Genomic DNA, 53,849 nt, shown 5'->3' on the forward strand with positions numbered 1-53,849 from the left:
ACTCCTGTGTAAACTACCTTAGAAACTGAGGGACATACTTAGCCAGTACTGTTGCCTGTCTCACAGTATTCTCACCCTGTGAGTAACAGAGGGAAGACAACAAGCAACATAAATGATACACATATGAAGAACTTTATTTGAAATAAAAGGTAAATTTTGTGGTTCACTAGATTGGGAGAATGAAGATGAGAATTTGTTGATTTTGGCCTCCATGCAAAGAATATCTGGAGACTTCTGTGATTTCCAGTAAGTTTTACTTTCTAGGAAGTCACCTACCTTCTCACTGAGGTAAAAATATAGAAAAAATCTAAAAAATTCTTTTAACTTCTATACATAATAGTAGCAAGAACATTTCTAAACCTATTGGGAACTTCTTTACATATTAAGAAAATTCTCTTTATACAGAGAAATCAAGCGGGTTTTGACACTTCTGGCAAAAAAAATTATGCTAATCTGAAACTCAAAGACTATAATCAGTACTGATAAAAAATCAGTAAAAAGAAAATTGGTTTTATGCTGGCTTGAACCAGGACATTTTCTTTTTTTTTGTTTGTTGGGTTTGGGTTTTGTTGTTGGTGTTTGTATGTTTGGGTTTTGGTTTGGTTTTTGTTTGTTTGAGGGAACTGCGAGGTAAAGATATAAAGAAATAAAATTATCAACTAATACTCAAATGCCAGCTATTCATAACCCTTTCAGTCAAGCATTTCATACAGGGGATACTCACCTACAAACCTTTCAGTAAAACCATATCAACTGGTTTACTCCTTTATATAGCATAAAGATATCTTTAAAAGGGTAAGTGCCAACACCTCCTGTCTAGGTTACGTCATCATACTGAAATAGCTACTGGTACTGTGAGAAAATAGAGATAACCAAGAATGAAGAAACTCTAAGGGTAGGCTTTTATAATGATGTGATTTTTCAGATTAAAAAAAATAAAGTCGTATGGATGTGCTTAACTATGCTTACTCTATACAAAAATATTGTAGAAGACCCCTTATTTTAAACTCTCTATGCTAGTTTATTATTACAAACACCATTAAAAAGATACAGGCAATACCTCTGCTTAAGAAGGTATGGAGAAGTTTATAAAATTCATTGCTTGGATGTGTTTTGCATTCAACCAGAAATATACTAACCTACCCTCACTTTCAGAGGGGGAATGCCAAACAATGTCCAGAGAGCAAATCTTTCCATTGCCTCTTTGCAGTCTCTCCAAAATTAAAAACCATACGTGGAGAAAAAGGAAGGTCCTGAGCGCCTCAGGCATAGCGTGATACTCCTGCATAAGTCCAAAGTATCACATTTCCTCCTTTCCTTTTCTTTTCTTTCCTACGACATACTTTAACTCGTCTGATTAACAGCGTCTCTCAAGGCCGTCATGTCCACGGCCCGCCTCACACATCCGCCCCTACGGCAGCAGGCAGACGAGACACCGGACCTTCCAGCAGCGGGCTGTGCCTGGGGCTCCCAGCCCGCCCTGAGGCAGGAGGCGGGGGCGAGCAGCCGAGGCGGGGGGAGGCCGCAGGGCCGGCCCTACGTGAGAGGCGGTGCCGCCCGTGCGCACCAGTCCGGGCCGTGCGCCGGCGCCGCCTCCCCTCCGCGGTTAGAGCGCTAGGCCAGCTGCCGGCGAGGGATCCACCAGGGCGGGAAGGCGCTTCGCTGGAGGCTGGCACGGTTATATCTTATCTTCTCCTTCTCTCCTGCTACCTGCTCCCCACTTTCCCTCTCTGGCTGCCCTCGCTCCCTTCCTTTTCCCGCCTCCCGGTGAGGAAAGGGCCGCTAGGGCCGCTGGGCCCGCGGGGCCGGGGTGGGGGGGGGGGGGGCGGCGGGCCGCGGGCCCTGAGAAGAAAGCGGTAACGGCTGCGCGCGCGCGCGGCTGCCAGCCAGCCCTGCCCTGCCCTGCCGCGCGAGGCCTGGCGCCCGCCTTCCCGCCACGTGACCCGCCTCCCCTGCGCTTCCTCTCGGCTCCATATTGGGACTGCAGGGACGGGGCTGGCACAAAATGGAGGTAACTGCCTGCCGCGGGAGCGAGCGGGCGCGCTCGGCTGAGCTGAGGCAAGGGTGGAAGGGGAGTGGGGCGGCCTTCTCCCCCACCCGCGGCGCTAGAGCCGCTGTAGCTCTGCCAGAGCCCCAGGGCGGGCAGGGGGAGCGCGGAACGCGGCGAGATGGAGGGCGGGGGAGGTGGGCGCGTAGTGGTGCCCCTCGCGGTGCCCGCTGCGGCTCCAGAGCGGCCGCCGCCTCCTCTTGTTTCTCCCGCACTCCCGACCCATTTTTCACGGTGACATGGCGCATTCGCCCGCAATGGCGGCTGCTGGCAGGAAGCGAGAGGCTGCGGGGGCAGCTGCGCTTCCGCTGCGCGGCTCCGCGCGCACCCGCCTCGGTCGCCATTTCGCAGCGCTCCAGAGCGTGGGCCGGGCGGCGGGAGAGGCCTGCCCCTCGGCTTGGGCCAGGGCTGCGGGTAGCAGAGTCCTCCCTAGCTGTCCTGGGGGACAATTAGGCGCGAGTTCGGGCGAGACGGGGGGAGAAGCGAGTTCCACACATGCGTGTGTCATTGTTCTGTCCTCCCTGTGTGGCCCCGTATGTAGGCGACCTGAAGTAGTGCGGTAGGGATATTATTTTCCCTATCGTTTTCCTAGGAACAGACTTTTAAAGCGTGAAGGTCATTAAGTGCAATACCCTGCTGCTTGCTGAGGAATGCTGGTGCACGTTGCAGCACCTCCCTGATATCCTTCACCCCTTCCCGGAGGGAGTTGGCACGTGTGCTGAGCTTCTGCTGCCTGAGAAGGTGGGGGAAGGCATAGTGCAAAGCTCTCGAATATTTCCCATTTCCCTTCCTCCACTCCCACCACACATGCACAGGAGCCACAACCTTCGGTGGTCTACTACGATCCTGCTGGGCAACACAAGGCACAAATCTCGGCTCATATTTTTTTCGAATGCAAATGCACACTGGGACAATCATCCAGACCCTATCGAAGGGAAATACTGTCATGATATATCCCCTTGATTTTCTTTCTTCTCCTTTCAAAACCTAAGTGGTTTTACTCGTTTCATGGTGCAGGTTTGGTTTCGTTTGGGTGGGTTTTGTTTTGTTTTGGTTTTTTTTAATCTTGACCCCCTTTGTTGCGAGCTGAAACTATAAAGAATTGAGAACAGAGTAACCAACAGGTCACCTAAGTTTTATTGCTACATTAAAGGCAGAAAAGAAACTGGATTCCTTAGCAAAACGGCTAAAAATATTTTTTTTTCCATGTAAGCAATTGTTTTAGCTGCTCCAGAGTTGCATAGTTTGACAAATGGGTTGATAAGCTAAAAGCATTTGAACATGCTTCAGTAAAGTTTACGGACCCATTGCATAAGTTAGTAAGCTAATATCTTGTAATTTTTTTCCTAGCAGATGTTCCTATTGCCATTGCAAACACAGAGCTGAAAATCTGTTGTTTTGCTGCTTTAACTCTTAGGTTTGTCACAATTTACTATATGTACATTAGGTCCAGGTTTATCTATTTATAAAAAGATCAATACATCTCTGAATGGACAGGCAAACTTTCCTTTTGGCAATGTCTGTTCCAGCTCCACTATCTTTTTTTTGTAAGAGATGCAGTAGCATTGTAAGCTCTTTGAGTAATGATGCATCTCCTAGTGACTTCTCATTGTAACAGATTTGGTTTGAGACATTCCCTTGCTACTTTCAGCTCTGTAGTGTACTTGCAGTATACAGCTGTTTCAATGTTAATTTAACTCGGCTCATTAAAATGCTCTGAATATTTTTATTTAGAACTGAATAAAGTATTTTGTTGATGATAAGTATATAAAAAAAGCTAATATTGATAGCTTTTTAAAGCAAATTTTTAATGCAGCAAAGTAGGAATAGGGTTGAACAGAGTTGTGTTCCACTTCCGCTGATGGTGTGCATTAGCAAGTAGACAATTCGCTTGACCAGCATGGAGAAAGCAGCAGGGGACAAAGTAGGAGCGGAACTGCATACTTTAAATATTTAATTAGGGTTGTCCCTTTCCTCCTTAACAGTTACTGGGCTGTGGGTTTTTTTGCCATACAGTTACTTTTTAAAAAGCCTTTGAATTGTTAATTTCCTGTTTCATATCTCCCCTGTGTGACCTGAAGAATTCCACAGCTCTCTTTAAACACTTAGTATCCTAATACCTCCTAAGTCAAACTGATGTTTGATTTAAAGGAATGGAAGAGCAGGTTTAACGTTGTGTAGAGAGGAACGGAAGATAGTACAAACACTTTGTTGTTACTTTATAAAACCTTCTAAGTTGTTAATGCATTAAATTATGGTACTCATGATTCCACAGGTGAGTTTAGTTTGAAGCTGAATTTTAACATGGAAGTATAGTAAATAATTTCAGTCTTGAGTAACAGTACATATTGGTCATTCATGGAGACCTGCCTACCTTGCCCTATGCACTATTTTCAGGAATAAAACTTAACCCCCCCCTGCCCAACTCAAAAAATACACAGAAATACACCTAAACTTTTAAATACCAAATATTTTAATGCAGCACAAATATATTTTTATAGAAACATTTTACATACCTGACAGTATTCTTCGTAAGCTAATGTAAAAAAGCTTCAAGAAACATCCAAAGTCATGATGAATGATAGCTAAAGATACTGTACAGTAAAACAAATAATGACCTCAGAAGACTTGAAATCATGGAGGCATTAGGGAACATTATTTTTTTTTAATTCTTAGCTATGGATTCATTCACTGAGTTTATCTTGTGAAATACTTGGTTTTTTATAACATGTTCATAACTAAATTTTTGGAAATTTGGACATGGAGGGCTATTGCTGTGGAATGCTGAGGATTGAGTTTTAGTGTTTTTGATATTGCAAGAATAGAATCGGTGAAGGATTCTTACACTGGTGTTAGTGGAAAATTTTTTTCAATGCAGGAAAGATAACATTCTCTAGTGTTCCAGTTTTGTAGTCTGCTGGATCATCAATAAGTTGATAGATGACACATAAGATAATTCTAATAAGCAGTATTCACAAAACCTTAACTAATTTGGGGTTTAAAATCTAGAGAAGTAGAATTTTATTTAAGCAGTGGTTTTGATTGTCAAAGGTGGAGTTTTCTTGCCCTGTACCAGTTTGTATTAGTGATAGTTATGTGAAACTAATCAACGTAGGTTATTTCCTACATATTTTAGCTTTAGGTTGTGCCTAGTTGTTCCAAAGGTTGTAAAAAGACCTTTACTAGGATAGCAGATGTTTCTTATGCAGCTCTTCTTATTGGGCAAAACAAGCTGAGGATTTTTCTCTACCCTTTTAAATATATCTTTTTTTCTACTTTCAGTGCTCTCCCGTTTCATTCTATAAAACCATACCCATGTGTTGCAGCCACGGAAGGCCCTCCTTAACAGGAGCTGTTAGTACTGACTTATCCAACCTGTTTTCTAGGTTTCCTAGATCTAAAAAAAAGGCTGACTTAGAGTACCCTTCCAAAATGGCTGCTCTTAAGGAGGAGAGAGATGTGGAAGACTACAAGAGGAAAGGAAGACGATCCTCACAGGTGAGAGGATTGCTTTTTATTTTGTTAAATAAGTAGCTTTAAGGAGAAATTATGTTAAAAGAACCTTAACCATTTATATCTGATTTATTAATGTATAGCTTTTTTTTACCTTCATCCCCATATTAGCTGAGTAAATTTAAATTTATGTATATTACTTAAAATTTTAAGGTGTGGGATGTTAAGCATAGAGGGAAAATTTTGCTTTTCTAGTTTTCTGTTATAACAAAACTGACTACATGTATGTTTGTGATTAAAGCAAGGTGTAATTATTTTTTAAGAAATTCATGCATCCAGTTTCAACAGGAATCTGATTCCTTCTATCTTCAAAATCTTGTTTTTAGTGGCAATGCAGACAGGTGGTGGTTTGTTGGTTTGGTGTTTTTTTTTAGTAAAATGGTTGCCTGATAGTCACTGCAAATGTAAGCTAGGTTGTACTAAGTAAAAATAACTGTTTTCTTTTGCTTCTAGCAGAAATACCGTAGACTGAATAAGGTGCGTAGTATAGAGAAGATGTTGGGGCTGTTCTGGGAGGTTGGGAGCTAGTTAATTTTGGGGCAGGGTATGGAAATGGGAGAGGGGAATAAAAAGTCTTGATACCCTTCAGAAAATAACCTGGTTTAAGATTGGAAAATAGGGCATTAAATATGCTTATGTAGCTTATAACAGACATTTTTCTGATTATTTTGATATGTTTGCCTTCCAGCATTGCTTTCCAGGGTGCCCAAGTATTTTAGCTAGTACAGGACTGCTGCAATGTGGGAGGGCCTCTACACTTGAGTTAAGAACAACCTTGTTGGAGTTAAATGTATCTCGTAGCATGTGGTTACTTTGTATGGAAGTATGATGTAAAGTCCTTCTGGAAGGAATGTTGGAATTCCGTGCTCTTGGACTTTGGATAGAATGTAACTCGTGTCACTCTGCTGCCTTCCAAATGAGCTCTGCTGGTTTACAAAAGTAGCTTGCCGCATAATGCACGTAAAGCTATTAAGTTTCTAGATAAAATGTTTCACAAAAAGTTGATGAGGCCACAGTTGCCTGTAAGCGCAGTCTCGGGTTGGGCTGCCTGGGGGCACAGAGCAGTCTGTTCGTACAGGTGCAGCTGCAGATGAGCATAAGTGCGGTGCCAGGCGCTTTATGGATACCTGCTGGTGTTTCCAGAGCTTTGGTACACGGGAATACTCTGCTTAAAAACGGTGCCATTGGAGAGAAATACTGCAACTCCAAAAGGCTGATAATTCAGAACCCCTGCCATGTGGAAGTTAAGTTTATAGCAAACTCCGAATAAAGGCAGTGCTTATATGCAGCAGTGTTGCCAAAAGGTTCTGGGATTCCTGCAAAGATGAGGATTTTTACAGGAATCCCGTGAGCTGCTAGTTGCCAGTTTGCTGCCTCTTATGAAAGAGGCGCAGTTAGACCGCGCTGAGCGCTCAGGGGCTTAGGTGGGACATGGGAACCAGCAGTTGGATTTTGATGAGGAGGAAGGGTGAGCAGAGGGAACCAGCCGCTCCCCCGCCGCGCCGGCCTCCCCCGCTGGCGGTGCGGGGGCGGCGGGGCCCGCCCATGGCGCCACTGCGGCGCTGGGACGTGGCGGCGGCCGCCGCTCCTTCCCGCTCCCCTGGCCCCGCCCCGCCGGCTCCATATTGAGGGTGGAGAGAGGAGGCGAGTTCGCTCACAAAATGGAGGCGGTGGGGTGCGCAGAGCTCTGGCTTGCGGGGGGGAAATCAGGAGTCGAGGCTGGCAGGAAAGCTCCCCGCCTCCTCAGACCCGAAAATATATTTGGGAAATCCCTTAAACGGTTTAGGAGGGAAATGAAGCTTCTTGCCAGCTCGCTGGCTGCAGGCAGGCTGGGCTTTCTTACTGCTTCTCCCGCTCCCCCCGCGGCGGAAGGAGCGCTACAAAATGGCTGGCCCGAAGTCTCAGCTGGTGGCGGGCAGCCTGCCGGTCTCCTTGGAGCTGTGTGGTAGTTCCGCTAGGGAGGAAGGGAGAGATGTTTTGTGCTAAGTTTGCCCGGGAGAGACTGCTGTTATCACTAACTTGCATCAGAAGGACTGGAAAACAACATTTTCTGTGATAGAGGACAACACTCTGAAAAACCTAGAGATGCTTATTCCCAGCGAGAACAAAATGCCTGAAATAACACAACTGTTTTCCTAAAAAGATGTTGCCTTTTACTTCTGTGGAGAGTTCCTGTGACATAGGTGTATCCTGATGATAATTTTTCTCAGATAGAAGAGGGAAATTGTAATAACATGTTTTCCTCCCACATGAGAATGGATGTTCATTTGTGTCTAATAAAAGTAAGCAGAAAAGGACTTCACTTTTCCTTTCAGGAGTGACCTGAAGAGTTCTTTGGTCATTCTTTTAAGGTAAAAGCAGTCTGAGTTGCTAACTGAAAATCTTGTAGCCATGAGGGGTGTCAGAAAACTGTAAACAAGTCTGTTCAGCTTTCCCCTATATATATAATTTTTATTTTGAAGAAGTCTAAACTGAACAGTTTCTCATAATAGATTTCCTTTAATATGCATAGGATAGTTTGAAACACTTAATGTTTTCAGCTTTAGTATAATCCCACCAAAAACTAAGTAGTGTCAGCAGATTTTTTTAAAAATACAATTAGCATCAAAATACAGTATTTCGCTTAACCTGAAGCAGTTTCTGTGTAAGGAAGACTGTAGAAAAGGGGATTTCCTTTGTAGTCGCAGGACTATTGTCTGTCAATCATGTTCTGTAGTAACAAAGTTAGTGCTTTAAAGGGAAAGTTGTTACTGAGAATGCTGGGGCTCTTCCTCGCTAAGTTTAGCAGGCACAAGAACAGGGAGCTGTTTCTCAGCCAGCTTTTTATAATCTCTGGTATTTTTTCCTGTAGTACAACTTGACCATTATAAACAAATACTTTCCTAAGGCAGTATATAATTCAGAAATTCTCTTTTGTCTGCATTGCTTCACAACATTAGTTGCTCTTTAGGGTGGTTGTGTTGCACTAAAAAGGGATGTTTGTTTTTCTGAATAACCGTAGCACCACGACCCCCTTTATTCAAATGCTGGCAAAGGTTTAAAACACTTAGTTTTCAGGTTTGAAGCAAGACATCTACTTGTAGAAAGTCCAGGGGGTAGTTTTGTGTAGTTCAGCTCTCAAGGCTAATGCTGCTAATTCGTCTAGGTTAACCCACTGCAGTGAACATGTTTATGTTGCAGAATTGAAGTCATATGCAGCACAGCAAGCGAGCAGCATAGCTGGTCAGCACCTCGTTGTAGAGTGTTTTATATGCAAAATGTACTGACTTGCAAATAAGATTTTAATCTGGTTGCTTCTCTGTCTTGGAAATGGGAGAAAATTGTAAAATAATGTTTTGTAAACTCCTGTTAAATATACAGGGGTATTTCCTTGCCTAACAAAAACAAAACATTGGAACACTGGAAGAGAGCAGAAACACCAGTGCACATAGAAGCATGCTTCAATTGTACTACAGAAAACTGGGCTTTGAAAATTAGCACATTTTAAAATGTGTCTGGTCATATGTAAGTGATATTGTCAAGAGCTTCAATTAAACTTGTTTGGTTTATGATGATTGTTAAGGTACCAGTTTTAATCTAGTAGTTGTACCCACTACTGGTCTTTGATTAGTTACAATTCTAGACATTTTTTATCTTTAAGACATAAGTCCATCTTGATTCATATCTAAGAGGTATTTCCCCTAACACTGAAAACCATGTGTATGTACTACTTTTCTACTTCAATGCACTCAACTTAAAAAATAATCAGAATACAAACTTTACAATTTTAAGGAATTAAGAATTGATACATTTCTTCAAAATGAGTAAAAACAACCTTTGAAAATGGATATCCCAAAACACTAGACACTGAATTTGGCCAATAACTTTTTTCTTGTACACCGTGTTCTTAAATCGTTATAGTGCCTCACTATTAATGCTTTTTCTAAAGTGGTAGAACTTCCCTTTTATCTAGTAGTGCTCCATTGTTAATCCTTACAGAGCAATATGCAAATTGAATGTAAGATAGGCGTAAAATTAATGTACTTGCTTGGGGGTCGGAAGAAACCAAATTTAGTGTATTGAAATCTCTTTACTGTTGTTTCCATTTGAGCAGTTTTTAAGTTGTTAGCTAGTTAGTGTTTTAATTAAAATCACACCTCATTAAGTGTTAACTATGCTACCATCTAAATCTATTAGAAGTCATTGTTTTTATGTAAATGTATTCAATTTATTTGTAATTATAATATGCACAGATAATTTTTAGTAATTCTGTGGAACTTTAACTCCAGGGTTTATATTCAAAATATGTTTTTGATTTTTGATTTCTTAGGGCCATGAGCCAAAGGAGCCAGAGCAGTTGAGAAAGCTGTTCATTGGAGGTCTGAGCTTTGAAACAACAGATGATAGCTTGAGAGAGCACTTTGAAAAATGGGGCACACTCACGGACTGTGTGGTAAAGTGTTAAATATTATTTTGTGCTTTTGGAAGGCCATGGGTAGTTAATCTAGCACAGAAATGCAGAGTACACTCTGTGTTTTTGCAGGTGATGAGAGACCCACAAACAAAACGTTCCAGAGGCTTTGGCTTTGTGACTTACTCTTGTGTGGAGGAGGTGGATGCTGCCATGAGTGCTAGACCACATAAGGTTGATGGTCGTGTGGTTGAACCAAAGAGAGCAGTTTCAAGGGAGGTAAGTTAGTGTTTCAGTTAACCTTAAAGATTACTTAATAATTTAAGACGCTGAATGTCACTTTTGGCGTTGTAGGATTCTGTAAAGCCTGGGGCACATCTCACAGTAAAGAAAATATTTGTCGGTGGAATAAAAGAAGATACAGAAGAGTATAATTTAAGAGAGTACTTTGAAAAATATGGGAAGATTGAAACCATAGAAGTCATGGAAGACAGACAAAGTGGAAAGAAGAGAGGCTTCGCATTTGTAACATTTGATGATCATGATACAGTTGATAAAATTGTTGGTATGTAACTTCAGTAAGAAATGACTTACAGGATGGATTTCACAACAGCAGTGTGTGGAATTCAAGATGTTGGCATAATCCACGGCTTGACTGTTGTAAGAAATGGGGTAGATTTAATGGTCATGCCTTATAGTAGCTTTCTATGAGTTTTGTAGCATAATGCTTTCAATTGTTTGATTTTCTAACTTTCCTATTTCATGATTTTTTCTAGTTCAGAAATACCATACTATAAATGGACATAACTGTGAAGTGAAAAAAGCACTCTCAAAACAAGAGATGCAGACTGCTAGCTCTCAGAGAGGTGAGTTTGGAGTTTTGCATGGTTATTTTATGTAACTAGTTTTCAATTAATATAATTGAAGCAAAATATTTTGTAGGTCGTGGGGGTGGCTCAGGCAACTTCATGGGTCGTGGAAACTTTGGAGGTGGTGGAGGGAACTTTGGCCGAGGAGGAAACTTTGGTGGAAGAGGTAAATAATTGGAATGCTTATATTGAATGTGATCTCTTTCTTTTCTTTTTTTTTTCTTTTTTTTTTTTTTTTTTTCATTTCCTGCATCATTTGGCTTAAACACTGAGGATGTATGTTCAGGAAAACATTCTCATCTGTTTTGTGTTCCAGGAGGCTATGGGGGTGGTGGTGGCGGTGGTGGGAGCAGAGGAAGCTTTGGGGGTGGTGACGGATACAATGGATTTGGTGATGGTAAGTGTTCTGTCCATTTTTGTTCCCTCCCAGCGTTATGACCAGCTGTAAATCTTCTCTTCACCTTGGAAACCACATCTGCTTTGGTGATAATGTTTTCTGCATTGTAGAGCTGTGAAGAGTTAAATAAGTTTTTTGTTTTCCCTACAAAATTATGGGTGGGGAAAAAATACTCCTATATTCACCCCTCAACAGCAGCAGTTTATAATTATTGAGGACTAAAGATTGATGTCAGTTGAGGTTACATAAACTGAATAAAGCAGTGACCAACTAACATACAAGAAATCTTTTTCAATCAACTGTAACACTTCTTACGGCTCAGCAGTATCTTTGTAATCCTTAAGGTTGGATGAATATCCAAAATGCATCTAAAGAGAACTGTGGAGATAACCAAATGGCTGTGGAAGTAGCATTTATGGGGAGCAGGAAATGAGTGACATGTAGTTATTTACGTCCTGGTTCTGTAAGCAGATACATATATAGTGATGTTGGTTTCCCAGTTTGAAACTACTCAATCAAAATGCTGGAGGCCAGATCAGCATCTGGAATACTAAGTCTTTCAGAAATGCTTTATGTAGTTAGAAGGAAAGAGTGCCCAGTAGCCTCGACACATGTAAATAAAACTGTGTATGTCTAGGTAAAAAATGCAAACCAGAACACTCTTGAGGGCTTTGCCTACAGAGTCCTTTCAGTTCGGAGGAAAAAAGGATGATACGAAGTGCTGACAAACCATTTGTGGTGATAGCAGCAGGTCTGCTTTCTGTGAGCCAGAATGAAGGTCTAAGGCTAGATATATCAGGGTTCAAAGGGTATATATAAACTAATGTGGGTTTTTTTTTGTGTTTGGATTAAGTAGTTTAGATAAATGATGCAACTGTAATGAATATAATAACGGGGAAAACATTGTGGGACATTTTTTGTGTGTGTTTTTATTGTGTTATTTTTTTGTTACATAGACCTTTTCTTACTGGTATTTTGCTTTTTTACCTTTTTTACTCAAAGGTGGCAACTATGGAGGAGGTCCTGGCTATGGTAGCAGAGGAGGGTATGGTGGTGGTGGAGGACCAGGATATGGAAACCCAGGTGGTGGATATGGAGGTGGAGGAGGAGGATATGATGGCTACAATGAAGGAGGAAATTTTGGTGGTGGTAAGATGCCAGCTTTAAGTAGACACTGTTTTTTCAGGGAGGTCTGAGCTGTACAATGCCTGAAGTATGGTACTGCATAAATAAGTTGTGCAGTTAGGTCCTACTGTAGAATGCTGTGTTACGTAAGGAAGTTTGTTTTCCATCTGGATCAGCTTTTATACACTACACAGCATTGTTCTGCTTGAAACTTTTCAAAAAGCAGCAGGTATTAATCTGTGTTTGAAGGTAGAGTACAAGTATTTTGAAGCTTTTGACCGTTTAAAGTATGCTGTTGCTATCTGATACCACATCCTCCTTTGTGAGGACTAGAAATACAAGTTTATATAAGCTTTGATTGGGGAGTTAAGCTGCAAAATATGCTGCTTATTTTATTATACTCTCTGATGTGAATGTGCAGCATGCCCAATACAGTTCTATCACTTTTTGGAGCAGTTATATTTCAAATGGCCTACTCAAATCTGTATATATATTCTAATGTGGGATTTTTTTCAATGAAATACCAGTTTCTTTAAAATGTTAAGGGTCTTCTGTCATTTGTGCATTGTGAGTAGAGGTAGCATGCAAAATGCTTGCAATTCTATTTTAAATTGTTTTGAACTGTTATATTTACATTGGATATCATAATTTAGCAAGCTTCATGTTCTAAGTATTGAAGAAAAGTGGCTTTATAAATCTAAATTTGTTTCAGGTAATTATGGTGGAAGTGGAAACTACAATGATTTTGGCAATTACAGTGGACAACAGCAGTCCAACTATGGTCCCATGAAAGGTGGTGGCAGCTTTGGTGGCAGAAGTTCAGGCAGTCCCTATGGTGGTAAATATGGTTTTGTACTGAAAATACTTTTTTGTTTAAAATATCTTTTTCTTTTCATTTTTCAACACATACCCTGCTTTTTGTAGGTGGTTATGGATCTGGAAGTGGAAGTGGGGGCTATGGTGGTAGAAGATTCTAAAAATGCTACCAGAAAAAGGGTAGGTGTAATGTATATTTTTAATGATGATTAATGATGTACTACTGTTCACTGAGAGTAATAATTTTCTTATCCTGTATTCAACAGGCTACAGTTCTTAGCAGGAGAGAGAGCGAGGAGTTGTCAGGAAAGCTGCAGGTTACTTTGAGACAGTCGTCCCAAATGCATTAGAGGAACTGTAAAATCTGCCACAGAAGGAACGATGATCCATAGTCAGAAAAGTTACTGCAGCTTAAACAGGAAACCCTTCTTGTTCAGGACTGTCATAGCCACAGTTTGCAAAAAGTGCAGCTATTGATTAATGCAATGTAGTGTCGATTAGATGTACATTCCTGAGGTCTTTATCTGTTGTAGCTTTGTCTTTCTTTTTTCTTTTTATTTCCCATTACATTAGGTATATTGCCCTGTAAATTGTGGTAGTGGTACCAGGAATAAACAAATTAAGGAATTTTTAACTTTTCAATATTTGTGTAGTTCAGTTTTTCCACATTTAGTACAGAGAACTCTATAACAAATAAATGTAGTTTAGGGTGTTTCCTTGTTAGTTAATAGAGAGAATTAATGCATTTCTCAATTACTATTTTGTATTAATTTAAAGTTAACAATAGAAACACCTATTGATTTGCAGTCTTAAGGGGTCTAGTCTCAGTGTATATATGTAACTGTCATTGACATGAGTTACATAGGCATACAGAGGGAAAACATCTGTATGTTGCATTATAGTTTGTTTAGATGTATAACCAGGATTGAGTTACTCAAATTAGTGTTTGTGAATTATAGAACTAAGCTTTACCTTAATGAAAATTTTAAATTACTTTTTGGTTTGTGCATATTTTTTTAATTTGTAGTTCTGTATTAGTACTAGCGCTTCAAGAAAATAAGGCATGATAAATACTTTAACAAGACCAACTTCAGACACATTAAAGCTGTCTCCCGTCTCATTTGAGATGTATAAGGGATAAATGCAGTTGCTTAAGTCTTGGGTGAAGAGAAAAAGAAACTTGCTTTTTACCTTTATATTTATTGTAATTCCCAAGAAGTTAAGGTGGGGGGAATCAAGTGCCTGTTTCCTTGGGATATACAATGATTCTGTTTCAATAAAACTATACTTTGGGGAGGGTGGCTTGGAATTTTCATCCCCTTCCTTTGTCCCCATTTCCCTCTCCCTCACACCAGACTGCGCTGTTTCAATGAAATGAGGCGTCATAGTGAGAGTAATAGGTATGTTCCTCAATAACTTAATGGCTATATACTTTCTTGCATGCACCCTAGGCAATTTTCTGGACACATTCTTCTGACTGGGAGCCAAGGGTAGCACAGGTGTAATCACTGGCAGTCCCAGGTAATGCGTTCCAAAAGCCCGTTCACGATGGGCTCTAAGTAGTATAGTTTTCAAGCTTTTTCCCGTGCAAATGTCTGCGCTCAGCTAAAAGCTCCATGAAACAAGAAACACCATCTAGTTGTGTTTGACTGACTAGAAACACTTCCCCACGATGTAGAATGGTACAGTCTTGGGTTTCCACAGGTAGAATGATAGTGTGTTACAATTTGATTTGATGCACTGGAGTAGCAAATCTTATCAGCACATATGGCTAGAAATTGTACTTCATTCTCACTTCTGACCTCCAAATTCAGGCACTACAGGCTGTCCTTTTCTCAGCTGATGTGAATTCTGTCTCGACTGTTGCCAGGACAGTGCTTTCTGTCAATTCAGACTCAGAAGAGTAGGGACCCAGTCCATAGAAGAACTATTGAGACACTTGACAATATGGTATTTGAATTATTCACACCTGTTTCACTTCTGGGTCAATGTGCAGTATAAGGTAAATGCGATTCCAGTGTAGGAATGAATCTGCAAAGGTATGAAATGGCTCAAGGCATAATCAGTCTTATTAATAATGAATTATAATTTTAAGAAGTAGTAGAAAAATGAGTGTGTTGTTTGAAAAAAATTAAACAATGTTATTTAAACACTGTTATTGGAGTGTATTTAGACTGCAGTACACTAAAACAAGGAACCGGTGTCAAGATGGTAGCCTCCAAACTGGATTTTAAAGTCTGTTTATTCTTTCTGTGGAGTTTTAAAATATCTAAAGTTCAACAATTGGTGATACAGTGAACGCTTCTATTGTTGTACATACTAATTTGGGCTTGGGGTGGTGGGGAGGTTGTTATTTCAATAAAGGCATTTTTTAAACAACCCATTTGGAGTTTGAAAACATTGAAAACTAAACCACAACTCACTAGGGAGTGAGCCACCTAACTACTGACTTGCTTTGTACATTACTATGCTTAGAAGATGTGTAGACTTGTACCTGGGGCCTGCATCTGATTGCAGGGACAACTGGAGGATGGGGTTGATGTCCCTTCTGACAATTGATCTGGTATTTCTAAATTTTTTTAGAATGTATTGACAGTGTTCTTTTTAACAGGGCCTCTTGTAGCTGTACTGTGACAACAATGTTAACTTTGAAAAATAGTGTCATAATAAACTTTATGAACAAGATCTGTATGCAACCTTTTAAGAGATGGATGTAAATGACCGTTTTGTAGGTGGGTGGGGTAGCTTAGATGTTGTTTGTGATGTGGAAAAGTGTAATAAGCCGTGAGGACAGTGATTAACCAGCTTTAAAGAACCTAGGATGTACTTCTTTGATCCATACTTTGCTAAGGAGACTCGTAAGACAGGACTTCAGCAGCCTATTGAGTATGGAGAAGTCAGCATAATTACAGAATGACAAGGCAGCAGGAGCAACAGCTTCAACTTCCAGAAAAGTGAAGGCATAAGATACTGTGCTGATAGTGAGCAGCTTTCCAAAGGCTAGTTAAATCTGCTTATCACAGCTGAAATATCGAAGAAAGTCTAGCAAGAGTTCTTCACCTTTGGAACCTCCTTGAGTGATAGCTACTTGAGTTGACTCAAAATCAATAGGTCTAGCATTTAGACCTGAAAGGAAGGGCAATGAGCATAGGTAAGGTTTGCCTTTAAAATTTTTCATGAATTAAAAAGAGTAGCGGGGGGCTTTTAAACAAGGTAAGAGTAATTTCTTTAATTTTCAGGTTGAATGAGAAGCTGCTGCTTGACAAAATGGGGAATGTCTTGCACATCCTCTTCAGTTGAAGGTTTCTGACTGGGTAAGATTTGTAGTCTGTAGTAAAACACTTGTTTAACCCTTGTTTCCTTCTAGGCTTTCCTTTGCCAGCCTTTTAATACCAAGGAAAGCCTTAAATATTAAGAAGCAGGTATTCCAGTACATGTCATCCAGTGTTTCCCATTCTGCATGGGGGTTGCTTGCTGGCATAATTGCTATTCAAGAATCTTCTGTTCCTGGCAGGTACAAAATTGCTGCGTGTCTGATCAACAAGACAGAAATAATACATGTATTTAAATGTGTGCTCTAGTTACCACGGGGAGTGCTCTGGGAGAAGGTCGGGTTTGGAGAAATTGTTGGTTACCTTGTAACTGAAAGCAGTGCCTTCAAGAAACCCAGAATGGTGAAGGAACTGGAGCAGTTCCTTTCAGTTCTCAGTACTGCGTGATCTGCTGCTGCAGTCATTCTGTAAAGGCACTTTGCATCGGTTAGAACTGTGATTTCCCTCCTAATGTATTTGGTTTACCAGATGGATTTGGTTTTATCTGTGCAAATCAGAGTTCCCATTCACATTTTTGGTGCTTTCAGGCAGGGTAGTTTAGTGGAGGCCAATACTGCCTGTCTCGTGATACCCATCTGAAAGCACAACTGCATTTACACAGATGAGGGGCAGTAAAAACTTTTTATGGAATCTGCTTTTATGCACATCAGTTCTTAACTCTTGGAACGTGTTTCCTTTTCTGCGTTTTTGATTGTTAAAGATCTGGGATATTTTTAGCTCCTTTTATAGAATAGTACCTATTTACATTTACCAATACATTTTTGAATCTGGGTATCATTTTTGGGAAATCAGTTTCTATTTTAATACTGGTTATGCTTCAGTTACTCAGAAAGTAAAGTAAAATGGAACCAGTGTGTTTCAGTTTAACTTGGGTTATTAGGCTTGTTCACAGACAGAATCTCAGGTATTTAAACCTGTTACCTGCTGTCTGTATACATCCATAAAGCAAACTCTTGGCATTGTGATGTACAATTAAAAGTTAACTCAGAAGTAATTTACAATGGTAATGTTGAAATTCTCATATAATAAGGAGCTATTTAACAGAAGTCTCACAATGAATATATACATGTACAGCTTGCTGCTGAGATGGCAAGCTTGCTTTCTTACACCCAGAGGTGGGAGATCTCTGCTTTCCCTCTGCTGGGCAGAGTTGCTCTTGTGAGCTCCCATAGGCATCTGTGTAGCAACAGGTAAAGGGGAAAACCATTAGTGTGCCTTATTTGTACCTAAGGGGGAGGCAGAATGTTACAATTATTTAACAGTAAAATGTTTTAATAAGTTTACACAACTTTCTAGTTTGCTTTCTATTGCTAGACCTGATTACAAAGCAAAACTCTACCTTTTCTTACTGTTAGAGGATTCTACATTAGTGCTGACTTATTCTGTGCTCTGGATAGTTCCTTTTGCACCACATACAGAACTACATATTAACAGTTAAAATTATTTTCACACTTTGCTTTGTAGAACTTGGACCAATTTGCTTATTTTCAATTATTCATACCACAATTTGTTCAGAAGTCAACCTTATGAAAGATAAACACATCCTTAAGGAGTACTTGGTCATGTATCTTCGTCCCTGAGGCATTTCCAAGAGTTAAGAATATTATTTCATGGCTAGGTTGTTTTATAGTGGCTACTATTGAAAATAGCAGTTGTAAATACAGATGGAGATGTAAAGATGAGAAGTTTGCACATTGGTCCTGAAGCTGCAGCTCTACAGAAGTTTTTTTTATACCTAAATTTGTGTGTTAATCTAAAAACAAATAGTGAAAGTATTTCCCCAAAAGGGGCCAAGGTCAGTGCAGATGTGAAGTGTGGGGGCTTTTTTTATTATAGAAAGTTAAACACAGCATGTTAACTGATACCCTGTAAATATTTAAGGTGGGAAGGGGAATGCTCCTAGTCTGCCAATCACTGATTGTGTGATGTACTGACTTGCTGTCTTTGGTCCCTGTGTTTAAGATGCTAACATGTTTTCATATACTGTCTGCACTTCGGTGGAAAATTCACTTGTGTATTAGTCTGTGGTCTGTGACAAGTGTTTTTATCTTAAATTGTGTGGAGCATGAAAGATCTTGAATATTTACTAAAATTCAAATATCTGATGGATGATTCTTTTTCTGCTGTGGGTGCTACAGGTTGACATCTTTATCTAAGATTAGCTTTTTCCTGAATTAAAGTAATCCCAAGTATCTCCGTAGAAGAAAAATGGCCTTCAGATAGAAGATAATATCTCAAGATTGGAAACGGAATCATATGGTAAAATAACTGGCAAAGACTTCCAAGAGCAATGGTGCTAGTGTGCTGTAATCTTAGAACTTGTGGTTAAGCAAGTTTAAAAATAGCATGGAAATTAAAAATTTCAGTATAGTCCATAATGGATTGAAATTTGTTAAAATACTTCCATTTTGTATCAGAATAAAGTGTATCTTGTCAAATGACATGCAATCTAAAAATGTGTTGCCATCACCTTTTTTTTAGTGCTGTGAGGAACACAAAGTGGTCTTAAATTATTGCAACATGGAGTTACAGGATCATTTTTACAAATGGGGACTGCAAGTCAGAAAATCTTGGTTCAGCCCAGCTCCTCAGCTTTACTTCTAACAGTTTTCAAACCAAATGTTTTGATTGAGAAATAAATGTCTCCAGGTGGAGACTTCAGTGTATGACATCAGCATTGTGATGGATTACATTTGGCAATGTCACTGGTCATTCTCAGGTCTGGGAACATATTCTGTACCTCTTGAATAACAATAATAAAGTGAAGGATATCCTTTGCAATCTTACATTTGCACATATACCAAAATAACTGAATATGGAATGTTTTTGCCCTTGATGATGATGCGTGTTTCACTGCAAGTACAACATTAACTGTGTGTGAGATGTAAAAAATACTGGTTTAAACTGAATTAAGTTGTTGTGGTCCAAGTTACTTCAGACTGATTCTTTTCCTGGTGGAATTCAATCAAGGCTTTTCTCCATTACCTGTGGGTCTTCTGGTGTTGAACTTTCCATCTTGGCAATGGAGTAAAATATCCCTGTATTAGGCTTCGGAAATGGGGGTAGTACAAATTAAACAGCCCCTGCAAAAGCTCTAAGGAACAAATGGAAGTAGAGGGCAGGGGTTTACTGAGGTCTTGGTTTTGTAGCCAATTTATAATTAAAGTTTATTACAGCTGAAGAACATTTTAAGTCACATCTGTAGTTACTAGCAGGGGGAATCTGAGAGCTCTCTTTATATTGACTGCTTTGCCATCAGACCTACCTGTGTATCACAGCTACTGTGTATCAGTGTTGAAGGACTTCCTGGGGCTATAGCTTGGTATGTTTCCTCTTTCCTCTTTAAAGTTGCCATCCTGAACTGTGGATTAGATCCTCTGGCCTTAAATGGCAGCAGTCTGACATTCCCTTAGCGTTCACTCAGGCTCAGTGATTGCTGGGGGTGTTTTCCTTCCTAGGCAGGGCTGGTGGCAAAGTCAGTAGAGACATATTTGAAAAAATGCAAGACAAAATACCCTTCACTGCTTCAGTATCTTTGACTTAGCTTAGCCAGAGCTTGGCTTGTCTACCTAGAGCAAATAAGCCTGTTTTATCCATCAGATCTGGCCTCTATAGTTTTCAACCATAGGTACTGACCATTTGCCCCAACAAGAGCATTCTGGCATTCAGTGCACATCAGGGGCTGTGCAGGGGGATGGATTGACATGCCAGTACCAAGGAAGAAGGTCAGTATAAACAAGGTAAGCAGCCTCCGAAGTGCAAGCTGAGACGCCTGCATTTACATTTCCCATTGTCTTCTGCAAAAATACAAATGTTAATACTTGATGGACAGGCAGGGTTCCTAGCACTTCAAGGGGGGTCTTTTATGATTTCACTATATCTTGTGCTCTAGATAGATACAAACATTTTATGGGCAGAACCTCACCTGAAAGTTTGCAGCAAGTAACACAGTATGAGAAATGTTAAACTGTTACTTTTAAGATAGGCAGGGCTGGAGCATTTGATAGTCCCCAGTTCAGGTACCACAGACCTTCTGGTCCTGGCATTTGGCCATTACACCTGCCTTTAAAAAGGATATGGTGAATAGGATCATGGGATCCTGGCATTACACTGCCCTGGAGCAAAACTACACTCTTATTGAAGCAAAAGAGCATCTGAAATCCTGTGCATACAGAAGAAAACCAAAGCTGGTACCTGCCTAATGGTAGGCTCCAAACCAGTTAATGCTGTTCAGGTGGGAGGGCTTGCAGTAATCTGAGAGTTGAACAAAAGCAGGGCATGTTCCATAGCACCCCTGACAGTAATATTCATCAGAACAATGGCTGTCTGTACTCATCCCCTAAATCTTGGCATGCTTTTTATTTTGTTTTTTGGTGGGGTTTTTTTGAGGACACTTGGGGGGTCTATAAAAAGTGATATAGTATGGAATTAGGATTATGATTATCTAAAAATTCTTTTGGCTTTCATAGCCAGCCCTAAGATGAGAGGCTTTCTGCTTGACAGGCAACTCCAGCACAGTAAACCAGTTTGGGAAATACAAACCTCAAGGCTGAATTCACCAATACCTTGATCACTTTATTTAACATTATTTGTGAATAATGAGCTAATGGAAGGCAGGCTTCCTAATCTGATGTCCCTCACCAAACCCTCCTACAACTTCATTAAATGACCTGTCTGGCTCCTACAGTACCCTTTTTAAGTATCTCCAGTTCTTTCTTTAAAAAATATACCATAAGGTCTTGCAATGCAACCTGGGTTTTATTTTACTAAAGGAAAATTCTGCATAAATATTGTAAGACAAAATATTCCTAAAGTGAAAGGTATATTTAATCTGAAATATATTTTTCTGCTACTGGTGCTCTATTGAAAGTTTTGTAAGGAAGATGATGCAGTTTCTGATGTTCAGAGCAATGTGTATTACAAATTATGCATTTTCTATATGCAGAAAATCCACAATTATTGAGTACAATGAATCCACTTGAAGAGTAAACAAACCGATACTGTTTATTTGCCCAATTTTTATTATCTTATAAATCATAATTTAAACTCCACAACATTTTCCAATTGAGTGCAGGTTCCAAATAGTGCAGTTGGTTGGCAGTTCATGTGCCTTTTTCCCTAAGGTCCAAAGTAATCACAGTGACAAACAATGCTCACTGATTAGAGTCAGAGTGAACAATTACTCAAAAGTGTACAGACTTTTTAGTTGGAAAAATGTGCAATGCTGATGATGTCTTGATGAACAGATTTTAAATGCCTTTAGAGGAAAGATATCATCATGAATTTAAGTAGTGTTCAAAGAGCAAAACAAAAATTATGTAAACTTAGCATAGACTTGAAACTTAACTTTATGGTGCACAATCCTTCCACATGGCTGTTAAAATTATGCTGAATGAAACATCAGTAATGCTGAGTGATACATCTCTAGTTATTAAGTATATTTACAAACCAGTGAGGATTTCCCTTCTTTAGGGAAGTAAATGTATATGAAGTAGAGTTAAAAAAAGTTTAATGAACTGATAAATCAAAATCAAACACTATCAACTTTTATACTAAATTAAAATTATATATTAAATATAAGGCCAGTATAAACATGTAAGAAAAATGGGAAAAACACTTTCATATTTATAAAAAAGTATCAGGAGCCATACTCTGTCTTGCAAGAAATTATATTTAGAAGGCTAAAATCATTTATATATATATATCCAATCTGTGAATATAACAAGAGATAGGAACAGTATATAAATATGGTATATTTAAATATTTACATATATATGAAAACTAGTCAAGAGTGGTGCTGTAGGAAGGAAATGTCTGTTATAAAAGTGAGATTACAAATTTTGCATACGTTAGTTACACTATTAGTTTTAAACTTGCATCTTCCATAAGCTAATTATTAACTTCAAAATTATCATTGCATAGAATTATTTGAAAAATATTACCTCATTCTGCATTCCACCTCACAGTAAAACTATCAGGATAATGATACAAAAATAACTTGGAGAACAGCAGGCAGCTGTGCTGCCCTTCAAAACTTAGTCTCTGACTTCTTGCTTTTAGGAACAAGAAAAACATTGCCATCTCTAGTTTGCTGCAGTGAATATTCACTAGGAGAGTAAGACTTTCCATCCTCATCACGTAGCATGCTGAAGACCTCAAGGTATAAGGTGGTTAGTTGCTTTTTCATTTGACGAAGGCTTTTGTCATGCTCTCCTTTTTCCTTAAGCAATTTCTCTCTCTCATCTTTTAGGTTACTCAAGTCTTGCTTCAGTTCCACTATATTTTCCAGTTTTCTTTTACGGCAATTTTGAGCAGCTACTTTGTTCTTGCCTCTCCTCCGTATATCTCGAATAAGTGCAAGCTGAGCTTCATTGAACTGCTCCTTAGACATCATTTCATTGAAGTCATCAACGGGGAGATTGATGATTTTTTCAACAGGAAAAGGGATCTGCAGAGCTTTTGCTCTTTGCTCATCTCTTGTGAGATGAGCTTCAAGGCGGCTTGAAGGTTTATCTTTTGTGAACGGAGCTTTGGGGTGGCCTGGATGGGCAGGGGGTTCTTTCTTTGGTGTGTTTATACATTGCAAACTTGGTGTTAGAGCACTTGGCCCCGTGGAAGAAAACACTTGATCCTGGAACTGCAATGAGTACACGCTAGCATTGCTCTGCGGCACACTTCCAGGGGCACTATCCGTGTCTTCCATTTCCGAATCACTACAACCAAAAGTCTTATCTCCATAGGCAGATGATTCAACAGAGTGTTCAGGTGATGCTACACTAGAACTGGCATTCAATGAAATACCAGAGTCAGAATCGTTACATTCTGGTACAGTTCCTGAGTGGCTGCCATTAAAAGCTTTACACAGCGAGAAATCAGAAAGATCAATAGGTTCACTTAGAATTTCCGCAAGTGATTGACTGATACTGTTCGTGGTTGCTGTGTCACCATTCGCCTTGGTATGAATAAAGGTGCTGTAGAAATCCTCACAGAAATCAGAGTTTGAAGGGGACATATCATTTAAAGAGTTCACACTGAGCTGGCTGGTGTCTTCTGGTGGCAAAATGCTGGAAAAGGGGCCCTCAACAGTATCCAGGAAATCTGGACCGCAGTTAACATCCTTTCTCATGATGGGTAATGAGCTGTAGTAACTATAGCTGTTGTGCATCTCTGGTGGCTTGGTTCCAGGGCTTATGATTGTGCTTACCTCAGCCAGGTTGTCATTTTCAATGTTAAGACACTACATGGGAAATGCAAGGGAGAATTTGAGCAACACACCTCCAATTGATAAAACTTTTTTCTATAACTTACAAACATTACATATTTTAATAATCAAAATGGGTATTACAACATTGCTGTAACCTAGATGACTACAACACACTGCTACAATGGAGAAGCAACCTAGGAAGAGGACTAGATACCTAAGCAAGGGTATGAAGCAACTTGTTCTGGACAAAGCTATTTAGAGTACAACAGCAGAGCCTCATACTCAGAGCAAGGTGCTGAAGAGACCCGTTCCCATCCTATATGGAAGGAGCACAGAGCACTCCTGGTCATCTAAATTGGTAGCAAGCAGCCTGGAGCTGCCAGGTCTGAATTTCTCCCAAGTGCCACTACCAGGAATGGCATCAGTATAGTTTATATAAAATTACTGAATGAGACCTAATGAACATTGCTAGCAAACAATTACTTTTAGCAGTCTTTAGTTTCATGTTACATGATAGATTTCTGTTACTCAAAAAACAAGATTCTTTTAGGATTTACTGAATGAAGCAGCTGTTCAGGGAAGAGAAATGTAATTCTTGGTGGAGTAAAAAGCACTAAGATGAAGCCTCGTGAACAGCTAACTCATCCCACATACTTTTAGTTAAGCTGCCTAACACCAGCGTGAGCACTGAAGACTATTACATTGATGGCCTTTCTATTGGCTACAAGACCAATGTTCTTTCCAACAAGGTGGCAGTTTCTTAACTGAAGCTGAAATAAGTGTGCCTGCTGTCCCCAGAGAATTAAACAATTACCAAAATGATTCTGTTTCTCTTAAGAAGGGACCGCACACTGATTATTTAACCAACAACTGCTCAAGGCTTAAGCTAAGGCTTTGAATACAAAAGTCCTTTTTTTCTTTTCTTCAAACATAATTCATAAAAGGTGATGCCCTCAATTTAATTATCTCACTTCTTTCAGAAGATTATTCAATTGCTATTCAGAATTACTGCAATAGGTAGTTTTGGTTTGGTTTCTTCATGTATTTTCAGCAATTGCCCTTGTTACTTATGTGGGGCTTTTAAGCCTACGACAGCAATAAAGAACAGGAAACTGGAAACATTTTGAAAAATATAAAAAGAAGGGGAAAAGTAGGAAGGCAGGAAAAATGCAGTTCCTGTAAACACTTTTTTTTTTTTTCAAATTATGATTTGGATTTACACGCACTTCACTGAGCAATCATTGTTTGTGTTAATAGCATCGACTAGAGCAGCATCATACTGAAGCGTGACAAAGTCTACAATAACATCAATTTACTCAATGTTTTAGTCAAACCTAGGCAAAATATGAACAGAAACATTAGGATAAGAGAAAAAAAAACAACAACAAACCTAGATGTCCTCTGCAATGTCAGAAATTGCATACAAAGGCAATGACTTGGTGATCAGGAAGATGGTCTTTTATAAAGGCCTTCTGATAAGCAACTAATTTCCTTCCTCTTACGTGTTTTTCAATATTTCTTTTTAAAAATTAAAGCTCATATTGAGTTATAGACATCCTACAGGTGTAAAATCCAACATGACAGTCACCATCTTTTAAGATGCTATTGTACTGCATTCTCTGAAATACCATCTTCTTCCATAATATCACGCTATTTTTTTTCAGGTGTTTATCATACTAGATCTTTACCTGTAACTCTGGAAGGGACAATAATTCTTCCCAAACTTCCTCTATATTCTGCATATTCTCTGCATCAGTAAGTGGAACAAGAACTGGTGATTCAGGTGGCTGAGTTTCATCAGAGGAAATTAAGACCGGGTTTCTATCAATCTGTGCTGGAACCAGTGACTGAAATGCAGCTGCAGAAGCCTGGAGTGTTTAAAAGAAATAAATTTTTAAAACCCACAAACAAATTTAAAAAAATAATTTAAAAATCCATTTTTAAAAGCAAAAATCTGGTTTTTGGTGTTCTACCACTTCTGCAGAACAAGCAGGCAGGTATTTCTTAAGAAAAGCATTTTTTTGTAAATACTAGGATAACACAAAATTATTCTCATGAAAGGACTTCTCTATTAAGGAAAGAAATAGGGGAAAAAACCCTATAAACTCACTAGTGAACGGCTTATCTTTACACATAGAATCCTTCTGGTTGGAAGACATTTAAGATCATTAAGTCCAACCATGAATGAATAGTCTGCATCAACAGATGAAAAAAAAGCGGCTCAAATGCATTAAATCCAGAGAGCTGCACCAAGTTCACTGACAGACTGACAAACTCCTCTACAGTTATTTGCAGCAACTGGAGTGTTGCAGCCTTCAGCTGGTGCTATATGCTGGATCATGGCTGCAGGATTCAGAAGCAGAAGGAACACAAGAGTGCCACTTTACTCCCTCAGACACAGCTCTAGTTTAAGCCTACTACACTGTTTTATTCCAGCTGGAGATGGCTTGGGGACAAAACTCAAATCATATCACAAACTAATATAATGGCAAAGACAAATCTTATTGAGAGAAGACATGAGACTGACCCCTTAGAAACCCATGGTGAAACTGCTGTAATTGAACACTTTTACCTCATTGTCATCTATAAACGGGAATGCTTCTGCCAAGAGCTGCATGCAGTCATCAAAGGACAGGGCCTCTGCTTCTGGCTTTGAAGTCTGTGTACTCTAAACAGGAAGGTTATGAAAAATATTACTGCATCTTTGAATAACTGAAGAATCTTCCATTACAGCAACAAAAGCAAGTTAATTTTAGGTAACCACTAACATTATGTCTTGCTGTGAATGGAAAAGGTTTAAACACACTCACAAACACAAATTAGAATTTACCTGCGAAAAATTGATTGGTGGCTCAGTATTTTCTGACTGACCACGCTGAGCTGGCTGAACTGGAACCAATTCACCTGTCTCTTCGTCTAATTCCAGCTGAGCCAGTAGGGCTTTCTCCTGCTCTTTTTGGAGCTGCTCTTGTCTTTCCTTTTCAAGTTTCTTCTGTTTCTCAAGTTCATACTCCTTCTGTCGTTGACTAAAATCAAAAACTTCACGCCTTACCCCAAGGTCTATATCTTGCTTCCAAAGGATGTCAATCAAGTTCATGTCCTGTAATAGAAAATTTTTTTTAAGCAAGTGTTCTCCCCAGTGAAACTGCTTTAGAACAACAGCAAAGCTTTTAAATTCCATCTCAAACAGGTAAGACTCATGTAATTGAGGCTTATTTTTTTAATCCTACAAAATTATCTAAATAAAATATGGCTCTATAACACCTTTCTGAAGTGTGTGAACTGATGGTTTTGTTTTTGTGGTGTGCACAAGGGCTCACAGAAACTAAACAATTTGTTCCAGTTGGTAAGGTAATACATGAAGTAGCCAGAAGATAAATATATTCTTCTTTCCTAAGTTAGCTCACAGAAAACACGAATCTATAGAATGAACCATGTCACATTACAAAAGTCATTTTTAGGAAAAAATATAAAAAACAGAGATTGAAAAGTTTGACCATAAGTATGTTTTTTCAGTATGATCTTATAAAACTGTGAAAGCTGACATAAAACATGACAGGGGCTGTTTGAAGTAACTGTAATAGCCATGAATGTAAATCATATTTTCAAACGTTTATGTTCCATCCTGCTATTAAGTATTAATCATAAAGATCAGCAGAACAGGGCATCAGAGTTGGAGGATAACCAGGTTTCAAAGTCACCAAGTGGCATAATATCACTGTAGCACTAAACATAATTATTAAGGCTATTACTAAAAAACTGTAATTCAAAGCTTAGTCTAAGGCAATACTCCCAAGTGTGGCTGGTTTGGAGCAGCTGAGTGTAAACTAGAAGGCAATAGGTGTCAAATATTGTTAACTGGTTGGCCTGTGGCTCATCACAGTCAATTATCGTCAGACAGCTGACAATGACCAACATTTATGGGAAATCAACTACCCCTTGCACCAACAGTGTTTCAGAAGTCAAATTAAACTCTGCTATTTAGGGAAAACCACCTGGTTAACATTAGCTGATTTGGCTACAATTTATTTTAATTTATTACATAAGCTTTTTTTTTTTTTTTTCAGGGAAAGGAGTCTGTGGATTGTTTTGATTTTTTGCTATTCAAATATTCAATATTTTTAAGGGATGTTTGGACTGTTTTCTTTTGTGAAGAAAATCATCAGTCTGGATGTTAGCCGATACAGAATTTTACCACTTGGTAGTCACATTTGTCAGATGAAAATGCCGACAATTTCTACCTGGTTCTTGGGAGTTCTGATTTTATGGCATACTTCATTATTCTTAGAACTTGGACTTACTTGAAACTTTGGTGGCAGCGCACAGAAACAGCGTTCAGTGCTGGGTATTCCCACCAGGCCACACTACAAATAATACACCCAACACTACATTTAATTTTAACAGAACTTTACTGATTCAGTTAGCAGTCCAGCACCCAAGATACAATTTTATATGGTGGCAAAATAAATGTAACACTTCCTTATCTCTAAAGACTATTTTCAAATAGACAAGCAAAGTAACCTGAATACCAAGTCATGCTTCCATTCAAAACAATCACTTCTGTACAACAGTTATGACAAAAAGCATTAGGGCAAGCCCACATTTGAAAAAAACCCAACGATTCAGAATTCTTATTTCTTTGTTAAAAATTCTATACCATTGACAATCAGATTTACACACGGCATGAACTACTTTACCAGTTACTAAAAAAATTACTTGTCTCTAAAATCGGACAGTTACATAAAATATCTGTGTAAAACAATGCAGGCATTCCCAACTCTTAAGACACATTTAATATACCTTGCTAGGAGAGATCAAATTCAACTTTAATGGCCAGCAATGAGGAAGATGAAATAATTACAGTGGCTGCCCAAGACAACGTTTGATCTTTCCAGATTGGCAGGGTAAAATGAACTAATTAAGTTCTGCAGTAATTTGAGATACTGCAATATGGTATAGCTTCATTAAGGGACAGTAGTTAACCACCTGCTCACTGTCTCCTGCAGCAGATTCAAAACTGTTTCCTAGTCTCAGAGCATTTGCAATATGTTCTGGATAAAACTGCAGGATCTGGATTTTAGGGCTCACTTCCGAATCATTCATTTTCAAGGCACCATTAAAATGTGACTCAAAATATTTGCACGTGTGTGTATAATTCACAAGGCTGTGAATTAACAGAGCCGGTTTTCTCCCAGAGTTGCAAGAGATGGGAGCACAAAAATAGCAAAACTGGTGCTCAGTGTCATTTTAAATCATGAGAAACAAAAGTGGACAAAGAAAACAGGTACAGAAGGTGTAACATTATTTCCCTAAGAAAAAACATGTTGCCTTAGTGCAAAAGCCTAGGGCACAGCTACTAAATCTTTCAGCCATAATATTGGCTATATTCATTACCAAAGTAAGTGGCTTTGGGTGCTACCTCATTTGTGGGATGAGACACCTCCACAGACACCAGCCAGGCAAAAAAACCAAACCCACTGCTGTGAATGTGCAGCAATCAGTGCAGCAAGCAGGACTGCTTTTTGAACGAACATGCTTGCATGGTCTTCAGGATCTTGGACTGTTCTATTAGAAATATGACAGCATTGATTGGTTCTTATTACAATTTTTCAAAGGACAATGTTTAGCTCAGTATCTTAACACCTGGCAAAGGACTGAGCTTTGCTAAACAGTGTTGTGCTGTACCCTGGAGACAGATACTTGTCAGGAGCATCTTTCTTATTTTATTTACTTGTGTTTGTGGCACTTAAAACCAAAATGGTGTTGGTTTGGTTATTTTAATTATCAACATATAATTGAAAAAGAGTCCTCCTTTTTTCAATTTGAAAACTTCTATATAAATACAGCAATATCAGCCTTAACTTCAAATAACAGTGTGAGTTAACTCTTCACATGAATGGGTTGCATGGAAATGTTGTTCTGTTGAATAGGCTAATATGTAATTATAATGAAATAGCACCCAGATTTAAATATTAACCTGCCACTTAACACATATCTATAATTTCAGCCAATGCTTTTAGTAATACTGCCCTTTTCAAGAAAAAAAATAAATAAATAAAAAAATTTTGGCATTAGCCCAAAGTCTCAGGTCAAAGTTAATGGAGTCAACAATAACCAGCAAGAGTCAATAGCAAAGAATCGAAAAAAAAAAAAAATGCAGTCAAAAGCAAGTATTTTGCAATTTTGTTCCCTCAGCCCCCGCACAGTCTTCCTCCTCAAATTATTTCTATGCCTTGTTGAACACTGTCACATACATGCACAGAAGCACCACAGACTAAGAAAAGTACTACTTCAGGTTTACCACTGAAGCATTTTCTCCCTTTCCACTTTGAAAGCATCACAAAAATAACTGTGTACTTGATGTCTGTAATGTTTGAAGCTATCAAAAGGCATTCTACTTCTTGCCTGTGCAACATCTACACCCTGATTTTCAGATGCCTCAACACAATGTGCTGGTCTCAGACTCATTTGGAGGGAGAGGCGAGCACAGATTCACATCTGAACGGGTGCATGTGCACTGAGAGTCCTGTGAAAGACTCCTCGGAGCCAGGCCTCACTGCTGCCCCTCGCAGCCATGCTAACCACCTCCCCTGACATCATACATATTTACTGTAAAGGTGCCCGCAGTCCCTCATGTGACAGAGTCCACAAGTGCCCGTTTGTTCTTTCCCCCCTTGTGCAATTTCTCGAATTACATCAGAGGAAATGATGGTTTGGGAAGAGCCCAGACACAAAGCAGGAAGAGCCAGGCAAAGAGGAAGGGCCTGCTCAGGAAGGGATGGATTTCAGCCCCATGCTTTCCCCCTTGCATTGAGCTCAGCCCTTTTCCACTGAACACCAATGCCTATTTTGAGGGGAAATACATTAAAGTATTTAATGTGTGTGCTACCAGTGCCCAATATGTCTATCTTCCAGGAAAGTAAGATGGTTTTAATATTTTTCCCAAGCAGACAAACAGTGATTTTATTTTATTTTCTGCACTTTTTTTTTTTTTTAGACAAAGGACTGCTCTCAACAGAGGACATGCTTTGCTCTCCTATGATTCATGTAAGCAGGAGGTGCCTTAGTGATATACTCTTCCAACCACATTGATAGCTTAGTTTGGACACATAAAGGCACTTTTAATAAGATAAACATAAATGTTAAACAATTCACATTAAGCCACCATCTGGCCCCCAATGGAAATTTTCATGTTTTAGATTTACATATCAGCATTTGCCATCTGGGCTGAGTCTGTTATACATTTTATGAGAAAATCTCCAACTACATTGTAGAGTTTCACAATTAACTCTTATTGCTTCTAAGGAAACACGTTAGTAGAAGGGTAAATGAAGGCAAGAAACTCTGCTTTCATGTTATTTTCATAGACTGACTTTTGTGCTTTAAATGAAATGCTGATCTTTTGTTTCATCCCTGTTTGGTTTATCTGACTGGTTTAAATTTTGTCTGGAATATAAACCATTTACAGGCAGCACCGGGAAAGTAGAAACATGCAGTGGCTCAAGTGTCAGCAGAGAAGCAATCTCAGAAAGTGCTCTCAGACAGCACTTCAACCTGCTTTTAGCCATACCCTTAATATAGAGCATGCCTGTGGGTTTCATGTCTTTTACAACACAACTGGGATAACAGCAGCACCTCACACCAGACCAGGATTTGTTTTTCTTTCCCATGATCCATTAGCACCCAACTCCAAGAAGAGAGATTTCACATGCCAGCATGAATAAATGAAAGAGCAACAGAATCTACAAACACTGCACTCAGCCAGGAACCTTACAAGCAGCAGAAAAACACTCCTACAGCTTATTCACAGAAAGAGAATTCGCAAAGGAACCCCCAATTCCTATTTGCTTTCCAGAAAATGGAAGAAGTTAACAAAAAGCACCTTAAATTTTTGTGGTATTCAGAAAAAAAAAAAAAAAAAAAAAGAGGGAAGTGAAAATCAAGGACCTGAGATACTCCAAGGCAAGAACAAAAGGAAGGGGATCAAGTAATAAAGAAAGTGCAAGAGGAGCTGGAAGAATCTTACCACTTAAGAAAAGCACAGGCTGTGGAAATAACAGCTGAATGTCTTCCTCTTATCCTCAGGAGGAACTGATTTTATTCAAAGTAGGTTGTAAGAATTATTTTTAAATCTTTCAGTGTTTTCAGATGATCTCTGAATCACCAGAACTAGTGGTTTGTTTTCTAAATATTTTGCAAGGTAGGTTATTTATTTAATTACAGCTCATAATTACAGCAAGAAAATCCCAGATGTATAAGCCTCATCCTTCAGAGAAAGCACAGAAAGCAGATAAAGTTAGCCCAGCATTTTACAAACAAATGAGCTTCAAAAGCTGACCCATAATTTTCAATCACTTACAACAGGAAATCGATGAACAAAAATTAACTCAAGAATGTGGAAGGACATTGAGGACATCAAAAAAACTAAATGAGTAGTGGCCCTTATGAGAAGAATGGGGCAAAGGGCATGGCAGATGCTATTTCCACTGCAGACAGAGGGGTACAGTTGCAATTTTAGATGTCTGGATTTAGTATTTGGAAGTGTGGCAGAACAGACAGCGGTCAAACAATGCCACATGACAGCAACCTGTGATTTTGTGAACGCACAAGGTCAAATCCTTGACTGCCCTGTGGAGCTGCCTGCTGTCCCACATTCTTCACCCAGACCTTTCAGGCAATCTAAGAAGAAACAGAGTGCACGGGTGGGTGTGAGATGGTGTCTTTATGGTTCATCATACCCGTGACACTACTGGTGTGACTGGACTGACACTAAACCATTATGTCTGCCACTAAACTAACCTAGCTTCTGCTTCATGATGCCCATTTACTTACTCTTCCTGGCCCTAAAGTGTCTTTGGATGCCTAATATCTTGGTCTGCAAACTCTTTTTAAGACCTGGAAGGCTAACTTGCCTGAAAAAGGACTCTAAAAGGGTTGGAAAGCCATAGCTTTAAAAAACTGATGCTGTAAGAGAACTTCCATTCTATATTAATAAAGTCTGTTGAAAAATTCTGGCCACGGGTCTCAGGACATTCTTTTGGCCCAGAAACATATGAGACAAGCTCAGTCCCTGAAATGTGTTTGTAGACAAATTTCATTTTCTTACTGAAGAAAGAAACCTCTGGAATGCTTTGCCAAGCGAGAAACAGAAGCCTTGGTATTTCATTAACTAAAAGTGTTTAGTCTCAATTTTCTCCTACCATGCATCTCATATTTCAGACTGTAGCCCTCACTGTATTCCAGCAGACTCTCCTAATAAATGCCAAAGGATCTACTCTTATAAGTTAGATTAGTTGAAAAACTTCTTGGCTGAATTATCCAGCATTCTTAAGAAAGTTTCACTACTAGCCTTGTCTAGGCATTATTCTGACAAAGACCAAGAAAGGCTCTGGCTGTCTGGAAGGACAACCTTCCCCTACAAGTACAATTCTGGACACTACCCACCTCCACTTCCAACCCTCACTCCAGAAATAACTCCCCTGAGAGATGCAAGATTTATGTATTTCACCTAAAGCATCATCTTCCAGGAATGGTATCAACAAAAGACTACGACTAAGATCTGCTCAGCTCCCAACACAATGGTTCTCCTATATGATACATATGGCAAGCAGGCTTTCCAAACTGCCAGGGAAAACATATATCTCATGTATTCTCCAGTAATACTGAAAAGGCAGGTTTCTTTAAGCCTGAAGAATGTAAAACGAGAAAGAATGTAACTGCAATAAAGAATAGCCCTTGGAGGCTGTTTATGGTTGTTAATGTACCAACTTCATCCCAACTTCATCCCAACTTTAAAAGTTGCAAAATCCTAACAGTAGACCAAGACCACAGCATGTAAAGAAAAACACTCTCCTTACAAAGACAAGGAGGGACATAAAGAGCAGTTTACTTCTTCACTTAGTAATTTTCTCTTTTTCTGCAAAATCAAGCAATTCTCACCTCCGTGCTGCTCCTTAAAACACTGAATGTGTAGAGAGCCTCACAGCACTCCCTGTGCCAGGGGCACAGCAGCAGGAGTGACATTCTCCTCTCTGGCTCATTAATCTCCAGAGTCAGAACTCCATACATATATCATCTTCCCTCCACATTCAGTCTGCCCTGCAGTGATCATTTCTGTTACAACATATCAGGGGAACCTTGCTCAGTGCTGTAGAGCTTTCTGCAGAAGCCTGTTTGGCGCTTTATCTGAGACACTCCAGAAGTAGCAGTGCTTTTTTAGAAGTTGTTTTATCAGTATGTATTTTAGAAGGTAGCAATAAAATAATAGTTTCATATAGAGTATGTGGTTTTCAGGGATGGTCCCAAGCCTGCTCCTGCCTCAGCATCTTTAAAGAAAAAAAAAAAATCAAGGGGAAAAAAAAAATAAAATAGCTGAAACTCACTGTGTCATTTGCATGGTTCTCAGAAAGCAAAGCCTTAAACCTAACATTAGTACTTTTTTTTTTTCCAAAAGTTGTTCTCTGGTATTTATGGCCAAATCTCTCATGCATTGTATCTGCTCCAAATTCCCCTATTTCTGCCTTACCCTAAAAGAAAAGGCAGAGTGAGGTCTAATTTTGTGAGCTGATGACAATGAACTTTTACTGAATAAATGCAACTACACCCATATTTACAAGCACTGCCCTGGCCACTAAGCAAAAGCCAAAAATGGTGATGGGTGTCAACGTTCTTCTACAAACTTGGTCCTAAATCTTGACATCCCAGAGTGCTTTCTAGAACATCAGTATCTAAAGCAATGAATGTCACATATTTTTCACACAACCACAGAATGTTAGGGGTTGGAAGGGACCTCTGGATTTCTGAATCCTTCTTTCAGCTTAACAGTTGACTTATTTGCTGATTCTCTATCTTGCATCAGCAGCATTACAAAATTAAGTCAGTAAACACACAATGTTAATATGTATTCAAGTTACAACCTATTACACAAGTTGCATAATGACACTGGGAGGCTGGCAAAAATATGAGATTGTTTTATAAAAGAATGGGTTAGGCTGTCTGTTTTTACATGCTTGATACATCAACAAAACTTCTGTGTTGCCCCAGTAAGTAAACTAAGCGACTTGTGGCTGATTTTCTATCTGTTGTCTAATCACTGTGTACTGGACCATGTAACTCCACTCTGAAAAGTATTCAAATAGCAGCCATCTCAGACAGAAGTCCACTTCATTTCAGGAAAAACTTAATGGCTTTGTATTTAGCTTATTTTTTTCCTCCCAAGTCAAAACCGCATAAAAATCCCCTAGCATTTATTGAACTTTGTCCTTTGTACAACAACAACAACAAAATCCTTACCCTACATGTAAACAACTAATATAAAAATACACAGCATCTGAAAATATTGCTGACCTTTTAAGCATAGGAATACAAAAGCCTTTGTGTCCCAATTCATTTTATATATTGAACCTACAGTACTTGGAAAACAATTACCTGTTAAATAATTATCTTCAAGCTACCCTGCTGCACTCAGCCAGTCATGTACTCTGTGCAGACACTGCCACAGGCTACTCATTAGTTTAGCTACAAGAGGATTCATTTATAATAATGGCTCAGTCATCTGGGAAACATGATCTAGTCAAATTATAGCATGCTCTTATATCCAATCAAACAAATAAGGAAGCAAGAAGAGATGAATGCAGAGACAGAGAAAAGAACCTAGCAAAACTGCAAATAATATTTATTAGATCATAGCCTTGTGTTATAACCTACCAGCCACAATTTTGATTTTATGAGGATTATACACTTTTTGGAACAGTGTGTTTCAAAACCAAACATTAAAATACTGCATTTGTTTGCGAGTCAAAAGATTCTCCAGGATTACTTAGAATCTTTATTGTACAGGAGTATTTGTGTGGGCTAGAAAGCGATGAGGTTCACAAACTGTACTGCCAGCAGACATCCATCAGCCCTCCTTTGGTAACACACACACCTGCTCCATAAACCTGCATCAAGGAAATTCTTCCACACTTCCAAGATGAGCTGACAAAGAGTAAGGATGCTTTCAAACTCAAAGCACCTGCCACACAAACACCACATCAGCCTAGAAGTACTATCTTAAGACTAAAAGCTTAAGAATACGGCTACAATGCAGGCAACACAGCTTGCTGCAGAGGTGGTCACCTGTGACACTTTCTCTATATACATCAGCCCACATCTGGCTGAGTATATAGGTGCCTACCTCCCACTGCAGTCTGTGGGGCACAGGTGCTAAATACCTTTCTGGATCAGAGTCTTATAATTATATGTGCACTTTTCACATACATAATTTACACAGATAATACTGGGAATGTAAAGTCAGTGCCCAGTGTTGAATAAGCAGGGCTGCTTTTTTTTAGCATTGAACTTCATACACACTTGGAAAGGTTATTTAATTTCTACAAGGGAAAAAAACAAAACAGAAAAAAGGTGGCTAAGAAATGCATTGCTATGCAACTGCTCACCACTGGATAGTGCAGGATCACAACACATTTGAGGAACAAAGGCCCAGTGTGGTAAATTTTTACTGTGGTGACACTGTCTTTCCGAACAAGTAATTAATGGTTAACTGGTTTATTTAACACCATGCACAGCCTTCATTAGTGACATACCACGAGAAGCTTCAGTAAGTAACAGTAAATAGCAGTAAATTCAACTGTGCACTGATGACCAGAAATGCTCTCTCTAAATTTACATGAAACATCGTTATTTAATTTGCATTAAGGGAGTTATTATAGCTTTTTTCCTTCCTCCAGCCACACCAAGACACATGATGAGAGTTGTTTTAACATGTAACAAGGCAAGGATAAATTTTACTCATCTTCTTAAGCACTTGTAACTCACGTATTTCTCAGCAAAAAAACAATGCTCTAAAAGCCATCAACCCCCAAAAAGGTTTCAGTAAGCTATGCTTCCTAAAGGTCCTGCAAAGTTAAGCAACTAAACTAGAAAGGGCCAATATGTCAGATGAACGCCTGACATGCCAATTTATTGGGTTTGTACGCAATGACAGCTTGTGCTTAAAAAAGGTAAACCCACTGAGGAATTGAACAGCACTGTGTACAAAATTAAAGCTTTGTTTCTGTGCGCTGCATCCAGCCCTCAATTTTTCAAGGCCTGCTGAAAGTAAAAGGTGCTAATTCAACCAGAATAGGTATATTGTTTTATATCTCTTACCAAATTATATAAAATCAGTAGTTATTGATATCCTCAAAAAAACAACAACCCCCCCAAAACTCAACCATCAATAACTGTGTTTACCCCATCCAAAACATGAGCCTCCACCACCCATCACCTTTCTTGGGGCTTCCATGTCTGTCCCCTTAGAACACAGAGGAGGCCCACAGCCTGTACAACTGATTATCACAGGGATGCCTCTTTCAGTCTTCTGATTAAATGGGTAGTTCTATCCAAGAAATCCAGATAGAGGCCAATTCCTGGTATGTGTTCCCTCACACAGTCCACCAGCATCTACAGTGGTCAAAACAAGACCATTTGCCACAAAAAATGAACATGTCAATACACCTCTTCCATCCACAAGCAGCAAACATACTCCAGAGAAGTTAATATGGTCAACAAACATTGAGTACTGGGGGGGAGGCTATCCAGTTTGCAAGTATAATACTATATTTAGCAGACTGTTTCTATAGAGCTGATTTTTCTAGTAGAAGACATTACAGAAGATTTCATTGCTTTCCAGACGCAATTAGAATAAACTTTTTGAGCAAACAGTTTAAGAAGATCACTCATAAAATAGGAAGATATGAAACGCAAAGAAAATGTCAGCTTTGGGTCTTAAACAGTTTTCTGCCTTTGACCAAAACACTTTACTTCCCTATGCCTCAGTAAATACTAACGAAAAAATCAGATTACAGAAAATTATCAGTAAAAATTACAGGATTCTAAAATTTCTCTATAGCACAGTAAATTCAGACAACTACAGAATCTTAGGGGTTGGAAGGGACCTCGAAAGATCACCTAGTCGAACCCCGCTGCCAGAGCAGGATCACCTAGAGTACCTCACACAGGAATGTGTCCAGGTGGGTTTTGAATGCCTCCAGCACAGGAGCAATGAGAGACAGACATCTTGTTAGGGTAAATCACTACTCAGATTCAGCTATCAGCTGTTCATTCTGTCATTACTACTTATATTTTGTAAGATCTTGTTCACCATCTCTGCCACGTACACACAAAATGTATCAAAAACTCTCATCCCAAGCTTCATTTTTAATTTAAAATAATTATATGGCTCTGACCCTAGTAACAGAAGTTTTCAGAATAATTTAAAGCACTCCATTAACAGTTTCATTAAGTGGCTTCCATTCTTCATTCTGTGAGCAAAAAGAAACTTTGGGAGATGAAAGATGTCTAGAGATGTTCACACCAGTTATCAGCTAAGCAAGGATTCCAGAGAGTAGCACACTAGATGCCTGTAGTGGCAGATGATAAAGGATCACAAAGCAAGCTGGAAAACATTCCATGGAACTACAACATTCTACTGACTCACAACAATTTATACTAGTTGAAGAAATTACCTGATAATATTCTAGTTCAAATACTAAAAACTCAATTAGGAAGCACCGGAGGAGCTAAACTGAACATATCTGCAGGAGGACATGATGTGACAACTCCAGCTACTCATAACCACAGGAGAATTCGGGGACCTGGTCAAAGGTGTTGCTGAGGCTTTCACGGAGGGAAGCAGCTGAGCCACCCCAGAACCAGATCCAAAGGTCAGCAGCAGGTAAGCAATGAGGTTAGGGGCAAGTTTGACCTCAAGCCTGTCTTGGAAGCAATTCCAGGCAGCAGGGAGTACATAGCCTTAATCCGGGTGATGTGAGGAAAGATAATGCTAAAGCCTGGCCTGTCTGTAAATCCCTATGACAGATAAATCCCACCAACAGGTCTGGGTTGTTATTTTCATTAAACCAACCTCTTCCAAGGATGTGCTGGATTCTTAAGGTTGAGGTGGGAAACAGAATAAAACAGGTAATTAAAAACCCCACTGTGTCTTAACCCAAAGGCCAGTGAAATGCAGGGAATGATACCTCTTAACTCCAGTGAGGCTTGGATCTGGCCATCACCTGCCTATGGTTGGCAGAGAAGTGGAAAGCAAACATAAATGAGAAGCGAGCAATCAAGTATGTAACTCGTGTTTCTGACTGACCAGTGAACAAGCCCTCTGTTTGTCTGGGGTGTGCAGTGGCCTGACCCACACATCCAGTCTTGTTCAGGTTGCTCTCACAGGAAGGCAATTGCTATTTGTGGCAGGCTTTAGTTGGGAAAACTTTAGTCAAGCCCTTAAGTATCTATTTCGCTCTACCACCCGCACCACCAAAACCCATCTGGTATTTGAAGAAGCTTGCACTGCAGATTTCCATATATGTAGAATAAAATTGCATCCATGGTGGGGGGAAGGAGAAAAAGGAGTCTTAAACCAAAGCACTGGGGAAACCACAAAAAGGAGGCTGTGTGGCCAACATCTATCTTCTCAACCCAAGCTGGATACACTAGAGTAGAAAGTCTCACTCCAAGTGCAGAAATTTTAAACAGGCTGTAGGAACACCTTCCCCCTGAGGTAGAGAACAGCCCCTGCCCCGGGAGGACAGGGCAGGCTGGTGAGGTGCCGAGTGCTTTAAATGCGTATGAGGACTGGAAACAAGTTTCCAAATGAGGTTTCCAAACCTTTTAGGGGAAGCCAGTGTGTATTCTCCTCACACCTCTGGTCTAATGCAGGGACTGCTGAGGTCAGTGGGCTTCAGTGGGTGAACTTTGAACTGCACTTCCAGAAGGATTTACAGAACTGGAGCTCCAGCAATTTCAGCATTGTCTCTTCCTCAATAAGTAGAAAATCAGGCCTAATGATGGAAACTTTTCTAAGCAACTTGATACTCCAGAACCTCCTAAACACATAAGTAGAGGGATAATAATGGTAATAAAATAAGAGCCATCCTAAAGGCATGATTCAAACTGTTACCAGTTTCATCCAGTCCTTTCTGCCTGCTGTTCACCCCAGATGATTGTAATTCTTTTTAGAAAGGGAATGTACCTAGAAAGTACCTTTTTCTTTGTGGTGATCATATGATACATTTGAAAAGGAACGCGAACATTTTCTGGGTGTGTTACATACCCCAAGTTCTAGATAAGTTGCAAAATAAAGGGAGACTTTGTGAAAGAAGGGCATGAAGATGCAGCCAAGATAGGCCACTTTGAGGGCTCTCTGTATGCCACATAATGTCTACAGCACATGACAAAAGCCTCCATTTCAGAGCAATAGAAGACAGCTCCAAGAAGCACTTCTGTCTTGTCCAGGATCGTATGTTTAATTGATCCATCTTATTAAGTACTTTGCAATGCTCAGAGTTAACACAGCAGTACCTTATTTGGACTCTCATTAAAGAAAGCAGATGAAGTGAAGGAGGAAAGAAAGTGTGAAAGACAGCATCAAAGCCAAAGGAAAGGAGGTGCTTTGCAGAATGTTTTCTCAGGTGTAAGACTGATTCTAGCCAAAGACATCAAAGGCAGGAAGCCCCTCCTCAAGCTCCTGGGCTGGTGAGGTTTGGTTAGGCTTGGCTCAGCAGCTGGGGAGTGACTCAGAAGGACAGGGAGCAGTGCTTTTCATCTGTAATCCAGAATTGGTAGAAGCCTTTGTTTGGGAACCTTTGCAACTCCCTGAGTTCATCCCAGTGAGGTCAGAGGATAAAACATGTCAGAGGCAGGTGAAGAAATCATCCTGTTTCACTTTTTTGTTTTAAAATCCTTCTTTAGTACTGTTTGGGTGAGTCCTGTGCTGGGTCTGTTCTCGTCTTACCAGCAAAAAAAAGATGCTGAATGCAATCAATCAGTCTTGTTGTGGACAAGGGGGAATGGATTGAAACTGAAAGAGGGGAGAATTAGGTTAGACAGTAGGAAGAAATTCTCAAGTGTGAGGGCGGTGAGGCACTGGAACAGGTTGCCCAGGGAACTTGTGGAAGCCCCATCCCTGGAAGTGTTCAAGGCCAGGTTGGATGGGGTTGGAGAAAACTGGTTTAGTGGGAGGTGTCCCTGCCCATGCTGGGGGGTTGGAACTAGATGATCTTTAAGGTCCCTTCCAACCCAATCATTCATTCCGTGACTCTCTGTTGAAGCATACACAGTTATTAGGCACTTACACACCATGTACATTTCATAGCCAAATAATTAAATTTAAATAATCTGGAAGACCAGCTGTCAGAAGTTATGACTTAAGACTCAAATATGTTCTGGTTTGTCATATTATTCTATTTTTAAAACATCATTTGTTACTGAACTACTTCCATTTTAATCTGTAGGTGTAAATTTGTACTTGTTTCAAAAGTTTACTTGAGTTTGTTCATTTTATTTTACAAATATCAGTGGGACAATCTCCCAGAAATTCCTCAGCTAACACAGATCTGCTCAAGACCCATTTACAGAAGAAAAAAGTGCAAATTAATTAAACAGTATAAACCAGAAAATATGGCCACGCATCTGGTGTCAAATAATTCACAGAAGATTGCACCAGGGTCTACAGTACATTTGTTGCAAGGACACTTAATTACTATATTATCTGCACTCGTGCACACATATCAGTCACTATTTCTTCGATACCAGGGAGACAAGCGTTCATATAACAAGCTGGGTGGGACACCCTCATTGATAAGTCTTGGATGACCTCTGCTGCTTAAGTCTCCATGTTGTCCAACTGAGCTGCATCAACCCTCAGAGCTGCCCACCCACCTCTGCCACCCTTTTTTGCCCATCATTGTATTACCCAGCTGACTGCAGAACATGTCATCTGATCACATAATTGCACACAACCTAAGTGGAAATACCCTGTTTTAGGACAAAATTCAGCCTTGTTGCCCAACAGCACGTAAGTCAAGCAAAGAGCTGCTGAAGATAGAAAGAAGAAATGACTGAGCTCCAGGCCCGGGCAGTACAAAACACAAAATGCCACCTGTGAAGCAGACAGGAAAACGGACCATCTTACATGGGAGCCGGCAGCATTCAGAGTGGCAGGCCTGTATTCACCGTGTACTGCCTGGGAATTCTGAATGGGGATCTCCCAACAGCCCAAGAAGCACTGGAATTGCTCCACTCTTAATTATAAGTAGGTAGGTATTAATTTTATCCCAAGAGTTCAAATAAACACCCGCACCCCACCTCCCCATGATCTTTCTGTCATAACTCTTTATGGCTAAACAGTGGTGATGATCTGAGCAGGAAGCAAATCTAAGTCACAGCAGCTTTTCACATAAGTCAGCTACAAAGAAGTCACGGCTTTAACATTTAGTGGACATTAATTCAAACACAGCAAACAGGCACACCCTTAATCACAAAGCAAACCTCTTCTTACAGGCAGGCTATCAACCAAGCTCCCACTGAGTCAATTTCTCAAGTATGCAAACTTTGTTTTGAAAGCAGTCTCCAGGAGTGGGGTTTTTTTTAATACTTACAAGAGACAGCATGTAAAACCAATACAGCAAACAGTAATAAAACTTTGAAACTGCACAAAAGAGGTGGGGGCAAGGAGGAAAAAATTCTATCTTTATGTTTCACAGTCACGCAGAAGATAACTTCCTTAAAAGGTTTGAAAGAGATGGTTTCAAACCGGTCTTACATAACTTGCTGCTGCAACATCAAATTTAAAGGAACTTTATTTTTCTTTCTCTTCTCTTTTTAAATTGCATTTTAATTGCATTCTGCATAATATTGCAGAAGTTGGACTAGAAGTCTTAAGACTCTGCAAGACAAGTAAAGTCTCAAATCTCTCAGTACTGCAATAGCATCAAGAGACATACTTCTTGAAATGGTTTAGTTTAACTGTAAAGATAGGAAACATTAATAGTAATATCTTCAAAATAATGCAGTTTTAAAAAAAACACTTCTGTATTCCTTGTTCCCAGTATAAAAACTGTAGCGAATCAGGCCAAAATCAGAAACCTAAACTGACATAATGAAAAACTTCAACCCGAACTGTAGTAAATAAATTGCAACAATGTAAGAATTATTTGTAAGCTATACCCCTTCTACTATAGTCTTGCCAATTAGTACTTATGCTAGGGATTAGTAATATACCACTGAGCTGCAGTAACACTCTGCTAGTAAAACAATGCTAACTTAACCGAGTTATTAACACTCTCATTAACTCTTATCAGCTTTTCATTATCTCCATGACCAACATATCAAAACACTTGAATTAATTATTTTAAAATCAATTTTAAAGTGGAAATTAAGTGCCAAACAGAAAGACCATGTATCAACATGTAACATTAACTGACACATTAGTTTACTAAAAAAACCTGAACAAGTATTTTTGCTAAGAATTCAAAACAGTTAAAGACAGAAAAAATAAGGTGCTTCGTAAGATGAAGACAAATCCTCCTCTCCAAAGCATTAAAATAATTTAACATTTTTACTTTTACTTGATGTTGTTACAGACTGTTTGGCTATCCACATAAATATTTAATTTCAATGTATGGTGATAAATTATTATTTAACGTAAATGTATGGTTCCGAGAAACTTTGCTTCTATTTGAAGCAGGCACTGCTGTAATGGGCATGTCAAGGTAAAACTCGTATTAAAACAGGACACTCTGCTGGGGAATGTATTTTTAACTTCCTTATTTTAAAAGGTAGTACAGAAAAACTAATAAATACGTATCTAAAAAATAAATAACTGAAACAAAGAAAATCTGAGACGGAGCTGTCTCTGTGCTTGCTCCAGTACTGTGATGCACAGAGTCATAACACTGGTCTTGTGCTTTGGAAAAATTAAGTGCTATATGATCAATTAACTACATGCTACTGCCATTAATACATGACTATCACTAGCTTTACTTTGCCTGTACAGAAAGCAGTTCTGGGTAGGAAAGATAAAAGTACATAATGCCTATCTTTACTTGAAACGTATTTGCCAGTATCTGTTTCAGATAAGTCTTCCATGGTTTAAAGCAGTTCTACACACCACAGATACTGTTGCTGGCCTCATTTCTTACTGCCTGGTTTAATTGTTTACCTTAATAAAACAAATAAGCCATAAAAGTATTACTGTTGAGCAATCCTGAGCAGGATTTCAGTTGATTGTATATCAGTCATCTTTGGACAACACGAATTCAGAGCCATAACTTCCAACTCCTCCTACTTGACTTTTCATTGGTCTATGTAGAAAGGCTTGCATAGGTAGCAGGTGAAGTGTTTCCAAAACCAGTTACACTAGACTATTACTGAAAAAGAATTAATCTGGCTAACATGTTGTATTATTTTCTCTTCACCTAAAGCTGTATTCTGTGGCACAAAGTCCACCTTTGGTATAATACACCATATCAGAAAACTGAAGCAACTTCAGACCCTTTCAAGTTCTCTACGAATGTGCTATATTAAAATATTAGGTTACCAAGGGTTGGAATGAGATGGAGGCCAAAACAAACTTTAACTAGGTGATTAACCTGGAGACTTTGGAGGACTTTTTTTCTGGCTACAATGCAAGCACAGCAGCACAGGATTAATATTTAATTCATACCAATGGGTTATTGCCTGGACTTGTATCGCACACTCTAGCCTCAGCCAACACAACCATCAAAAATACACCACGCTTTCACAAACTGGCCTAATTTTAGTGAAAGGTTTAGTCATTTTAAAGCTTATAACTTCAAAGGCAGAAAAAAGAAGCAGCATTCTAGATACAAAAATCAGGGGCACATTTGGTGTCACTTGCTGTCAGCATCTGAACTCTCTATACTCTTTCCTACTCCCCCCCATTTTATGCCCCTGCAAATGACTCTCTTTCACTCTCCTTTAAAAAGTTAATTCATTCAAAAAATTTTCAATTATAGACTGACAACTTTTGCTGTTTTGAGGTTTGTTGCTTCTATTACAGGACCAAATATATTAACAAAATTTTACAACAATATAGGAACAATTACATTAAAAAACAATATAAATTTATTTCACTGAGAAAGTGAATGAACTAATATTTCACTTAGCTCCTTCCACTTCTAGTGTTCCTCATCACCATCTCACAAAGCCCAGCGTATTCCACAAAAGTATCTGAGATTTCTTTAACTAAATAAGTATATTCAATATGCTATTAGTACATTGATTTCCATCAGGATCACAAAAGTAGCAATACCTATCAAACAGACATTTTTTCTGCTTTGCAAATTTAAGATACAGAACTCAAAGAAATCAGAAGGATACTCAGATGCAGCACTAGATAAAATAATCTGACACATTTTTAACAATATCCTTACTCTTCAGGAGTACAAATATCCTGAATAAGAATTCAGCAGGCCAAGTATTACACCATTTCCATTTTTTAAAGAAATAAAAAAGGGACTGAGCCAAAATTTAGTCTTGCCCATGAAGATTAGTGGGATGTGTTAAACAAACCTTCCTAGCCACCCACACAGTGCTATAAAAATGTCTCAAGTTCTTCAAAGCACACGAGATAATTCAGCTGCCCTCTGCTTACACTTTTTTGTTCCAGAGTAGTCTCTTTCAAATATTTCCCAACAAACTCTCAAAGCCAAACTCTTCTCCAACTTTCAGTACTAACCACAACTTCCTTCAAGCTGGATTTTCAGAGGCAGTTAGCTTCTTACATTTCCATCTATTTCCAATATAATTGTAAATTCTTAGCACATTTAGAAGACAAACTACAGAACACTGTACATATGATGGATATTCACTACAATAACAATACTATCCAATTAGCTGTTCTCTAGAAGGGATTAACACAGTCAGCTCCTATTAGTCTACATTCCTTTCAGCTAAACATACTACACTGCATTATATCTACCACTGTTTTAGCTGAAAGATATTTCTTTGTGAGCTTTAAAGGAAAGAAAGCTCTATCAGTGTAGCTTGAGATCAAGGTGAGCATTGAAGAACTGAGAAAGTTAAAAGAAATGCATTTTTTTACTTAAAATAGAGCTTGTAATACTCTCATCTACTTCCTCCAAACTTGTCCATAATTTTAGTACATAACATTATATTAAGAAGCGTGGATGTTTTCTTATATTGAACTTTATATACATATTTAGATATTTCTACAGATACATTGATCAGATACTCTTATTCAACAGGATTTTTAAGCCTCATTATCAAAAAACAAACCCCAAGCAAACAAAAACAAATCCCAAAAAACAAAGACTTGTTGCTAGGCCTGAGTGGTGCATTTGTTTTTCTTTGGCTACAGAATCCATCTCATGTGTAAATGACAGGCCACGAGGGAATAAAAAATAAATACATCCATTTGACAATTTCATGCAGTATGTAATAAAAAAAAAAAAGTATGTGTAATTTCTCGTTAAAACCCTTTAGACTGAAGAGATCACACTAACTGTGCTAGAGACTCTTCTGGGCAGTTCTCTAGATAGAAAACCCCTAACAGATACACACGCACACAATTATTTGCTTACTTGGCTTTGCCAGTTGTTACAGTTGGTCTCACTTCAGGCTAAGTGCAACTCACAGCTTCACTGTGTTGGAAAGTGAATTCTTTTTGCTCTCTTTTTGTTGTGAGGCTCAAAATTTAATAACTTATAAGCTACTTGAGATTTTTTTTACACAGTTCCAAGAAGCCATCTCAATATCTTCAAATTTACTGAAGAGGAGAACAGCTGATATGAGAATATTCCACTTTCACAAGTGTGATTTGAAACACTTGTGACATTTGTTTCATGGTATTCTTTTCTCTTTGGTGTTTTGATGCCTGTGTTGATAGTATGTAACAGGCAACATCCCATTTCACCTCTGCATACAGAGGTGCATCCTATTTCCAGGCAGAGAGGTACAACAAAGGAATACTTCTTCAATTAATAATGCAGGCAATGGCACTGCTAGCTCCCACAGAAGCACGTAGCATAAAGTGGTGATTTTACATTCTGGTTAAGGAGCTAGATAAATCCCAGTCCTTCACATTCACCTTTACTGCTGTGACAACTGCTACCAGACACACAAAAGGCTAGAAGCTTGTACTGTATTTGCACAAGTGCACACCCTTCCCACCCTTCCCATCCACTGACCTGCAAAATCTGAGGGGCTAAATAAAGCTTGGGTTTCCTGTCTTTCATTTTGAGTGAACATTTTACAGGATAGGGTATCTGAAAGTTCCATTTAACAAATATATTTAAAACTACATGTCAAAGATGGTAATCATTTACTATCTAAGAAAATGCAGTGCCTTCTCATGCTACTCGAGAAGAAACCAGCAACTGTTGAGCTCAAACAGGAAAACTGCAACAGGTGGCCTGGTAGAAAGAGTTTGACAAAACAGGCAAACCAGTAACAAAAGCTAGGCTTGCTTGCAGAGAAGTCATGATAGATTGGGCAAGAAAGTACAAAAGTTGGTACGCAGGAATCAGTCTGTCAAGATTACCTCAGAAATGAGAGCATAAATGCCATAGCTGGATACTATAGGCAAAAAGAAATTTACCCAGGATAGCACAGGCCAAGAGTCTCTCTAGTATTTTCCAAGAAACCAAGGAGGCAAAGTGGAGGTCATGGACATTCTACATGGGGCTGGGAAAACATATGGGCCAGGCAAAACCATAAGTGGCCCAAGACAGAAAAGGAACAACATTCAGTGAACAGAAAAGAGATATTACCTCTAGGAAGTACACACCTACACATTCTAAAGGACAAGCCAAACAATGTTAAAAAAAAACTTTATTATTATAGCATGTATTGTACTGATATAAGCTGAAGGAACCTCAAAACTACTAAGTCTTAATTTTGTAGTATTAAAATAATTAAAACAGCTCCAGATTAAGTTTCAAGTATTGCTTCTTCAAACCTACTATTGAGTTGATAAGGGTATGTTTTCTATTTAAAATTCCAAGAAAAACATGTAATCATTATATATATTTAAAATGTTGTTTTCAGTTATTCACCCCACTCTTGGGCATTTAGTCTGCCACCCAAAAGTACTGAACTTGGAGGTTTCCTAGCACAAGAGTACAGAACACAAACACATCCAAATACCCCTCAGCCTCCAAGACTTTTGTCTTGGGGCAGACCACCAAGCCTTAACCTCGTCCTGTACCCCAGAGAAGTTCAAGCCCCTCGAGTGGCGACTCCAGCCAGCAGAGGTGCGAGACCCCCCGGGCCACAGGCCCCCCGCCCACAGGCCGAGGCCAGGGCCGCCCCTCAGCCTGTGTGGGAGAGACGGGACCCACCCCGGGGAAGTGCATGATTGTGCAACAGCTGCTGCCGGCCGGCCTCGGGCCCGCGGCGCCGGGGACAGGGCCGCGCCGGGGCAACCACGCTACAACAGAAGGCAACCTGTGGTAAACTCACCCGAGTAAGGAGCGGCAGTGGCACGGGCAGGCCGCGGGCAGCCCCTCCGGCGGCGGCCGCCTCCCCAGCCGCTCCCTCAGGGGCCGGCTCCGACCCTCTCGCTCTCGCCCTCCCCGGCTCCTCCGAGCTCCTGCCCCCACCCGAGGCAGCCCGTGTCGGGCGGCAGCCGCGGAGGCAGGTCGGGAGGCCCCGAGTGACCTTTCCAGGCGGGCGGGAGCAGCCCCGGCTCTGCCGTCCCGGCTCTGCCCCCGGGCAGCGGGGCAGGGGGCTCCGCGGCCCCGCCCCCGCCGTGACTCAGCGCCTTCGCAGGGGCGGGGCGGCGCCACGTGCTCCCCCGGCCTCGTGACCGCCCGCCCGCCCCGCCTCGCGCCCGGGCGCCCGGGCCGGGCCCGCGGGGGGCACCGGAGCCCGCGCTCGGCCCGCCCGCCGGGCTCGCTCTCACCTGGGCAGCGGGGGGCAGCTCGACTTCCATGGCGCGGGGCCGGGGGGCACGGGAGGGCCGGCGCGGCGCGGCGGGGACTGGCCTGGAACCGACTGCCCGCTTGTTCCGGCGCTGTTTGGGGACGGAGGCGGCCCCGGCCGGACCGGGCCAGCGGCCGCCCCCGCGCTCCGCCCCGCCACCGTCCAGCCACTCAGCGGCTGCGGGAGCCCGCGGAGGCGGCTCCTTTCCCGGCAGCGGCGGCGGTCGTGCCGGGAACTTCGCCCACCCTCGGCACTTCCGCGGCCGCGCCGGCCGAGCCCCTCTCCCCGGTATTTCCCTGAAGCCAACTCCACCCCCCCGCTCTGCCCGGCCATCTCCTGGCCTGCCCCGGGAACTGCCCGGTCCGGCCGCATCGAGCTGTGTGCCCCGCACAACCGCAGAGCCGGGGGCGGCTCGGTGCCTTGCGGCAGCTGCGGCTCTGCCTGCGGATCTGCGCGTCTCGTGTTCACAGCGCGCCCGTCACGCGCAGGCAGCGCGGTCCTCAGCGCTGCGGGGATGGGCAGCAGTGGGGCCGGGGGGCACCGCGGCGCCCGGACCCCTGCCTGGGCACTCGCTGCTCCCTGCCGGGCTGGGACGTGCCGAGCGAGTGACCGAACTGGCAAACCAGCCAGAACGGAGCTGAGCAGGCAGGGAATTCGATACTCGCAGGTATAAACTCCAAATTTATACCTTCGGACGAAGTCTCCCAAGGAGCAGTAATGCCGCTGTCCTGATAACATTTTGTCGACCTTTTGACTTCTCCAGATATTTAACACGCACCCAGCGACGTACCGTGTTCCTCAGGCAAGCAAGTGCCACAGCACAGCTGACAGCAGTAGGGAATGCTTTAGAGCAGATGGGCCTGGATCCCTACCCGTGTCATAGCTACCAAATTATTGGCGTGTCTCGTCTTAAATCACTTGTCATTATTTGGTAAATTACACCAGTCTCCACTTGTAAATATGAACTTTGGGCCAAGCCCAGAAACCCCCAAACGCTTTTCCATTTGCAGTATTTCTGTTAGTATCTGTTCATTCACCTTATAGAACTTACATGCCGAGTTTATATGGACTTGATGGATGGACCAGTCAGTGGATAAGGAATTGGCTGGACAGTTGCACTAAGAGTTGCAGTTGATGGCTCAATGTCGAAGTGAAGATCAGTGATGAGTGGTGTTCCTCAGGGGTCGGTAAAGAGGGTAGAGTTAGACTTAGATTAGATAATAGGAAGAAATTCTGTACTGTGAGGGTGGCGAGACACTGGAACAGGCTGTCCAGAGAAGCTGTGGGTGCTCATCCCTAGAATTGTTCAAGGCCAGGTTGGGTGGGGCCTCGAGCAACCTGGTCTAGTGGGAGGTGTCCCTGCCCATGCAGGGGGTTGGAACTAGATGATCTTTAAGGTCCCTTCCAACCCAAACCATTCTTTGATTCTGTGATTCTATATGTATTGACACCCATTAGTGGAATATTGTAGCTTATATGCAAATGAGATAGATATGCTTTCCTGGAAATCTGAAGTAGGTGAAGTAGTACAATTCAAGAACAGCCCACAGTGGTAGTTTACTGAAGAGTAAAAAAGAGTATAGAGAACGTCTTATGACACATATAATTTTAAGTTTTCTTAGTTGTCTGTTTTTTTATAAGACATCCTCATTATTCATATTCTTGCATTAGTATTTTTGTCAATCATAATATTTAGAATATGTATTCATATTTTTTATTATCAGCTTTTTTTTCTAAAATATTTTCATGCTCTTTTTAAAATTACAGGAAAAAAAGATCAGGCCATACTTTCAGACAATGGACTATTAACATTTTTATGAAGTTCTTTCTAATGCATAACAGTTTATATTATTTTATATGGGATTAATTATGAAGACAGAAACTTCATAGTGCCACCTACTGCTGAAAATACACATTTTAAAAACATTGCTTGTTTGGGTACCTTCAAATAAAAGGGCAATGGAGGAAAATATCTGTTGGAATAAAATCCTTCAAACCTATGAAAAATGTTGTAGACAAGTCCTGACTTGCCAAGTGAATTTAATTCACACTGAATTTCTGAACTTGGACCCAGTGACTATTTTGCCTGAGGCTGTAATGAGACGTGACTCTGAGGTTCTGGGATTTTGCCTAGAAGTTTTTTGTGTTACATTTTTAATAAGAACTTTAATTTTAAAATTAGTTCCTGTGATGTCACTAGAAAAACACTGGTGAAAGGATTCACAGAATCACAGAATCATCATGGTTGGAAAGGACCTCTTAAGATCACCAAGTCCAACTATCAACTCAAAAAAACCCAACATTGGCCACCAGAGCATGTCCTGAACTATGAAATCTGCACGACTTTTAGACACCTCCAGGGATGGTGACTCAACCACCTCCCTGGGCAGGCTGTTCCAGTGCCTGAACACTCTTTCAGTATAGAAATTCTTCCCAATATCCAATCTAAAGCTCCCCTGCCACAACTTCAGGCCATTTCCTCTGGTCCTATCATTTACTTGGGAGGAGAGGCCAACACCCACATCCCTACAACCTCCTTTCAGGCAGTTGTAGAGGGCAATGAGATCTCCCCTCAGCAAAATTCAGTGAAATAAAATGTATTTTTCACTCAGTGAAAGGAGACAACCTCTATTTTACTCTGCAGGAGATATAAACCAAGGACCCTGGAATGAGCATCACATGCTGCAAAAGCTCTGTTCCGTTCTAACATCACATAGTCATAAGGTAGACCATGGAGCTCTGCTTGGTTATTGGCATGAGATGGTATGTCCTCAGCCATGATGGCTGGAAAAACTCTTACCATCTGAAAGTTATATGAGGTTAACGTACAGCGTAGCTCATTCTTTCTTCACTTCATGGAGAAGATCCTATCTCTAGTACTAGTAAATAGTAACCATATGCTTACAACATTTTCCCATGTCCCAGACATAATTGGTTATGATCTCATTCCCAGAAACCATGGAAATAGAAGAAGTGGTAGGATTTGTATATGAGTATGAATATATACAATATAGACCCTTATTCTTCCTGAGCAAAGTTCAACTTTAAATTTGGCTCAGATGAGTCAGGAATGGTTTATCTTCTGCTTGTACTTGTCTCATCCTGTAGAATAAACTGACACTAAAATGCTCTGAATGCATGACTGTCAGAGCTTCTGTCTTGTTATGGCTTGATGACTTAAGCTTTGAAATTAATTTACTTTCAAGTTGAAAAATTATTGAGAACAATGCATTTAAAACAGAGCTTGCAAGGATGATTTAGCCAGTTTGTGACAGTATTTAGAAGCCTTTGAAGGCACTCTTTATGACCCCTTTTTCACTGACAGAGAAGTGCTGCTGTCATGACAGTATCACTCTGCAGTGCTTCATTTTGCAACAGCAGACTGATCTACTTAACAAATAACAATTTTTAGAAGAGCTTGTGTAAAGTACAGATGGTCATGTACAGGCAATTCTGGGAGTACATTTTACCAACATTACACATCAAGCATCACCTCCTATTAAGGAAGTTTAAAAACTAAGATAAAGGATGTTTCTTAGTTGATGAGCTTATTGTGTCTTTCACACAGTGAAAAATCATGCTGACATTTTGGTCAATTAAACTTTTTTTTTTTTTTAATTTACTGAACTGGTTTTGGTTGAGATAGAGTTAATTTTCTTCATAGTAGCTTGTATGGTGCTATTTTTCGGATCTGTGATTAAAACCATCAACCCAGGGAAGTTTAGCTATTGCTGAACAGTGCTTGCACAGCATCAAGGCCTCCTCTGCTTCTCAGGCTGTCCCACCAGGCTGAGGGTGTACAAGGAGTTTGGAGGGGACACAGCTGGGACAGCTGGCCCCAGCTGACCAAAGCAGTCTTCCATACCATGAGATATCGTGCTCAGCAATAAAAGCAGCATGGAAGAAGGAGGAAGGGGGGATGTTCAGAGTTACGGCATTTGTCTTCCTAAGTCACCATTAAGCATAATGGAGACTTGCATTTCCGGGGAAGGCTGAACACCTGCCTGCAGAGAAGTAGTGCATTGGTCCTTATTTTGCTTTGCTGGTGCATGTGGCATTTGCTTCACCTACTAAACTGTCTTTATCTGAACCAACAAGTAATCTCACTTCTACCCTTATTATATCCCCATCCCACTGGAGGAAAGTGTGTGTGGCTGGGTGTGGCTGAACTGCCCATGGGGATTAAACCACAGCACGGGGCCTGAAGGGTTTGAGGCAATGACAGATTTTACTGGAGTATGCTATACAAAATTTATAGCTGATACAGCTTTTTAGCTATTAATTGGTAGCCTCCTGTGCCTGCCATGGGCCTTGCTCGCTTTACTGTACTTTAGATTCCAGTGCTTGTTAGTGGCTGCTTTTTGCTCTTGCTGTTTGCTGCAGGGCTTATCATCTTGCCTTGCTGTGCCTGGGAGCACTTTGATAACAGCAGTGGCCTTGTGCCTGGGCTGGCCAATGGCCAGGGCCTTGCTGCTGTTCTGGGCTGCTGTGCTGGACAGGCTAGAGCTCATGTCAACTTGACTCGAAGGGACTGTGACCTGTGGATAAGTCCATGTGAGAGCAGGACACCCTGAAGTGTCTGTAGTTGTGGATAAGTCCATGCCAGAGCAGGTACACCTCAAAGCATCTGTGGCCATGGATAAGTCCAGGCTGCAGCAGGTTTACCCCTGAAGAGGCCCATGGCCAATTAGTAAGTCCATGCTGGAGCAGGCATGACTGTGGTCTGTGGATAAGTTCATGCTGGAGCTGAGGCAAGGGGAGGAGTACACTGCATGACCAGAGATCAGAGGTGGAGATTGTAACGGATATACCTTTAAATTGTTGTAATCCATAATTAAAGTTGCATGTTATAGGAATTACTAGAGCAGGAACCACCACCAGTTGAGGACAAGCTTTACAAGAAGCAGTGCAGTAGTGACCCAACTTGAGCTGGCTTTGTTGCCCAGTAACTCCACACAACACACCACCTCTCTTGTCCAGAGTGACTACCGTAACAGATAGAACCCAAATCATGGACTAATGAACTCAATGGACATTTCATAGACATTTTCTGGACATTTTACAGCAGTGGTTCATAGACTATGGGAATGGTATCTGTGTATATCAAAGGATGGGAAGGGGTAAAATTACTGATGAGGTCTATTGGATAGTGTGTAGACCTGCACATGATGTAAATAGTATGGAATAAGGTGTGGAGATTGTACTGGGTTAGGCTGAGGTAGAGTATATTTTCTTCACAGTAGCTTGTATGGTGTTCTGGATTTGTGATGAAAAAATGTTGATAAAACACTGAAGTTTGTGCTTCCTGGAAACAGGGGAAAGCCTGTGCTGTGACAAAGGAGGAAGACAAAAACTCTCACCACTGACTAGGTAATTATTTTGCATGAGTTACAAATTATGAGTTAATTAATTGCAAGTTTT

The 53,849-nt window shown here is 40.3% G+C and overlaps 2 protein-coding genes across 9 annotated transcripts; one reads left to right on the forward strand and one right to left on the reverse strand.

The window, feature by feature from the left end:
• The first annotated feature begins 1,560 nt into the window (after nt 1-1,560).
• HNRNPA3 (heterogeneous nuclear ribonucleoprotein A3) lies at nt 1,561-18,945 on the forward strand. Of its 7 annotated transcripts, XR_007889958.1 has the most exons (13): nt 1,561-1,677; nt 5,434-5,545; nt 9,870-9,992; nt 10,083-10,229; nt 10,305-10,515; nt 10,727-10,816; nt 10,878-10,985; nt 11,136-11,216; nt 12,219-12,365; nt 13,054-13,179; nt 13,266-13,337; nt 16,397-16,471; nt 18,628-18,945. XR_007889958.1 is itself a non-coding variant. In XM_051624194.1 (12 exons), exons 2-11 carry the CDS (start codon nt 5,480-5,482, stop codon nt 13,316-13,318), a joined length of 1,152 nt encoding a protein of 383 aa, XP_051480154.1. In that variant the 5' UTR covers nt 1,561-1,677; nt 5,434-5,479; the 3' UTR covers nt 13,319-13,337; nt 13,424-15,842. The 7 variants fall into 7 exon arrangements, 6 of the variants coding, with proteins under 6 accessions (XP_051480154.1, XP_051480158.1, XP_051480159.1 ...); XM_051624194.1 differs by lacking the exons at nt 16,397-16,471; nt 18,628-18,945 and adding an exon at nt 13,424-15,842; XM_051624198.1 differs by lacking the exons at nt 16,397-16,471; nt 18,628-18,945 and adding an exon at nt 13,424-15,842 and having other exon boundaries at nt 10,893-10,985.
• A 2,530-nt stretch (nt 18,946-21,475) lies between these two features.
• NFE2L2 (NFE2 like bZIP transcription factor 2) lies at nt 21,476-48,543 on the reverse strand. 2 transcript variants are annotated; one of them, XM_051624192.1, is made up of 5 exons: nt 48,409-48,543; nt 26,524-26,793; nt 26,266-26,361; nt 25,382-25,561; nt 21,476-23,726 (listed from the first exon to the last, which is right to left on the reverse strand). In XM_051624192.1, the coding sequence occupies exons 1-5, from the start codon at nt 48,436-48,438 to the stop codon at nt 22,518-22,520; spliced, it is 1,785 nt and encodes a 594-aa protein (XP_051480152.1). In that variant the 5' UTR covers nt 48,439-48,543; the 3' UTR covers nt 21,476-22,517. The 2 variants fall into 2 exon arrangements, with proteins under 2 accessions (XP_051480152.1, XP_051480153.1); XM_051624193.1 differs by lacking the exon at nt 48,409-48,543 and adding an exon at nt 47,967-48,238.
• Between the last annotated feature and the right edge of the window lie 5,306 nt (nt 48,544-53,849).

Source organism: Apus apus, chromosome 6 (assembly GCF_020740795.1).
Source record: "Apus apus isolate bApuApu2 chromosome 6, bApuApu2.pri.cur, whole genome shotgun sequence".
Classification (NCBI taxonomy): domain Eukaryota; kingdom Metazoa; phylum Chordata; class Aves; order Apodiformes; family Apodidae; genus Apus; species Apus apus.

Bases quoted from the DNA above. Each gene is read 5' to 3' on its own strand.
- HNRNPA3 (XM_051624194.1), top strand. From the start codon at position 5,480: ATGGCTGCTCTTAAGGAGGAGAGAGATGTGGAAGACTACAAGAGGAAA. The intron at 10,516-10,726 runs GTATGTAACTTC...GATTTTTTCTAG, and splicing joins TACAGTTGATAAAATTGTTG to TTCAGAAATACCATACTATA. The intron at 12,366-13,053 runs GTAAGATGCCAG...AATTTGTTTCAG, and splicing joins AGGAGGAAATTTTGGTGGTG to GTAATTATGGTGGAAGTGGA.
- NFE2L2 (XM_051624192.1), bottom strand. From the start codon at position 48,438: ATGGAAGTCGAGCTGCCCCCCGCTGCCCAG. The intron at 25,562-26,265 runs GTAAAAGTGTTC...TAAACACTCCAG, and splicing joins CGTTTATAGATGACAATGAG to GCTTCTGCAGCTGCATTTCA. The intron at 23,727-25,381 runs GTAAAGATCTAG...TTTCCCATGTAG, and splicing joins TGTCCCTTCCAGAGTTACAG to TGTCTTAACATTGAAAATGA.